This window comes from Coloeus monedula (genome assembly GCF_965178545.1).
Source record: "Coloeus monedula genome assembly, chromosome: 10".
Taxonomy (NCBI): domain Eukaryota; kingdom Metazoa; phylum Chordata; class Aves; order Passeriformes; family Corvidae; genus Coloeus; species Coloeus monedula.
Window position 1 is genome coordinate 25,062,617 of NC_138790.1, and position 60,948 is coordinate 25,123,564.

A 60,948-nucleotide genomic window follows, 5' to 3' on the forward strand; every position below is an offset into this window, starting at 1 on the left:
TTCAGCCGTGTATTCCAAGGGAAAGCATGGAAGTGAACAGCTGGCAGAGGCTTTAGGGATTTCCTTACCAAAACTCTTGTTAGGTTGACTTCATTTAATCAATTGCCCAAAAACGCCACAATCTCTGGCTCAGGATTTCACCCTGCAAACTTTTGTCACAGAGTTTTGTACACTGAAGACCCAAAAATTCACTCTGCAAAAATTCTGAAAAATTCACTCTGCAGAAATTCTGAAAAATTCACTCTGCAGAAATACTTCGGAGAGCTTCCAGCAGCCCTGGGGGATTGGCTGTGCCAAGTGCAGTGGCAGAGGATTCCTGGAAAAAGAAATCCTCAGCCCAGAATGGCATCCTGAGTCTCGGCAGTGCTACCAGGAGGATTTTGAGCACTGCTTTATGATGTTCTTGTCCCATTTCAGTTTATTAAATCCCTGTAGCATTAGAGGGCAAGGCCTCCTGACTGGGAGACATTCACTGTGTCACTCCTGTGTCAATGTGTAACAAATGTGAAAAGAGCCAAGAACCTCCTCCCTTTTCCTGTGCAAGCAGAGGCACAAAACCATGTGACCTCAAAGGGTGAATGTTGTTCAGATCTCTCTCGTTATTTAAACTCAAGAACTCTGAATTTGTCTTTTTTCTTTCAGTCATTACCCAAGTGAGTTGTGCTGCCCTGAAGACATCAAGCTCATGGTTTCGTTATGGCGTGGTTTTCCCTGTCCTCTCTTCTGACTTCCCTTGGGAAACCAGAGATTCCTCTGAATTTGCTTACTCTGAGCGACTTCCTTCTTTTTCAGAAATAAATGGAGAAGTGTTACTGTCCCTCTGAGTCGTTCATTCCTAATAATTTCAATTTCATCCATGCCACGCTCCCACATTATTACTGTCATACAAAAACATGTAAAGGTGGAAGGGTTAAACTATTTAAACTGGCTAGAAAGCTACTTAAATCAGTTAAAAATTATTACCTTTGCTGCTCCTAATCATCCACTGAGCATCATGAGTTCAGTACCAGAACTGGCAATGATCCCTCATGTGGAGCAGAGCTGAGCAGGTGCCAGAGCCACAAAGGGTTCCTGTGCTTTCACTCATGCACGAGCAGTTTTCATGAACCTGAAACACATCCAGTTTTATTATATTTCTTTTCAGAGCTCTCAGTGGGTTTTTCATGTTCTTTTCTTGGCTGTGTGCTTCAATATTTCCTATTAAACGAGCCTGGGGCTGTATTTATCTTGTCCTGTGTAACATCAGGCCCTTCGTAGGAGAGTAAGAAACGACAGCCATGCATCCAGAATATTTACCAGGAGAAAAAGGCTCTTTTCCATTTGCTGTTTCCCAATATTTGCCCTTCTCCCCAGTCACATCCACCTTCACCTTGGCTTTTACCTTGCTGTGCCTGAAGCTCGTGGCTGTGATGTATCTGGGAGTTAAGCCCGGGCTGATTCCCACGTGCATTGCAGGTGAGTGTTAATGTCCCAAATAAATACAGTGGATTGCTCTTAAACTCAGGCTTTAGAATGTTTGTTACAGATGCAATTGCTGCCTCCCCGTAAATCAGAGCACTTAAAGTGCCATATGATCCTAAATGCTCCTTTTAACAGCAGCAAATGGAGGAAAACCCGTGTACAGGACTTTATAGGGGCCATAAAATCCTTGTGCCTGTGGCCTCCCGTCCTTGCACTGCCCGGATCAATCAAGTGCAAGGAGCACTCAGGGCAGTAAATACTCCTGGGAAACAAGGATGAGCTTCCAGGCTCAGCTCCTCTGAGTTACTGCTGTCTTTGGGAAGATGCTTCCAAACTGCAACGAAGCAGGAGCTGCATTTCACGTGATTAAATTGACTCCACCATCATTACCCCATTATCCATTTTCTCAAGGCAAAATCTCGTGCTTTTTCCCCCAAAGGGTGAAGGGTCTGTCCCACACAGGTGTGCAAACAGTGTTTCATCACTCCACCTGCTGAGGAATGGGTTATTACAAACCTCTCTGCCTCACTCAAGCATTATTGGGCTTTTATGCACCAGCTCAAGACAAGTCTGATTTCTGCAAAGTGCTGGGGAACAGCTGAGGGAGCCTTTCTGCCCCATAAATCTCCCTGAGAGCAAAGATCCTGGCCTGAGGAAGTTCCTGTGCTTGGAGGGGACTCTGTGCCAAAGCAAACAGCTCCTGCCCTCTGCCGGCTCACACCAGCACCGAGCGGGGTGGGTTCATGGCTCCTTGTCCTACGCTGTTCAACGCTGTTCTGCCTCCTTCCTGAAATCACACAGCTCTTCCCGAGGGCACCTGGCACCAGGCTCCTTCTCCCACAGCCAGGCCAGCTACTGGAGTGAAAAACACCCCCAGGGAGAGGAGGGTAGGAGCATCATTCATGATGTGCAGCTTCTCATCCACACCAGGGCTTGCAGGAGGAGTTTTTGGTGTTCCAGGCCAGGCTGGACGGAGCTTGGAGCAGCCTGGCGCAGTGGAAGGTGTCCCTGCCCATGGCAGGGGGTGGAAGGAGGTGATTTTAGGGTCCCTTCCCACCCCAAACCAGTCTGGGATTCCGTGATTCTGGGAATTCAGAGCTTTGGGCTTTTGGGACTATGGTTGAATTACCAGGTAACACTTGAACTTGGCTCCATGCACAACTTCCCCTTTGTGCCTGTTTTCCTCAGAATACACAAATTCCTGGTGGATGTTAACAGTGTTAAGTTTTAAAAATCTCCAGGTAATTTGGTGGAAATACTGAACAACTACAGCTGCCTGAGAGGCACTGAAGCAAAGCATTTACTGGAGAATTCATCTTTGAAAAGATGCATTCTCATAACTTTTAAACTTCTTAAAACCATCCTGTTTCTCCCAGTGGGATGGACATGAAGGATTTCATAGCTAAGCCCTGGAATTTCAGGAGGAAGCTTTGGTTCTGAATCAGATGCTGAAGGTTGGTGCCAGCCAGCCTCAGTGCCCTGGGAATGAAGGAAGTTCCCACCCTGGACAAGGGCTCTGCTTCCCTCCTCTGGCTGAAGGCCAAGGGAGAGCTCTTTGTCACCAGGGCTCCTCTTTCTCTGGGAATGGGAGTGGATGGAACCACAGAAATGGATGGGAGAGGGGAGCTGCTTCCCACTAACCCCGTGGCAGGGCTGCACCATCCCCTTGGCATCCCTGTGCACATTCCCCACACAGAAATCATCCTGTTCCCAAATGCAGGGCTGCTCCCAGCACCCAGGCTGCCGGACATTCCAAGGATCCAGCAGAAGCTCCTCTTTGCAGCCTCCTGCTGTCCCCTCGCAGCTCTGGGTTGTCTCCCTCAGTTACTTTATTCCAAAGGCACATCTCCTGCCACATTCCTGCTTTTCCCCTGCCCAAGCCTGAGGATCTCTGCACATCCAGCAGTTCCTCCTCGGCCATTTCCTCTGCCCTCCAGTGACTGAACTTTGCTGGAGACTTTCCAACACCTGGGGCCACTGGGGTGGATTTCTTTCCTTCTCTCTGCTGCAGCCTGGAGAACTTTCCAAGCAAATCACTTGATTCAGTGCTCCCGTTGTTCCCTGAACTTTAATTCCTTTGCTCATACACCTGATCCCTCACTTTCAAATTCATTCTCCCCCCCATGTGGAATTCCTTCTCACCAGCTCTCCTAGGCCTTGGATCTGAGGAAATTCAATTCAATTCTATTGCTGTAGTTGACATGGTTATGTTAAATATTCTCATTGGGTTGAGACCTTTCAAAATGAAACCAAAAATTAAAAAATCACTCTTATTCCAATAATCCTGAGTCATCTCCACATATCCAGCTTTATCTCAGAGTAGGAGGCTTTGCTTCATAACCCAAAAAAGTGATACCATGGGGAAAAATTACAGAAAGCTCTAATTTAGAGGAAAAGAGAAAAGGGTGGGAAAGGGGGAGCAGAATCATTTCCTTATAGGCAAAAAATTGGAAACAAGCTGGAGAGGGGAGGAAAAAAACATTTCACAAAGTAATAATTCAAATTAGAGGACAAGACATGACTGTCTAACTATTTGTTAAAGGAAGGGGCTGGAGATGAAGATGAAATGCAATTTTCTTTTTTACTTCCTTCAAAGAGTGAATGACCAATTATTCTGCACAGCAAAGAAAAAAATCACCAGTGATCTAATCCTGAAAAGATATTGTTTCCTTTAGAAGCATCTTGCTCAACACTTGATTTCACACTTTCACTCCCAGATGACAATTCTTTGCATTTTTACATCCCTGAGCTCCCCACCTTGTGGTTTCCAAGTGCAAACAATTTCATTGATATTATTCATGGCCTGAGAGAAGGAAACGAGTGGGTTTACGTTGTTCCCCGTAAATGACAAGTGACTAAACACAAGTCCTGCAGGTGAGAAACTGAAATATTCCCCTCACCCTTCCTGGCACCACAGCCAGCTCATCCCCACTGAGGAAATGGGAAGGGAATTATTCCCAGCCCAGAGTTTCAATGAAAGGTCATTGCAGCTTTGTTGGCTTGGAAAATGTCATTTCTTAGGGGACCTCCAGGACTCACCTTCTTCCCACAAGGCAGGAAAAATGGTGCTGGGCATTCACCACCTGAGTCAGAGCTGTTCCTAGGCTCCACTTCATTCCTTGAAAAGGAGGAAAAGAAGAGAATTCTTTGAAAAAAAACCTGGTTTGAGCATAAGGAAAAGAGTAAAGCAAAGTTCTGAGATGGTTTTAGTGGAAATTGTGCTGTGCTTGGAGAAGCTTTCCCTCACAACTTGGTTTATTTCTATATTTACCTCTTCCATTGAGGCAAATCCTAAATGCCATCCACCTCTTACCACCAGCACGAGGAATGGATCCCACAGACATGGGAAGGCCACATGGGATTTTTCCTCTCCCTGCTTCCATTGGGAACAACATTCTCAAAGATACCAATATTGCAATGACTGTGATTGGACACATAAACCATGATCTCCTTGGATGGGGAGGAATTCCCACCATACTGACCTGGCCATGGACATCTCCTGTGCAATCTGCTTTGGCTACACTCAGAGGAGCTGAAACCCTTCCGAGCTACAAGTTCTTTGTCCTTTTAGAGTCATCCCAGAATCCCTACATTTGGAAAAGGCCTCCAAAGGATCAGTTCAGCTGTTAACCCACCACTAAACCACGTCCTCAAGTGCCACATCCACAGGACTTTTAAACAGGCCTGGGGACTCCACCACTGCCCTGCATGGGAACCAGCAGATGAAGTCAGATTAGAAGAAACTGAAGAGATAAATAAATGAAGTTTTGGGTTTTTTTCTCTTATCTGGAAAGCAAATGCAGGGTTTTGTTCTGGACATTCGAGATCCACAACCACAAAGCATTCCTAGAAAATACAACTCCAGGCTCAAATATCTGACATCTAACAACAAGTGCCAAGTGCACGGCTCTGGAAAGCGATAGGGAATGGAAAATGGGAAGAGAAAACTGAACTCAGCAAAGGGAACAGATAAAAATCCTGCTTTGGAGAGCCGTGCCAAGTTCCAAGATCCATCCTGGATCTGGAGCGCTCGCTTCCTTGTTTTAGTTTGCTGGCAAACTGTGTGAAATCCCACTTCTTGTGTTCCACTCCAGCAGTGAGTGCTTTGGGGCAGGCCTTGGCTCCAAATCTCCAGCTGCATGCCCTGTATCCAATCTCCATGGAGCCTGCTGGGGAGCTGCCTCCTCATTTCTTTGGGAATGCGCCTCTCGGGCTCTGGCCAAGCACTGGCAACCACTGGGCTGTTTTGCTTGGCTTCTCAATGTTTACATCCCCACCAGAGGAGGAGAAACAACTGATGAGGGCTTTTATAACTTCTTAAAATCTGATTGTTCTGGGCAATTTGAGCCAGCAGCTGCACTGGAGATAAGGGGTGGAACGAGGCACATCCAAGCCCTGCTCTGCTGGTGCTGGGGAGGAGGGATGGCACCCCCACAAAACTCAAATCACAGCTCACATAGTCAGGGTTCCACCTCCGCACCCTCAGGAGTCCAAAGCCTTCTTTTCCAAAGTCAGTCTTCCAAAGTCACTTTTCCAAAGTCAGTTTTCCAAAGCCACGCTGCAATCTGATCAAAATTCATCAGCTTTGTATCATTTTCTTGTCTAAAATTCACATGTTGAAGTTTTAAGGCTGCCTGTTCCTTCCCTGCTGAGCATTCCTGCCTCCAGCCCGAGCTGTCCCAACATCATTTCAGCTTCTACTCCACTCATTCCCAGCCCATTCTCCTGCACTTTCTGCTCACCAAGCAAGAATGAAGCTTTTTATAAGCTTCTTCTACCGGCACCTGAAAGAGCAGTGCTGCTGTCAGCACACTGCCAGCCCTTCCTTCCTCCCTGGGAATATTCCCCACAGCCAGCCTCACACCCTGCGTGCCCCACAGGAAAAGTGCTTTTCCTACAAAACCAAAGGGCTGGGATTTTCAGGGAGTTATCAGGAGATAATGCCTGATAGTGGCTGTGGATGGAGTCCAGCAGCTCCTCACAGCCCAGCAAGCCCCAAACACCGAGTGCTCCCAGGAAATGGAAAAGAAACACACATCCCACAGGACTGGGAAGAGTAGCTGGATCAATCACTGCTCCCCACACACATCTTTAAGGAAATCAGGGAAAAATAAATGGATTCCAAACGGCATAACTGGCTCCCTGGGGCCTTGGCTGGGGGTTTATCCTACAGCCACAGCATCCCGATCCCGATGGATGCAGTGCCTGGCTCAGTCCCAGGCTGGGGCTGGAAGCAAAGCACCAATAAACAGCTTTGCTGAGGCAGCACGCTGTGTTGGATCTGTGAGAAAATCTTGGTGCTGTTGCAATGTTTTCCTTGTTGCTTTGTGCACTCTGCAAACAGATTTGGCAAGCAGGCATTGTTACCCTGGGATCCTGCTCCAGGGTTTGTGCTGGGTGCTCACTACTAATACCTGCCACAGCCTCCTGGGCTTCTCTGAGCTGGCACCGAATGCTGGCCCTGAAGTGACAATTTATTGCTGGTTCTGTTGTCTCAGGATAAGCCACAAAGCCAATAAAAGTTATCAAAAGTCCCACTCCCAAAGCGTCCCACTCCCAGGGCTTGGGGATGCTCCTGCTGACTGTTCTCACCACCTCTCAGCTAAGGGATGAGCAAGAAAAAACTGGGATAAAGTCAAGGAGTTGATGTCTGAAATTCTTGTTCTGATCAGCAGCTGTAAAGGTGCTTTAGCCCCCAGACACTGCTGGCTCCATAGACAGGCTGTCTTTGGGTTAGGATCATGGCAGGGTTTGGGATGGAAGGGACTTTAAATCCCACCCAGTGCCACCCCTGCCATGGGCAGGGACACCTCCCACTGTCCCAGGCTGCTCTCAGCCCCAATGTCCAGCCTGGCCTTGGGCACTGCCAGGGATCCAGGGGCAGCCACAGCTGCTCTGGGAATTCTATCCCAGCCCCTCCCCACCCTCCCAGAAAACAATTCCTTCCCTAGATCCCATCTAAATCTCTCCTCCTTTAGTCTAAAGTCATTTCCCCTTGTCCTGTCACTCCAGGTCCTTGTCCAGCTCTCTTGCAGGCTCCCTTCAGCTATTGGATGGCCACAATTAAATGTCCCCACATCCTTCATTAAACAGATTGACCAGGGAAACCAGAATTGCTTCAAGTATCAGCAAGACTGACCTGAACCAGACTCTCCTGAACTCCTGCCCCTCCCTTGCTTTGGAAAGCAAACCCAGCAAATGGAAAGATGGAAACATATGGAAACCCTGCCGAAATAACAGGAGGAAAAATTCACTTGGTTTGATTTTTGGTCTTGATCTTCTACCACCTCACATTTCTTTTAACACACAACCTGTTCCTGTTTCCTTCTCCAGCTCATTTCAACCTTCCTTGATTGCAGTGATGTCACCTCCTGAGCCAGCCTTCTCTTCATTTGGGTAAGAAATGTTTTCTATTCCACCCATGATGAGCAATTAGATCATTCCTGCCAAAAATCTGTGTGAGTTCAGCACAGGTGCCTGTGACTCTTCCCCTGGGACTGCCAGGTATTTCCTCTTCCAACCAAGTGAAATACAAACATCACACCCCCCTTTTGATTGTCTTGTTAAGAAATGGGAATTTGTACCTAAATCATATTTACCCTGCTGCCTCTCAAACCCTGCAATCACTACAAATATGCAAAGTTGAGCATTAGATTTAAGAAGGCTGAGAAAAGGAATTCATTAAAAAGAAATCTCTGACCTTCTGAGCTGTTAAAAGCAGTGTAACTCCCCCAGCAGCACCTTCTGAATGCACCAAGAGAGTGCATCTGGGGCCTTGCATGAGCTCTCCTTGTGCCCTCCCAGCGCTGCCACTGCAATCCAGGAGTTTTCCATATTGTTAGCAATTCCCTTAGGGAAGAGCCTCGTGCATCCAGAGGCCTGGAGCACAGCCAGAGGATTTGCCAGGGGAAGGAAAAGGGCTCTGTGCTGATGGGAGCATTTCCCATGATTGTGCTTTAAATACGCCCAGCACTCCCTCCCCTCCCATTGTTTTCCTCTGGAATCAAGGGCAGCCAGGATTAGGGAAAAAAAAAGGAACCCAAAATGTCAATGTAGGTGGCAGCTGTCTGCAGGGAAACTCTCCAGTGTCTTACACAGAAAAAAAGGGAAAGTTCTCCCTTTTTCCTTTATCTAATAATTTCCCTTAAACTTTCTGTATTTGTTTGTATAATTAAATACTACCCTCAATTAGAAATCCTTTCAAAGGGGAAGGTGGATGATATCAGGGATTAAGGAAGGGAAGCTTAGCCCCAGCATTACTTCAGTCATGGCTTACACCTCTCTCTATTTCTATTTCTAATTCATATACATGTGGCATTATGTTTTGTTTGTGAACAAATCACCAATCTAAAGAGATCTCGATTAAATATTATAGCACCAGGCTCTTAACTGGCAGCAAATCATTTAATCTGGGGTAATTGCATTCACTTCATCCATACAAATAATTCAGCACGTTCTATAACACGAATGCCTGGAAGAATAAAATTCCACAACTCTGAAGGCATTTTTTCTTCGGGAAAAAAAAAAAATTAACAAACCCATCCTGGACATGGATTTATATTCTAACCCAAACCCAAATATTATAACCCAAATTCCTCCCTGTGAGGGGGGAGGCCCTGGCCCAGGGTGCCCAGAGAAGCTCTTTGCTGACTGCTTCCCTGGCGGCAGAGCAGAGCCGCAGCCTCAGAGGCTCCACACTCGCTTCGCAGCTCTGGGGTAACCAGCCCGCGTCTCATGCACACACTTTCATCCCCCTTATCCCCCCAAAAAGAGGAAAGAAAAAACACTCACCTTTCTCGGAGTCTTGGTGCACAAGATTTTACGTGTTTAATTACCGCGGTTCCTCAGGGAGCCTTTTCTTTCCTTTCTCGTTGCTTTGTCTCCTCTCTTGCCCTCCGGGTGTTTGACTGCAAACCCCCCTGACCCTGCCGGGAAACACAAAGCGAGGCCGCCAAAAGCGGGCGGGGGCACCCCCTGCTCTGGGTTCCCCGGGAGATCCCAGAGCTGAGCCTTTATCCCCGTACGGGCCCCAAATTGTGAAACACAAGGCTCGCTATTTGTAAAATTTGAAGGAAAGTTTAAGAAAAGGGAGAATTAGGAGACAACAGCAAAAAGGGCGGTACGGCCGGGTGCTTCGGCAGAGAGCCAAAGGCGCACCTGTACAGCCAAAAGATCGGCTTTAAAAGTACAGCGCTTATTTTTATTCATCACCATCATGCATCATTCGTTAATTCTTTGGAGTTGCTGAGTATCATCTTATCAGTCTTATCTTTTTCCTTGGCTCCATTCCCTCTGGTTTCGGTTTTTTTTTTGTTGTGATAAAATTTTCCAGGAATTCCGCCCCCCCCCCCCCCCCCCCCCCATCCTTCCCAAACTGAGCACCCAAACTACAGACATTCTACAGCGTTACATTACAGAACCCAGGCAAAGCTTCTCTCACATTAAGGACCATGAAAAAACCAACATCGCAATCCATTCCTAACACTGATGGAACGTGCAAAAAGCCAACATCACAATCCGTTCCTAACAATGATGGAACGTGCAAAAAGCCAACATCACAATCCGTTCCTAACAATGATGGAACGTGCAAAAAGCCAACATCACAATCCCGTTCAGAACAGAGGGATCGGCCGTAGGGAGCTGCGGCGATGCGGTCCTGGCCGCGGAGTGATCCGCCAGGCGGGACTATTTGTGATGCCGTCCTGCCCGCGGACGGATCAGCGCTGAAGCCTCCCCAACCTCCCGCACCGCTGGGAAAAACGAGGTTCTCTCTTTGTAAAATTAAACATTCTCCAGCGTTACGTTGCAGAACCCAGGCAAAGCTTTTCTAACATTAAGGTTTAAAAAACCAACCCCACAATCCATTCATAACAATTCTGGAACACGCTAAAAGCCAACACCACGGTACATTTATAATGTTATAAACATGGATTGTAATATTGGCTTCTCGCAAGTATTAAGGCAGATATTATATAATGTTAGAAATGCTTTTTGCTGTGTGGATGCAGTTTTCTCTCTTTTAACAAGGATATTAGCAAGTGTGACAAGTAAGAGAACCTCCAAGGGAGCAGAGGATGAGGCCCAAGGAGCTGCTGACCAACACTTTGTCCAGAGAACAAAAGGGCCCAAAGGCTGCTCCGCCCGGAGAACGGGCAGCCAGGAGGGTCCGAGAGCCGCTATCACCGCTCTGCCCGGGGGGCAAAGAGGCCAAAGCTGCAATCAGCCCTGACTGTCTGGAGAATTGAGAGATCCACCCCACTATCAACTCTCACCTAGGGAGCCCAAGCCCAAGAATCAAGAGAAATAAAACCACAAGGCAGAAGAATACACATGCTCTAAAAAGGTGGAACCAAGGAGTGGCCATGCAGAACAGCTCCGGGAAAAGTTTGAATATGAATAGAGAACAGACAGTAAAAATGGTATAAAAAGGACTCACCTCGAGCAGCAGGTGTGCTCTTGGCAGAGCGCCAAGGCACCCGGCCATCACCTCTTTGCTTGATTTTATGGGTCTCATCTTTATATTAAACCCTTTAAATTCTCACAGGAGAGAGTGAACCTCGTTTTTCACAATAACAGTTGTGCAACCAAACACCTCCCAAGTTATTGTGCTGGTGCAACCCTCATTTCACAGTGACAGGCACTGAATCTTTACAACACCAGTGTCAACAAGTCAGGAATTCAAAGGGATTTTTATTGCTGTCAGGTCAGTAAATGTTAGCCTCAAACAAATTAAAGCTTTGTGGGGTGAGGGGTTGTGCCTCCACATCTGTGACCTGCCAGGAGGAATTTCATTCGAACACTGCTTTAGAGGCTTCATTTCAGATCCCCATCTTTTAGGGATCTGCCCAACCAGCTCTGGAGAGGCAGAACTGCTGCAAGAGCTGTCCAACAACCAGACATCCCAGCTGAGCTCCCTTGGGACAGCCATCAGTGGCACAAAGCACTCCAAAAGCAAATCTTCCCCTCAGCAGTTCAACTCCAAAGGGCTGCTTTAATTGCTGTTTATTTTTGAACAGGCCTGAGCATGATCCCACATCCCTTCATTACAATTTTACGAGGCAGGACGGTGATTTCAGGTCATGAACAGGGATTGTTTGCTGCCCGTGTTTATTCCTGACCCTGGGTGCTGATATCTCACTGGGCATGGAAGGGATTTGTTGGTCTGCAGAGGTTTCTCTGTTCCACACCAGCTCCAGAATCAAAAGGAAGTTATCCAAAAGAGGTTTGCAAAATGTTCTGTGTCTCTCTGCAGGGCAGAGTAACACTGATAATCTGCAATGATTGACTCCCTGCTTGTAACCTGTGTCCTTTCACTTTCCTTGGCATTAGGGCAATGCAGATACATTCTCATTTCCCACCAGAACAACATTTGGGGAAGTGCCATAAAAGAGGAACCTGTCAATGCTCACATGCTTGAGGGTTCCTGTGCTTCTCCATTTCACTGGGGTCACAAAGGGGCTTTTTCTGCGTGGAAATGTTTCACACTGCAAAAGTATTGATCTGATAACTAAAACCAGCAAATGGAATGAAATGGGGCATTAAAGGTGGCTTTACACCATCAAAGCATTGGGCTGGAGGAGCCTCCAAGCAACAGGAGCAGAAGTGCTGATGGATAATTCACTGGAAAAGTGGGAACAGCAGTTAAGAGAGCTCGGAAACTTCCTGGTGCCATTTCAGTTGTACAGGTGTTGACACATTTGAAACCCAACATAAAAATAAATAGAAGAATGGAAACAGCATCAATGGACTTACATTTTGTTTGGCCACAAAGGGTTACCAGACCTTCCTGACTGACTTAAATATTGTCCCTTCAAAGTCAAGTGTTGGGGTGACCTAATTATGGCCTTCCAGTACCTGAAGGGAGCCACAAGAAAGATGGAGAGAGACAATTTGCAGGGGCCTGGAGGGACAGAACTGCTGCTGACACAAATGTTTCTTTAAAAGAAAAAAAAAAAATCCCATGCTTGATTTAAAAATAATCAGAAGCCTTCAAACCCAAATTTTCCTGGAAAAAATGAGTCACACTAAATCAGTACCCATATTTTATTCCTGTATGTAAGATCAGCCCAGCAATGCATGAAAAGGTGACCTATCCTTGATTTATCCAGCAAAATATTTGGAAACTAATTAAAAACAAGTTCTTGGGATTAATTACTGAGAATAAATCTCAAATCAGTTAAAATCAAGTCAGAGAACTTGTTCCTAACTACAGCAAGATGGTGAAGTTAAAACTGGAAAGGTTGCACAACCAAATAAACCGAATTTTGTCCAAATTCACTGTATTAAATTACAGTCATCTGGTAATGATTGAGAGCCAGAGAGGTCTGGTGTATACAAGGGATATAGAAACAGCCTCCAAATATGAAACAAATTAGGAATAACTGGCCTCCAAATAAGCACTTGATGTATGAAAAAAGAAAATGCAAACCTCAGAATGAGAGCCACAGCCTGAACCAACCCTCTCTTCCAGTTCCAAAGGCTCCAAGGCAGCCGTGACAGAAGTGTGATGCAAAACATCTTGGGAAGTTTCCCACAATGTCCTGGTTCCTAAAGGGGAACAGAGAAGGGGGAAGGAGAGAGGCTCTGTAAGAAGGAACTGACACCAGCACCATCCTCCTTGGGTCTGGAGCAAATTATGTGGGATGAGAGGGAAAAAATAAAGGACAAAACCTCCATGAACCACATTGTAATTAACCAGAATATACACAATCATGGAATTATGGAATGCTTTGGATGGCAAGGGAGCTTAAAGCCCATCCAGTGCCAGCCCTGCCATGGGCAGGGACACCTCCCACTGTCCCAGGCTGCTCCCAGCCCCAATGTCCAGCCTGGCCTTGGGCACTGCCAGGGATCCAGGGGCAGCCCCAGCTGCTCTGGGAATTCCATCCCAGCCCCTCCCCACCCTCACAGGGAACAATTCCTTCCCAATCTCCCATCCATCCCTGCCCTCTGGCACTGGGAAGCCATTCCCTGGGTCCTGGCATTCCATCCCTTGTCAGTAGTCTCTGTCCATCCTTCTTGTAGCCCCTTCAGATGAGGCCACAGTGAGGTCACTTGGAGCTTCTCCAGGCTGAGCAATCCCAGTTCTCCAGCCTTTCCTCTCAGCAGAGCTGCTCCATCCCTCTGATCACCCTGGTGCCTCCTCTGGACTCCCTCCAGCAGTGGATACATCCCTTCAGGTCAGATCATTCACTTCAGCTCTGACACATTGCAGAGCTTCATTTCACCCTCACCAAAGAGCCCGAAGCAACCTTGGCTCTTGGAGGATGCACTTCCAGCTTTTAAAAAACCCCCCCAGAGCTTAAAATAAATACGTTTCCTAAATGCTGTGCAAGCACAAAGCCTTGTGCTTGTGCATATTTACAAACATCCCCCAGCCTTGACCTGAACCTGTTCAGCATCAGAGCTTTTGTTTTTCCCAAGTCAAATTGTTTTGTAAATTCCGAGTCCCGTCAGATCAACAGCAAACTCCAGCAGCCTGATCTCTGCAGAAGTGTAGGAAATTGCCCTGGGATTGTCCCTGCTTTGTCACACCGACCCTCGGTTACTCACAGCCTCCTGCTTGCCCTCGGGAGGAAGGAAACTGCCCTGTCACTGGGAAAGCAGGAAAAGGAGGAGAACACGAGGGGAAAGGAAGTGCATCCAAAGTCACGGATGGGGTCAGCGGCTCAGGGCTCAGCTCTGAGCCAGCAGGGCTGGCAGGCTTTCTGTGACAAAGCCGGATTTAGAGGCTTTTACCTCATTTTAAGCCTCTGAACTCCGCCACAACCAAAGGCACCGAAGCTGTGAGTGTGAACCCCCCGTGCAGGGTGGGTTCCACTTCTTTCCCGAGCAGCTGCAGCACAGGAGCAGCGTGAGCAGAAGCCGCTCCCTCCCGCCCCACCCTCGCTGTCATCCTGCCCCGGAGCTTCCCTCCCCGGCCACCCCTGCTCCACCTCGCTGCTCGCCTTTCCACGGACCTTCCTGTGCTCCCACGGAACCCTCGGCGCTCATCCCACATCCAGGGTGCTGCTGGAAGGGCAGGAAGGGAACAGCAGGACACAGCTGGCACTGCCCAAACCCCCCCAGTGCCAGCCGAGGGCAATCAGCCTTTGGATTTCAGTTTAAAAGGGACATCAGCGCTGTCAGCACAGCGAGGATAAACGAGAAAAGGCTGGATGTTGGTTTATTTCCAGAAAAATATTGGAGAGAAACGTGGCAGGTGTCCCAATAAGGAAAAAATTATCCTCCAGCTAAACTTGACACCAGGCAGGAGGGACACCTTCCACTAGTCCAGGTTGCTCCAAGCCCGCTGCAGTCTGGCATGTGTGAAACGTGAATGTGAAGATGCAAACTGTAAATTACAGGCTCTGTTTCAGGAGGGAAAACCATAATCAACAAAATCAGGAAAATTAGCTGGGTGGCGTAAAAAACTGTAATAAAGATAGATATCATAGCTTTACTGAAATAATTCTTTCCCTCACTTCAGAAAGCCTCAGAAATACTGCATTTCAAGTTCTGTGAAAAAGCGTTCCAGTAATAAAAAGAGACTTAAAGCTCCACAGGAGACAATTTGAGTGCTTAACCAAAGTTTTGATTTACTTCTCTGAGGTCCCAGCCCAGAAACCTGCCCCAACACTCATGCAGGAGCACAAAAATAGATTCCCAGCTGCACATACAAACACCCGCCTGCTCGGATGGTACCAGAGCAGGTCATTAAAAATCAGCTTTTTTAACACAGGAAGTGCTGCAGCCTTTTACATTTTACCACATATAGTATCTCCAAAAGAGATGCTTCCAGGAGGAGCAAGGCAGCAAGATTCTATCCCAAAAATCATCTTAAGGGAATCTGGCTCCTTTCTCAGTTGATTTTCTTCATGTTACCAAGACATGACTATACTGGTTCCAAAAACTTCACTAAGTGAGATTTATTCCAGAGATGAATGCTTCCCTCTGCTTCTTGTGCACAACATTTGGAATGTTTCAGCTGTGTCCAGGCAAAGTGTGTCATGGTCTGAGCGGGGCTCTGGAGTTTTGGGAGGTGTTGAGTTGTGGTAACGCCGAGAAGGAGCTAACTGCGTTTTTCCAACCATTACCTGTGTTTGTTCTGATCTGTGTCAGGCTTCCACACCTGGCTCGAGCTGCAGGCTCCCTTCAGACAAATCCTGTGACCCCTCAAGTGGCCCTGGCTCTCCAGAACCCCTGGTCCTGCTCAAGTTCCAGCATCCTTCAAGCACCCCTGGCTCCCAGCCCTGCCCGAGTACCCCCAGTCCCCCTCAAGCCCCCTCATCTCCTCTCACAACCCCTGGTCCCCCTTGAGTCCCCCTGGCTTCCCTTAGGACCCTGGCACCCCTCAAATCCCTCTGACCCCCCAGAACCCTTAGGTCCCCCTCAAGCTCCTCTCGCTCCCTTCAATTCCCCCTGGCTCCCCTTAAAATCCCTGGTTCCTCCAAAGTCCCTCTGGCTGCCTTCCAAGTCCTCAGTCCCCCTCAAATTCCCCTGGTTCCCCTCAGAACCCCTGGTCCCCCTCAAGTGCCCCTGGCTCCCCTCAGCACCTGACACCCCTCAAATTTCCCTGGCTCCCCTCAGCAGTCTCAGTCGCCCTCAAATCCCCTCAATTTCCCCCGCTCCCCTCAATACCCCTGGTGCCTCTCAAGTCCCCTCCGGCATCTTCGAGCCTCAGTGTCCCCATAACGTCCCGGCTCCCCTCAGCCCCCCCGCTCCCCTGCCGCCCGCGGGCTCTCAGGTGGGAGGGCTGAGGGAAGGGGAGTCGCCGCCGGGCCGGGCCCTTCGGCGGGCGCTGGCAGCGGGCGGAGAGCGGGCGGGAGCAGCGGGCCGGGCCCCGCTATTTGTACCGGAGCGGGGTCGAGCCCGCCCCAGTGCCCGCCACTGCCCGCACCATGCCGGGGCTCCGCGCCTCCCTGCCCGCCTTCCTCCTGCTCCTCGTCCTTCCCCGTGGCAGCCCCGCGGCGCCGGGCGCCGGGCAGGAGCTGGAGCCCGGCAGCCGCTCGGCCGCGGCGGCGGCGCGGGTGGCCCTGCAGTACCGCAACTTCCAGGCGGGATCCCTCGGCGAGCTGAGGGCGCTCGGGCAGGTCCGCAAGGCTACGCTGAAGGTAAGCGGGGATGCGGCGGGGTTTAAAGGGACGCTGGGGAAAGTGCAATTAACAGTAATTATTCTGTTGTTATTCAGTTCTGTATAACCGAGCTTAGCGCGTTCCCACGCAGGGCACCGGGCGCCTTCCTGCATCCCTCAGGAGCCGCTGCCCCATGCTCGGGGACGCCCGGGTTCCCGCAGGGACCACTGTCCCATCTCCCTCAGGGGGCACCTGAGGCCCCTCCGGGACTGCTGTCCCACTGCCCCATCCTCAGGGACATCCAAGTCCCCTCATGGCCCACTGTCCATCTGTCCCTTCCTCAGAAACACCCGGGTCCCCTCAGGGACCATTGTCCCATCTCCCTTTTTCCTCAGGGGGCAGCCCCTCAGGAGCTGTCCCACAGTCCTTCCCTCGGACCACGAGGTTCATCTAAAGGCAGTGCAGTTCCCACCAGAAAACACACCTTAATCTTCCAAAAATCACATCGAATTGAGGCGACAGAACAGGACAGGAGTCCCAGAGAGGAGCAGCTACGGAGACAGAGCCTTCCCGTCATGAGGAGCTTGCCAGGGATGCTCGAGGTGGTGCTCAGGGTACAGCCCTTCTCCTCCTCCAGGTTTGGGGTTTTTTTACAGCTTATTCAGTTTCTGAAAGTACAAGATCAGGCAAAAACTTCTGGGGAATGTTTTGTCCTTGATCCTGGAAGGAATGCATTACCTTCCTGGAGAGCTGAGGGAAGGGATTTAAATGCAGCCCTGTGCTCCTGCTGCTGGGCAGCTCCCGAGAGCAAGGGTTGGTTGTTCTGGATTCCCAGTCTGAGGTGCCAGAGGCAGCACTGGATTCCACTGGATCCTTCCCAGGATCTGGAGATCTTATACCACTTGTCCTGTGCAACTCCTAAAACTGAGTAAGAGGGTGTAGTGTTAAATCCTCCCTTTCAAAAAAGATATTCCAAACCAACCAGAAATATCGAGGATGCATTAATGCAGCCCCTGTATTATAGAGATCATTAGGTGCTGAGCATGGAAGTGCTCATGGGACACTGAAGTTTTCCTATGAAACTGCTACAGACACCTATGACAGGGATTCACTGTGTTAGTTTCTACTCTCCAAAAGTACAAGTGCTCCTTCTGTACTTCTCGGGCACTTTGCATATGTCTATATGTAAATATTTCCATATATAAACACCTGTGCCTGTCTGAAGAATAAGGGAATATTTGTGGGGAGGGAAAGGGATTTTCTACCCTCTGTCAGCCACCTGCTTCCTGATGTAGGAAGGAAAACAATTGGCTCATTATAGAGAAGCGAAATTGCTCCTTATTTCCTGACAGTGCTGGGTGCTGTAGGAGATCCCTGGAACCACTCTCTGCAGTTTATTTCCCTTTTTTTTTCGCACACTCTGTGAAAACAAGAGGAGAAATGCACTAGAAGTGGGCACTTCCTTCTTTCCTGTCCTCCCCTGGAAAAAAATGAGAAGAATTTCCTGGAAGGAATGTGCTGTATTATGTGAAGGCAAGAGACAGAAATGTTGGGATTTGGGGGTTTTTTTGGCTTGTCTGGTTTTTAAGTATTTTTTTTTTAAGTGGGCTAATCTCCTATTGGTTACTCTATTTCTGGATCTCCTAAAATCAGGATAATCTTTTCATGGAATTTAATAATGAGCGCTGTAATTTAATACTGACTTTATTAGGCCACGAGATGGTGAAACTGGTAATTGGAAACAGGAGTGGGAGCTCTCTTAGATGGGAAATATCTTCCAAATTCAGGTAAAATGAGACTTCCTTTATTGGCAACAAAATGCCAAACACGGAATAATCCTTACCTTGCTGTTGCTTTTTGTTGTCCCTTCTTTTTTTCTTGAGTAAGGACCTCGTAGGAAACAGCAGCTCCTGGAGTTGTTGGCAGCAACACTTTAAAATACACTTTTGATAAGAGAAATATTAGTTTGTGCCAGCTGAAGATCCCAGAATTTAAAGGGAAGCTTTTGGGAGCAGTTTCCCATCCCAAGCTGTCCTGGAAATCCTAATTTAGAAGTAGGGAGGTGAAAGGGAAAGGGAAAAGCCAGGTGACCTCGTGCAACATTTGCTTAAACTGGACTAGAAAATCCAATTTTCAGATATCCAGGTGGACATTTCACAACCTCACCTGGACACAAACAGTGCAACACCACAGCTCTGGTCCCTAACATTAGAAGCCAATTAAAATTTTTCTCTTAATTTCCAACAGTCAGAGCCCCACGTTTGGGTGGGAAAGGCAGAATCCATGGCAGGAGCAGCTCTGACTCCTTTTTCCATAGTGCCAGCTTCTCCATGCCCAGTGATCCAGGCAAAAGCTGATCCCAGGGGAGAAATCCTGGTGGGGAAATGCAGAGGGGAAGAGATGGAAACCTCCTGCAGCACGGGGGGGAGAGGGGGATCCTCCCTTTCCGTGCCTGTGGGCACTGAGGGAGATGCAAACTGATTGCAAACTGATTGTAAGCTGATTGTAAGCTGATTGTAAGCTGATTCCTTGGGGACCTGCAACGAAGCCGCTCTGAAATTGCTGTTTTGGCCTTCCCAGGACTGAAAATCTGTCAGGAAAGCTGCAGTAATTTGAAGCCCAGAAGTAAAAGAATCCCGCGACCCAGATATTGAGTGGAAAAAATGAATTACTCACTTGTTTTCTTCTCTTTTTGGACACTTTTATCTTTGGCTGCTTCCCCTTGGGGTTGTCAGATATCCCAGAGCTCTGACCAGCTCACACTCTGGGATTGGTTAACAGCGTTTTGGGATGAGAGTGGGAAAAATAGTGGAAATGGAAGTTTTCCTTCGAGACTATGAAGACTTTTGTACATCTCCAATTATTTCATGCTAATTGGAGCTTCCCCCTTCTCCCTGGTGAGCCCAGGAAGCCCCAGGTGCTCACACCAGAATAAATATTTATTTTAGCTGCGTAGCATCATTTGAAAGCTTTCTAGGCAGCAGTAGTAGAGTGGTAGTACCTACTAGCAGTACTATGGGGGAGTTGTTGCAAATCAAGAGAGAATTTCTGCTTCAAAACCCATAGAAACACAGAATTCTGTGCCCTTTTAAAAGTCCTGCTGACTGTTTCAGCTTCTCTCATCTGCAGGACTGATGACATAAAGGAACAAGCCTGGGTGACTGTAAAAATCCCCAAATTAATCAGATATGGGTGTTATAAACCATAGCAACAACACCTCTTGGGTAGATTTACAACAGTTAGAAACTTCGACTTAAATGTGGTTATTCCAGGAGATGAGAGCCTTCTTAACTTCATTTCATTTCATTTCCTGCTGCTTTGGTGTTCCTGCATTTCAGAAAGGCAGTTTTCACTCTTCTGCCCATGTCCCATTGTCACTTTGAGGTCAATATTTCAGGCAATACACAAAAAGGGCAGAAGGGGAGAAGGAGGATGCAGAAAAGAAAAAAATTATAAAAGTCTGAGCTCATCCTCTCTGTTTCCTCCACCTCCTTCCTGGTGAGATTTGGCTCCACACTGGACTTGTCTCATCCTAAAGCTCCAGGAGGGGATTTTATAAAAATAAAGTGACTAAAGCAATTTTTTTACCTGCATTTTCCAGCTCTGTGTAGGTACCACAGGCAGGTGCTGAGCTGAGGATGTGCTGTGGGTATGAAACTTCACTCACCTTACACCATTAATAATTTCCTGGGAAAAGTGTGCCGGGAACAGGAAGGCTCAGGGTTAGATAAACAACACACAGAGGTTTCCTTTGGGTCCTGATCTGCCAAATGCTGCCAACAGCCAGAATTGTGTTTAGACACCAAGGAAGACTAAAAATCAGCGCTGTTGCACTCAAACCCAGGGAATTGCAGGAGGGGCGTTCCCTCCTCAGTGCTCCTTGCAGCACTTAAGGCTTTAATTCCACTGCTGGCTCCATCTTCTCTCTTCCAGAACATCCCAGAGTCTGGCCACAAGTATTACCTGCAGTTCAGCACTGAGGACTACAGAACTGGGGTGAGTTCCCGCCCTGGGGTGAGTAATGCCCTCACCCTGGGCGTTAATGAACTCCAGCAGCTCCAAAACAGGGACGTTTGTGTCCTAAATGGATCTGCCACAACGGAAGGACCTTGCTGCTCCTCCCTGCCTGTCTTTGCTCCGAGGCTCACCTGAGCGATCCTCAGGCCTCAGTCATGAAGGGATTTCTTGCTCAAGTCACCTGAGGCAACCAAGGGCCTGAGTGGAACTTGGCAGTGGCCCAGGCTCAGTGACAGTGTGGTCCCCACTGTCCCTCTGTGGTCCTCATTCTCCTGCTGTCCACACCCCAAAATGGGAATCAGGAGCTGACAGCTCCACGTTCTTTCCAGTTACAACCCCCTCCATTCGCTCTGTCCCAGCTGTCAGCAGCATTTTACTGTCCTCTTCCTTCACACACATTTTGTGGAATTCAAACGATTTTCAGAACTTACTGTGAAGCCTTAGATTATTTTTGTTTCAAGGCTGACACAATCAAAGTCCCTGTTATCAATTAATGTTGTTTCTTGAGCTCTCACAAACATACTTCCAGGATGACTTAGAGCATTGTCATGTCCTGAAAGCAGGACAAGCATTAATTAAAACCTTCTGTTAAATCCTTTTAGCCTTGTGGTTTTAACCTCTTTCCTGGAAAAAAAGAAAAATAAAATCCTTCTTGACACTTTCCAAACCCCTGAGCAGCTTCATACAAAGAGCGAGTTGCTGGTAAATAAAATCTTGATTAAAGATAAGAGTTTTAAACTCTCCCTTGACAGGAAGATGCTGGGAGCTGCCTGGCTACAGTGCTGTATCCAAAGAAAAAGTCTCCTCCTGTTGTCAGCATCAAGTGCTCCCACACCAAAGACAAGAAGGAAATCCAGGAAGAGGACAACAGACTTTACCAAAGGATCAGGCACCAAACCAAACCAATAACTGGAAACAACATTCCAGGTATATTCCTCCAAACAATCACCTGTATTGCATTTTGTCTTAGCATGAAGAACAGAAGCATTTGAAAAGGAGACACATTATTGACAGTAGCACCCTGAGACCATCCTGCTGTCAAAACAACCCCACCTCCCCGGGGATTTTTGGGAGAACAAAGCCCCTCTGGATTTACCAGCGGCACTCAGCACCATCCTGTGAGGGTGGTTTGGATTTAAAAGCGAGTCCACACCATTTTTAAGTCAAGTCAATGCAGACTGTCCTCCAGGAACAACAAATGTCCAAACCCACACACATCCCCAGCTGTGGCTGGAAATTCACTGGGGATGACTAACACAATTTTTCCACCCTGGAAAAATCCCGTATTTTTTCACAGCTAGGTAAGGACTCCCATTATTGTGGATTTTTGGGTTTCTCACCTCATCGTGGGGACCCCTCTCTTGGCAATGTCAGCTCTGCCACACTTTCGTACCTCACTGGTACTGCAGGTTTGGCATCATTCTCCTCCCTGAGACACACTGGAGGGAAGAGCCCCATCCCAGGAAACGTGCTGTGCCAGGCAAAACCGCTCTGAGGTTCATCATTTTTCTGCTGAGCAGCCAGAATCAATATTATTTTCTCTTTCTCCTTGCCTTGCAGACAGCTATGGCAACATTGAGCCTGCCCTGGAGCCAGTGTGGGCTCTGGCTGTGGCTGGCAGCAGCTCCATCATGTGGGAAAAGTCCACGGAGACCTTGGGATACTTCCTGGCCCAAGTGAAGGCCGTGAAGCAGTGGGTGAGTGGGCAGCAGAGAGCACTGCCCTGAGGGGGGTTACCCCAAATCCCAGGGGGATTCTCCTCACCAGCAGCTCCACCTCTGCACACTTTGTGCAGGTTTTGCTGGGGAAAATTGTCCTTACCTGAGTCTGCAGGAGTGGCTTCTGCAGGTGCTGCAGTTCTGAGCCCCACAGCAGAGCCCAGCACCCTCTGTCCCCGGCCGTGCTCACACCTGACACAAACACCTGCCTGGGGAGCAGCTCCAACACCTGCAGCACATCCATCCAGCAGCACTTCCAGAGCCCCCTGGCCCTCAGCCTGCTGGGATCCATAGGCAGCATCCAGGTTTTGCTCCTTAGCTGTTCAGCATGAGATTTCTCTGAAGGAGAGGTTAATAGGTATAATTCTCAGATTTAATTGAGGGTTAAACTCAATTGAGCACTTAGCCAGCCTGGTTCCACTGCAGACAGTCAGAATGCAGAGCCACACACAGAGAATGTTTGGTGCCTTCAAACATTCCATGCAGAAAGTGCTCCTAATTCCCTGTCTTTCCATGGTCAAAACCCATCTGACTCCAGCCAGCAACCACAGCCATGGGGCCCTGCTCACCTCCTTCCCCAAGCAAGCTCGTCAATCACAGCAAACATTAAATTTCAACAACATAAACCTGTGTTCTTGATAATTCTTTTCTTTTTTACACCTGCCAGATGAGGAAAGATGATTTTATTGAGTTTGACTACACTGTCCTACTGCATGAAATGCCAACCCAGGTAAGGAATTTCACGTGGACAACCCCTGCTGTCAGCAGGAGATGAACAGTGTCAAGATGATAAAATCTGTGTGTTTCAATCCCTTCTCCAGGAAATCATTTCCTGTCACATGCGCCTGACGTGGCTCCCCGGGCACCCTCTGAAGGTGAAACACTTCTGTGCTCCTGCGAGCCACGGCCTGGACGAGGGATCTGGGGCAGAATCTGGATCAGCTGCTGGGGCTTCAGCTGAAAAGGGAGGAACTTTTTAAGTGAAATCCTCGGTTTTGGATGTGGATCCAACGAGCTAATCCTTGTGTGGACAGACCTGGAGCTGGGATCATCCTTCCATGCAAGTCAGTGAATGGGAATGGTTTCACTGACCACTTCTGTGCCAAAATTAATTCCTGTCACTTCTTCAACTGCAAGACTCCAGTTCTGCAGCTCTGCCTAAACCTCTGCTACTCCATATATACACAGATGAACACACCCCAGTTGATTTGATGCCACTAATTAACTGTTACTCAAGAGTTTGTAAACAAGATTAATATATTTGGATAAAAATCGTGAGTAAAGTGTTAATCTGTCACTAAGAGATATTTGCCTACTAATTTTTTATCACTTTTTTGGGTTCGAATCATGCTGATTTTAAACTCACACCTCCAATAAACCAAGTACCATCACTCAGGGTCGAGGCTGGGTTTTCTTTCTGCTGCTGTTGGAGCCCAAATTTCCACCTTCTCTGTTACCTCAAACCCAAACACACCTGCAGAGCCAGGGAGGCTCCCTGTGCATGAGTTCCCACGTTTGGGAACAGCTCCTCTGTTTTTCCTGCCATGTCCTGTCCCATCCTGGCCACCACAAAGTCACGGCTTTGTCCTTTGCCACCAAATTCTCCAGCTGGGTTCCCAGCAGATCCACCACTGTCCCACCTCTGCTCTCTGGGATTGTGCCAGACTGTCCCAAACTCAGCTTTTTTCCCCCATTCATCAGGTTTGTGCCAGGATAAATTAAATCCTTCCCAAAAGCACCACTTTCCTGAGGAAAACAGCCTCTGAGATGGCTGTTCTGTTTAATTTGGGGTGGTTTTCACAATCCTTGAGCTGTAATTGGGAACAACAATCCAAGGATTTCACACAACAGCTTTCCGCGGATGTTTTAAGCTTCCCAATTTCCAGCATTCTACACAAATGAGTCTGATTTTCTGACTGAAGCTTTTTCCCTCAGCACACAAAAGGCACCCAATAAACTCAGGGAGGCAGCATTCCACATCCTCCTGGTGTTTTCATTCCTGCTGGGAGAACATTTCTCATCATCAAAAGTGTGAAATCAGAGCTTGGAATTCCACCATTCCTTAAAGAAGCTGGTGAATGAAATATTTTTTTGGAATTAGGCCAAGAAAATAGGATGGATTTGGCACTTTGGGGCTCTGATGTTGTCTCCTTACCCTGTTTTGGCCACTGCTCTGCAGAGCTGGAACTGAGGATCAGGCACTTCCCAGGCACCAGGGCGGTGGAAATGGCTGCTCACAAACTTACAGCAGTTAAAAAAAACTCCACAGCAACTTCTGGATAAGTAGCAAAGCTGTTGCAGGTCTAAGGCAAAGTCTCCCCCAGCTGCTTTTAGGCCAAGATTTCAGCCTAAAAACCTCAAATCATACAGCAAAATTCTTTTCCAGGTTTGTGGAGAACCAGCGCATCTGGCAGAACTCATCAGCCAGGAATTCCCATCACAACTGGTGTAAACATAATAGAAACCCCATAAATAGAAATACAAACCCCATAAATATAAACAGACTCTGTAAGTACAAATTAAACCCCATAAATACAAACAAAATCATCCCCACCCCATTTCTGTCCCGTGTTCACACTGCTTTCATCATCTCCAAATTCTGGGAAAAGTGCTACATTTGCTTGTTTTAAAGACTCTCCAACTGTCTGAGAACCTGCAGGGCTTTTCTGGAAACGAATCCCAGCTGAGCATTCCCAAAAAACAAAGCCACAGATGTAGGGGAATCATGGCTTTTTCCCAAGGCAGCACCACACGGATACCCCACATCTCGCCTGGGATCCAGCAGCAGCTCCAGGCCCTGCCAAACCCTTTCCCAAGGTTTACATAATTCATTTTCCCAGTCTTTCCGTGAGGAGAGGCAGCCTGGCTGCTCCAGTTGTTTCTGTCTGGGAGCCATCAACCCCGGTCCTGTGCCAGGAATGTCGCTGGGTTTGAACTGGAATTTCGCTCCCTGTTTACTGGAATCTGCAAAAACACTTCTCAGCTGAGTAGGGCAGGAAGGAGGAAGGAACATTCAACGTGGACATTCTGGGAATAATTATAAATACAGAATTATGGGAATATCTTCTCACCTAACCCCCTTGTTTTGTCTCTGCTGCGAGTCAGCAAAGTCAAGTGATTCCCAAGCTGAGCATCAGCTGCAACACAGTCTCTGGATTGTGAGATTCTGGGAAAAGGGATCTTTGGTTTGGATTTCTAACCAAGAGCTGAAAGCCAAGCCCATACCATGAACCCACACCCCAAGCCCATTAAATCCACATCACCAAGCCCACAGAATAATTCCATGTTGTTCCCAGCTTTGGGAAGAGTCAGCTCCTTCCCACATCCTTGGCAATTCTGCTCCATCCCTGTGCCACCAGTGAAAGTGGATTTGGTGACAAGCCAGTTGCTTTTGCCCAGCGGGTTGAGACTTTGGAGGATCCTGTGCCATTTCTGAAGGATTTGGAGGGAAAAATTCCATCTGTTCCCTGGAGGGAAGCTGGAGCACCACGTGCCATGTCCCACTCCCTGTGCCTGTCCAGCAGCTCTCACCTGGCTTAACATTCCCAAACCAGGAGCTAACCTAATTACAAAATAATGAGGTATCAAGTAAAAAATAGAATTATTTTAATAGATCTCAATTAAGACAACTCTCAAGCAAATCATCAGCCATGTTTTAACATCTATTTGTTATAACAGCGTTAACATGTGAGCAATGCCGTGGCGATCCCCTGGTGCTTCTGACAACACCCCACAGGAAAGGCTTTAGGATAAAATTCCGAGTCCAAATCCCACTGGAGCCCACCTTACCCAGCCAGCCTGGGCTGCTTCCATGGCTTGGAAAAGCGAGCTGTTGGAGAAGACTGGGAAAAACTGTTCAGTGGACTCCAGAGGAATATGATCAGCTCTTGGCTTTGCCCTTTTTGGCAGGAAGTCTCCCTGTTGCTTCCAGGTATTTGTTGATTATTTCCTCCTGAGTGCTGGCTGAACACGGGTGGTATTTGGAGTATTCCATGGTATATTCCCCTTTTCCCTGCAGAGTTGGGAAAAGAAAGTGAGGATGGGCCTCGTGCAATCCTGCTGAGCACACAGCCCCTGTCTGTGAAGTAACGCCCAGGGATCCTTTACAATCCCACCCAAACAAAACTCCTCAGGTACAGAAGGATTGTTTGGCCAGGAATTGCAGAGCTCTGGTTTGATTTTGATCCCGTGCTGCAGGTGCCATGGATGTGATGCTCCAATTAACCCAAATTTACAGAATTAAACACGTTTTAGCAAAAAGGAGCAGGAGGACTCACCTCTGTGCAAGACCTCAGCTCAGAGGCATATCCAAACATGTCGTTCAGAGGCACCTACAATCCAAACATATCTGCTTGTAATAAAGTATTTTTCCATCAGTTTTGGGCTATCAGCTAATTAATCCCAATTATGATATCAAGAGTCAGTGCTGTCTATAAATAGTTCTGATTTAATGATCTGCTGTTGCAAAGTACCTGTTATTTTAATTAATTTATATTTGCAATGTGTTTGCAGCAGGAAACTGCAAGAATCTGAGAGTTTGAGTGCACCAGGAACTGGAATATCCCAAACTCGGTGATGAGTCAACCAGCAAGGTTTGAGGTACCTCCAGACATTCCTGCAAGGATAATTTGGGAAGCAGAAAGGCCACAGGGTGTGGTTGTCCTGAGCCCCCCACCCAGCAGGAAAACAGAGGTTTGTAGAAGGGACATAAAAGAAGGAACGCTGAAATTGAGTTGACCTACAGCTGTATCCATATAAACTGAGGAAAACAATGGAATCAAACCCCTGGAAAGGAGAGAGGTGAGGAGCAGAGCACCACAGACCTCAGCATAGAGAGTGAAGTATCCCTCGGAGCCATCCTGGCCCGTGATCACGCCGTGCCGGCGGTTGATCCCAGCTATCACAGTTCCCTGGAATTCTGAGGGAGCCATCACCTCCACGGCCATGATGGGCTCCAGGATGCGCACGGCGGCGTTTTCCATGGCTGGGGAAAGAATGGAATAAAGAATGCACCACCAAGGGTGAGCCTGGTGTAAGGCAAGCTGCCCCCATGCACAGCAACAAACAGCTCATGGGTAATGCCAGGTGTTCCATCAGTGAGGGAAATCCGTGATCACCTACATGGAATTCCAGCTGCAGGCCTTTCAATCCTGGAACCATAACCACAGAATCACTAAGGCTGGACAAGAACCTCCAAGGTCATCAAACCAACCTTTGGCTGATGGCACCGTGCCCACCAAACCACACTGTGAAATGCCACATCCACACGTTGGCTGAGCACCCCCAGGGATTGTGACTCCACCACTTCCCAGGGCAGCCCCTTGCAGTGTTTAACCTCTCCTTCAGTGAAAGACTTTTTCCTAAAAAAAGGCCCAGTTTGACCAAATATTCTCTTCCTACCCCATAAGGATGAAGCTGGTGGTGTTGCTGTACTGAATTCTAGGGAAACAGGATTTCCTTTGTACAACCACAGGAATTATTGTGCCTCCCTCAGAGACTCTGTAAACTCTTGTACATGTTCTGCTCCATGCAACTGGCCAGACTTTGGGTGGAGGGATGGAGGGATGGAGGGATGGATGGATGGATGGATGGAGGGATGGAGGGATGGATGGAGGGATGGAGGGATGGAGGGATGGATGGAGGGATGGATGGAGGGATGGATGGAGGGATGGATGGAGGGATGGATGGAGGGATGGATGGAGGGATGGATGGAGGGATGGATGGAGGGATGGATGGAGGGATGGATGGAGGGATGGATGGAGGGATGGAGGGATGGAGGGATGGATGGAGGGATGGAGGGATGGAGGGATGGATGGAGGGAGGGATGGAGGGATGGAGGGAGGGATGGAGGGATGGATGGAGGGATGGAGGGATGGAGGGATGGATGGATGAAGGGAGGGATGGATGGAGGGATGGAGGGATGGATGGAGGGATGGAGGGATGGAGGGATGGATGGAGGGAGGGATGGAGGGATGGAGGGAGGGATGGAGGGATGGATGGAGGGATGGAGGGATGGATGGAGGGATGGAGGGATGGATGGAGGGATGGATGGAGGGAGGGATGGATGGAGGGATGGATGGAGGGATGGATGGAGGGATGGATGGAGGGATGGATGGAGGGATGGATGGAGGGATGGAGGGATGGATGGAAGGATGGATGGAAGGATGGAAGGATGGATGGAAGGATGGATGGATAGATACCCACCCCAGCCAGCAGGACCCATTCCAAGGAGGAGCCTGTACCTTGTTTCAGGGCTCCCTCTCCGGCCCTGATGAAGGAGATCTCGTTGGAGTCCACCATGTGATGGGCACCATCTTCCAGCACGAAACGCACTCCGGAGATCCTGTGTCCCGACACCAGACCCTTCTCACAGGCATCTCGGAATCCCTGGCAATGACAGCTCAAAGTCACCAGCAGGGATCTGGAGACCCTGCACTGTCAGTGTCTGGCACCTCAGTTTGATACTTTTTACAAATAAAAATCTCAGGACAAGGAAAAATGTCCTCAGCACTTGCCTTTTTAGGGGATTCTATGGCCAAACCCCAAAAGAATGCTCTGTGTGGAAAGAGCTCTTGCCTGGAGAACAACATTTCTTTAAGACCATGGTTTTTTCAGGATTTGGCAAAAAAATCTTTAAGTGTTGCCTCATGGGAAAACAAAGGAATAACTGTAGGTTATTACAGGAATTCCAAGATGTTGGTAGGTTAATTAAAGTAGTGTGTGATAAATTATACAGTGAGACAGTCACAGAGGGGATAAAGAGAATTTGGAAATTGTGGCAGGAAATGCAGCTTAATTACAGTTTCTCCATAATTGGCCTCAGAGAAGTCACTGAAAAAGTTACATATTTTGGGGTTAGGAGGAGAATTGTGGGGCCACAACCAGAAGCAGAAGAGGCCAAGAAAAAGCAGCTTGAGCAGGAGGCTCTGACTGTAAGAAAAGGAGGCACTGCAAGGGAGCCAGAGCCAGCACACACCACCAAAGAAAACACACAGCAGCTCTTGAATTAACTGGAAACCCCAGGAATGCAAGACATGAAGTAAAACCACACAACTGTGATCCTGCTGCCACTGGAGCAACGGGAGAAGCCTCCTTTCCTGGGGAAAGTAGGCACAGTAAATGTGGATGGTATTGCAGGAAAACAATGGGAATCAGGATTTTCTGTATCACAGACAGAGGTCTGTACCTTTTCCACAGCAGGCACAAACTGTTTGGGAATATTTGTGCCAATGGTTCTGTCCTCAAATTCCAGTTTGGTGAAGTCCTGTGGATCCAAGGGCTTCAGCACTCCGATCACTTTGCCGTACTGGCCTGCTCCTCCCGACTGCTTCTTGTGGGTGAACTCAAACCTAAACCCCAACAATCCCCCAAACACCACGTTACCCGTGACACAAACCACAGCTTTCTATGGAAAACATTCCCATTCTGCATTTCAGAGAATCACAGACTGGTCTGGGCTGGAAGGGAATTTAAAGGTTCCACGGGCAGGGACACCTTCCACTATCCCAGGTTGCTCCAAGCCCCGTCCGACCTCGACACTTCCAGGGATGGGGCGGCCACAACTTCCCTGGAAAACCTGTGCCACGGCCTCCTCACCCTGAGAGGGAAGGATTTACTCCCAGTATCCCACCCAACGCTGGTTAAACGCTATCCCGTGCGGCCCGGAGGGATGCGCTGCCCCCGCAGCACCCGCCCCGTCCTGCGGCTCGGAGCCGCCCCGCCCGCTCCGGCCCCGCCCGGGCGCTTCCTGCGGGAAGAGGAAGCGGCTCCCTGGCCATGGAGCTGCCTCCGAGCCACTTTCCGGCCGGCCGGGCCGCGGCCGTGGCCGTGGGCTACTTGCGGTACCTGCGGGGCGGCCCCGGGCGGGGGCTGGAGCTGCGGGCGCTGCGCCGCGCCCGGCGCCAGGTGAGCGGGGAGGGACCGGGACGGGACCGGGAACGCCACGGGAATCACCCCGGGAACAGCACGGGAATCAGCACGGGAGCCGCCACCCCCGCGCCGGCAAGGGCTGCTTCCCAGGGAGCGGGCAGAGCACTGGGGAGCAGCCCAGGAGCCGTGGAGTGTCCCGCTTTGGGGACATCCCAAGCCCCGCCGGACGCGTCCCGGTGCCACCCGCTCCAGGTGACCCTGCCTGGGCGGGGGGGTTGGACTGGATCGTGTCCAAAGGTCCTTTCCAAGCCCAGCCCCTCCGGGAGTGTGGCACCGCGGGGGTGACACCGGCTGTGCCCGGCTGGGGGTCCCGGGAGGAGCTCGGTGTCACGGCCACCACGGGCGGGTGAGCAATGCAAACACACCCCGTGTGTCACCCGCGGTGACAGCACCGCCGAGGGAGCCCTGCCCAGGGCACTGCACCGGGCCCGCAGGAACGTGCCAGGGAGGAGGAGGGTGCTGGGTTTGTGGGGGCCAGGACACAGCTCAGCCCTGCCCTGGGTTTGCAGGGACACTGGCACAAGAGGGGCACAGCAAACCCCCCTCCCAAAACAAGGGTACAGCAAACCCCAGCTGCTCCCTTCTTTATAGCCAAAAAAATACAGGGCATGATTCAATTCATGATAACCTGCAAAATGGACTTAATAGAAGGAAGCACTGAAGGCTTTTAGATGAGTATTTAACCATGCAGCAAATTCTTGGACAGAATCACACAGGAGCCCAAAAAATGGCAACTCAGGGGTGTTTAAGGTTAGAAATGAGGGTGGAGAGGCGCTGGCACAGGTTGCCCATCCCTGGCACTGTCCAAGGCCAGACTGGATGGGACTTGGAGCAGCCTGGGATAGTGGGAGGTGGGTGGGACTGGATGGGATTTAAGGTCCCTCCCAACCCAAACCAAGCTGGGATTCTCTGATTTTGTCCAGGATGCAGCCATTCAACAGCTGCCAAAATAAATTAATGTGTTCCCTGCTTTAGGACATCGATGATGTTGGGCACAAGTACTACCTGGAACTGGAGCTGGAAGATGTCCTGGACAAAGTGAGTCAGGCTGGTTTAATTACACACTCTGTAACACAGCACTTAATAACACTTGCAACTGTGTTCCTGATTTTTCTATACTGCCAATCAGGCCAAAAAAGGCTGAATTTCAACCAAAAAGGAACCCGTGTACCTTCCACTGCACCACCACACAGTGCTGCAAGGATGACAAGAACATTTCAGTGTCACTCAGCTCCAACTGAACAGCACAAGGGACATTCTGCACCCCAGCCACTACCCTTCCATCCCTGCAGAAAGCAAATCCCACCCTTAAACGTTCACAGAAATGCCATGAATTTAACCTTGTCTTAAATAATCACACATCTCCACGGGCCTTACTCAGAGAACAGCAACTACATAAAAATGACGTTTTTAGAAGTGCAAATTACCCTGGTTATACATGTATTTCATCAAATAATAATGCACATGATTAACTCTGCAACAGGACAGGACTGTGAACTGCACTGCTGAGGTTCTGTATCACCTGGGCAGCAGAAGCAGGGCTCCAGATGTGCAGGTCACAGTGCAAGGAGAACTCAGGAGCACAGAGGAAGCAGATAAGGAGTTCTACACTCGAATCAGGAGCCTGGAAAAGGAGCTTGTGGCTGAGAACATCCCAGGTACAACCCAGGCCTTCACCCTGCTCTGAGCACCAGCTGCTGCTTTTCCCTGTCTCTTTTTGGGCTCTGCCAATCACAGCCACTGCATTTATTCCTAATTCTGAATGGGACTGTTCTGGAAAAGCACCTGGCACTGTCACCTCCTCCTGCTCACTCTGAGGGCGTCCCTGGCACAGCACATCCAACACCCCAAATGTGCAACGAGGGTCTGCTCTCACCTCAACCCCTGCCTTCGAGACCTGCTGGAATTCATGTTAGGAGAAAAAGGTGGAGGAGAACACCCTGGCAGTGTCCAAGGCCAGGCTGGATGGAGCTCTGAACACCCTGGAATAGTGGAAGTGTCCCTGCCCATGGCATGGGTGGCACAGAACTGGATTTAAGGTCCTTTCCCACCCAAACCATTCCAGGATTCTGTGAAGTGGGAGGAGAACTCTGTGGTGATGGAGCAGCTCTTCCAATTGCTGTGGAAGGTTGTGTGACAGGAGGGACTGCAGCAGCGAGCCCTGTGGGAGGTGATAATGTTCTGTTAACAGCTCTCTTTTAACATCCAGTGTTTATTTTGGTTCCAGACAGCCATGGGAACGTTCCCCCAGAGCTGGAGCCCATCCACCTGCTGGCCTGGGCGGCCTCTGGCTACGTGATCTGGCAGAATTCCACTGAAAACACCAAGTTCCACCTTGCCCAAGTCAAACACGTGAAGCAAGTGGTGAGTTACCAGCAGGCACAGAATCCCAGACTGGGCTGGGCTGGAGGGACCTTAAAGCTCATCCCATTCCCCCCCTGCATGGGCAGGGACACCTTCCATAGCCCGGGTGGCTCCAAGCCCATCCAGCCTGGCCTTGGCTCTCCATGGGAAATATTTAAGAGCTAAAGACTTGTGGCAAGGACAAAAAATTAACAGAATTCTATAGATTCTCCCAGTTTTCCTGTGTTCTCTTGGAGAAAATAAATTCGGAGTTATTCTTAACTCCTAAAGTGATCACCAGCTTTAAATTCAAGGCAGTTTTCCATGGGAGCCAGGAAAAAGCAGCGGGATTTAGTATTTAGAAAACCCACTCTGAACAGACACTGAACTCCCAGGAAGTTCTGGGTATGAAGGAAAGACAGAATTCCTTGTGGGAGCAGGATTTGTGAATGTTTTGCTCCCTCTGATGGCACCTTAGAGAATTCACAGCTGCTGCAGGGCTGTGCACCAGTGAGATCTCAAGGTTTTCAACTCCTCTTTAACAAATTTAAGGATAAAGGAGACAAATAACTCTTAACACAGCTGCCATCCCTCCTAGGTAATTTTGTCCCTTTTTCCCTGAAAAACATAGGAAAAGAGTCTATTCCAAAGGCCAGGGGTTATTTTGTCACTCAGAATCCCTGACTGTCACCCTCTGTAAGGCCTCTGGAGCATCCTTATCCTACTGATAGTTTTATTTGGGATTGTTTGGGCTACACTGGCACCTTGTAGAGTGAGGTGCTCCTATCCCAAAGAATTCCTGATAGAGCTGGTCACTTTTAGGCAGGAATTAGCAGCTTTAGGCTTTACATTCAGTGTCTCCAATGCAGTTCTGGAGTCCACAGAAATTCAAACCAGGAGCTTTTAGTTTTGTTACAGTGACTGAGCTCCACCTGCTTCATTTGTTAGCAGGAGCTGTCAGCTTTATCTGAAATCCATCAGGGAATTTTTGTGGTAACCACAGAGAACTGAATCACTTTTTCTGAGGTGGGAGAATCCCCAAATTCACCACTTTTCATCCTGTCTTTCCAGAAAAGAAGTGATGAAGATCTTCAGTTTGACTACGTGCTTCTACTCCATGAAATGGTGTCCCAGGTAAATAATTTTATTCCTAAAAAGCCTTTTTTGGGTGTTTTCAGACCCCAGCTGTGTGAGCTCCAGCTCAGACACTGATCTGATCCTGCAGGGAGAGCTCAGAGTCCCCATCCCTGCCTCTCTCAGCATTCCAGGAACAACAGCAGCAATTTCCAGCTATTTCTGGGCTTTCTTGGGAATGGCTGAGGTTCAAAACTGGTCCCTCACAGCCCTCCCCTCGGAGATCCCAGTGCCACAGCAGGCAGGGATAAAGGGAAGAGGCAGCTGGAGCATCCTGGATGCTGGGCTCAATCCCAGCTGGGCTGTGGATGCCTCCATGCCCCAGGACAGCACTGGTGGCCCAGTACAGAAACACCATCCATCCCAGTAACCCCCAGCAGAAACTGGTTCCCAGGACGGCATTTACATCCTGTGCTACTCTCCATCCAAATGTTGGCACCTGAGCAAACGTTTTCATAAGAAACCCACAGAAAATTGGGAAGAGAAGCTCTTGATTGTAATAATCCAGGGATCTCCCTCCCAGTTCCAGCTCCGCTGCTCCCGGCGCTCCCAGTTCCCTTGGGGTATCCACAGTGGTTTAATCCCTAAGTTTTCCATGGAGAGAATTCCTGACTGGTTGGGGAGGGGAAGCAGGGGTTGTTCACTGTGCTCTGTGACCCACAGGAGGTGATTCCCTGGGAGCTGACCCTGCTGTGGCACCCCCAGCGTGGGGCCCGAGTGTCCCGGGATCGCCGCCAGCCCGGCCACGCCCCGGGATCAGGGAACACCTGAGCAGCCCTGGAAGCAGCTCCAGAGCTCCCACAGCTGGAAGGAGGCACAGAAGGTGCTGGGAGTGGGAATCAACCACCCTACAAAGACATTAAATTCAACTTTCCTGGATGTTTCTGATCCGAGAACTCCAAAGGGACTTTCTCTACAACAAAGTGCATCAATCCAGTAATTCCCAGCAGGAATACTCACGGCACAGGGGCAGAGATGTTCTCCCTGAAGGCAACTTTGGGCTTCCCCATGGTGCAAGGACAACCATATTCCCTCTCCATTCGCTGCAGGAAAAAACCCACAGTGATTAGGGTTGTTCCACTGGGAATTATTTATTAACTTAATCAGGATCAATCACTTTCTGGGTTGGGGGTTGGATTGATTTTGGGGGCTTTTTGTTGGACTTTTTTTTAATTAAAAAATTATTTACTGTCAACTTCTTAAAGACCTGCAGCTTCAGATGCAGGAAAAGGAAACAGCATTAATTATGCTAGTAAAATTCCAGTTTTTCAAGGCAAAAATCGCTTTTCCTTCATTCTGTCAGTATTTAAGATCCATCTTTTGTGTCGGATTAAAATACAGACATCAGCTGGAATGAAACAAATCCCTCTAACTACTCCCTTCTCCCTGCACCAGCTTTTATTAGGGAATGATACATTTACAACCACAGAAACAGAGGGTTTTTCTGTAGAAACTAATTATAATTATTACTATTAATCATAAGCCAAGGCTGCTAGAGCAAAGTGTAGTGTTTAATACATTTTTTTAATGGCTTTGATCCAAAACCTACAAATATTCCAGGCAAAATTTCCTTTTATAAGCCTTCAAAATGGAACCACTGGAGAGAAAGAACCTTCCAAAGTTAACCTTTTCCCTAAGCAGCTGGAAGGAAGAGGGAGGAGGAAGAGGAGAGTGGAAAAGCAGGCAAAAGCAGAGTCCATGGAATCTGCTTCCCAAATTACCTGGGCATAGATTTCCAGGTGCAGCTCCCCCATCCCAGAGACGATGGTCTCCTTGCTCTCCTCATCAAAGTGGATCCTGAAAGTGGGATCTTCCCTGGTGAAGCGGCCCAGGCCTTTGGAAAATTTATCCAGGTCATTCTGAAATGAATTACGAGGCAAGATTTACTCAACATCCACCAGTCATTCCAAGAAAAGAGCCTCGAGTTTTCCTATCCACTGCTGAGCACTTTTGCTCTTCGGGGTTATTTGATGGAAGATTTCTAACTCTTTATTATTCACGTTCATGTTTCTGGCTGAGTGACACCATCCAACCCAGCCCTGAGTTATCCAAGGGATAACATCTTGGATATTTGGGATGAAACACTTTGAAACAGTGCTTAGGCTGCTCCATAAAACACAAAGCAGCAGAGGGAAGGAACTCAGGGAGAAGAGGTTGATCCAAAGGCTCCTACCTTGTTGGAAGGCTTCATAGCCACAGAAATGACGGGATCAGGGACGTGGATGGATTCCTGCATGGCCAAGGAAGAGGGGATGGTTATGACAGCAAAATCCTGGTGACTCCCAGCGCCCGAGGCAGCCGGGGCAAGGGGGGCTCACCATGGAGATGTCAGTGCTGGTTTTATCCGTGAACGTGTCCCCGCTGGCACAGTCGATCCCAAACAGGGCACAGATGTCCCCGGCATAAACTTCATTTACATCCTGAGGGAAGGAGAATTCCTGTTCAGACAACACTGGGATAAGAGAAGCAGTGGCTGCCCCATCCCTGGAAGTGTCCAAGGCCAGGCTGGATGGAGCTTGGAGCACCCTGGTCTATGGAAGGTGTTCCTGCCTTTGGGGCTGGATGATCCTTAAGGTCCCTTCCATCCCAAACCATTCCAGGATGGATTCTGTCTTTCCCTCGCATCCAAACTACACCTGGATTATTGAATATCCATAAACACTGGGTCTTAAAGCTTGACACTGAGCTCCTTTAAAAATTCCAGCTTGCATAAAATACCCTGCAAATCTCCCTCTTTATCCAAAGGACAAAAGGGAGGGCTCAGCTTGGATTAGTTTAGGATCAAACAAGAAGCGAAGTTGTTAAGAAGCAAACACCCTGCTGTGCTTCAGGCAGTGCTGACCCATCCAGGATTATCCAGTGGCTGGCAGCCAATCCCTGGGGATCCACTCACCTCCATGTTGTCCGAGTGCATCCGGACAAGCCTCTGCACCCGCACCTTCTTCCCCGTGCGGGTGTTGTAGATGTAATCGGACTTCTTCAGCATCCCCTGGTACACCCTCATGTAGGTCAGCTGCCCAAACCTGCCAGCCTGCAAGGAGATTCCACCAAAATCAGCTCTGAGAACGCTGGGAATCAGTCCCAGCTCCAAGCTGCACTGACTGAACGTGCTTTGAGTTCCCGTGCTACAGATGGGAATGAAAGATTTTTCACAGCTTTCACCTGGCTCTGCAATGGGATTTGGCGATTTTCTGGACCAATTTTATCCCTCCCAAACCTTCTCAACAGAGACATGCATTACCATGGAATTTGGCCAGCCATTTTCCATATTCCACATGAATCCTGAGGTGCTGCTCTCTAAGTAGCAAACAACTTACTTCCCTACATCTCTGCACTTTTCCCTCTCTGACTCTCATATCCCATTGTTTCCAAACCCAGGTTTTTTCCCTGAGAATATTTCAGTTAAGCCAACAACCCCCTAAATGTTCAAGTTTTAACTAAGAAAACCAGGAAATATTTGAGGTCCAGAACCCATCCTAAAGTTCCAAATCGGCAGCGTTCGTGGATTTTATGGTTGAAGCCATTTTTTAAAAAAGAAGTTAAATTCCAATTGAAGTTAAATATGAACTGATTTTCAATATGAACTGATTTTCAAGTCTGCTCCAGGTAAGTTTTGGTAGCCCCACCTGGACTATCTCCATGACTTGTGGGAAGGAGCAGAGTGAGACTCACCTCCAGTTTGAAGGCAAGGCCAATAAAAGGCTGGGAATTGTCACGAGCAGAGTTCAACAGGAACTTGGTTTGGTCCTCAGAATCCCTTAAAAACAGGGATGAGAGGGAGCTGAGGTTAGGAACCAACATGGGAGTCTCCTCTAAACATTTACTGGCTCTGCTTCACATGTCTTGCTGGGCTCTGCTCCCAGGGAACAGGGACAGGAGAGGGAACGGCCTCAGGCTGGGCCAGGGGAGGGGCAGGGTGGGCAGCAGCAGGAATTTCCCCATGGAAAGGGAGCTCAGGCCTTGGCAGGGGCTGCCCAGGGAGCTGGGGAGTGCCCATCCCTGGAGGTGTCCAAGGAAGGGCTGGAGGTGGCACTCAGTGCCCTGGGCTGGGGACAAGGCGGGCATCGGGCACCGCTCGGACTCGATCCTGGAGCTCTCTTCCAGCCTCAGGGATTCTGGGATTCACATCCAAAAGAATAAAACACCATTAACATACTTGGGATGTGCTCCCTCCTCCAGGCAGGCCTGGCTCTAAGGGCTGCCATCAGTTCTAAAGAATGATCTCCCAGTCATGGTCCAGGTGTAACACTGAGTGTGTTCCATCCCCAGTACAGAGAGTAACCCTCGGATGAGAGAGGAGCTCTGGACTTTGTGCCAAATTCTGGTGGCACTGTTTGATACAAATGGTAAACGATTGTGGATCCTGTTGGGAATGTTTCCTGCTTTGAAACTGTTCCATAGAATCCTGGAATGGTTTGGGTGGGAAGGGTCCTTAAATCCCATCCAGTGCCATGGGCAGGGACACCTTCCACAGCCCAGGCTGCTCCAAAGCCCACCCCTGGACACTCCTGCTGCTGCTGGATGCACTCACCCCTGGTTGAGCAGAGCATAGTTCTCCACCTCAGAGGGATTGGGAAGGTATTCCAGGACAGCATCCAGCAGTGGCTGCACCCCTTTGTTCTTCAAAGCACTTCCCACGAGGACGGGGGTGAAGGATTTCTGCAGCGTTGCCCTTCGGATTGCCAGCTGGAAAATGTCCCTGTGAGCTCCTCCTGCAGCACAGCCCAGATTCCCTCCCTTTCCTGGGCTTCTCCCCTCCTGCAGCAAAGAGCTGCTCCCACAGTCCCCTGGACAGCCCCCAGCACAGGGGCTTCCCACAAAACCTGCTCTCCAGAATTCTTTCCAACACAAAGCAAAACCAGCCTGGGAATGAGCCCTGCCTGGGGGGAACTGGAGCTCAGCTGAGGTGACACGACTCCAGCGAACAGAACTCCTTCGAGAATTCCTGATTGTTTATTGAGGAGTGAGGGGACAGGGACACAGCCAGCTGAGGGCACAGCCAGCACAGGGCAGGTACCTTCAGCTGGGCAGCCGTGGGGATCTTCTCCTCCAGGAAGAGCTCCCCCAGGAGCTCGTCGGCGTTGGCCACACACTCGATGAGCTCCCGCCGCCGCTCCGCAGCCTCGGCCCGCAGCTCGGCCGGGATCTCCTCACACCTCAGCGTCTGCCTGCACACACACACACACACAGGGACCCCAGGAGTCCCACTGGGATCAGCCTTCCCACCACTGGCGTGGCCACCCTGACTGAGAACAATCCACCCTTCACGTGGATCCTGGGAAAAAATCCCCTGCGAGCGTCACCGTGTTATCTCTGACGTGGGAGAGGCCTTCCCACGCCTGGCAGGAGCTTGCAGGGATCAGGACAACTTCCCAACAGCCTCACCCACACCTGATCTTCACGCCAGGGAGCCACACACGCTGCCAGATCCCCCTATGGAGCAGTCTCCTGCTTCTCCAGGTGGGAAGTGTGGCCACCACCCCTTCACAGCAACCAACTCCTGCTGCAGTCACCCCCACCCAGGGCTCCCTGCAGGCCCAGGGCATTGGGGGAGCTGCAGGGGGACCCTCAGCCCCAGCACAAGCCCAGTCCCAAATTTCCAGAGAGCTGGGTTTCCACTCTGAAGAGAAACTGCAGGAATTCCTCCTGCAAAGAGCAGCTCCAGCTAAAACAGAAGCAATTCCCAGGACTTACCCAAGTGCCCCATCAAAGTAGATTGCTTTTTCTTCAATGAGATCTATAATTCCTTTAAAGTTTCCCTCCAGCCCAATTGGAATCTGAACAAAAGCTGCATTGTGTTTCAACTTGGATCTGAAAAGGGGGGAAAACAGGAAATATTGAAGAAAAAAGTAATTTCTATGTGTGTGCTCCATGTGGTCTTTGAGCATCATCCACCTCCCAAAAAATCCCAGTGTTTTGTCCTTTGGACAGTGCCCAGATGTGCCAATATGGATAAAAATCACCCAGCTGTGGTTTGGGGCTCCAGCCCTTTGTATCCCAACAGGCACAGGGAGCAACTCCCATGGGAAAGGCAGCAGGGGAAACCAGCTGGAGATTGATTACTTGATTAGGGAGTTATTTCTCCCTTAATGAATATTCATGAGTTTATCTCATGGATCAAATTGGGCAGGGAAGAGTAGGGAGCAAGCAGGGCTCCAGGAATCCAAATCACCCTGTGTCACCTCCCTGCTGGAATTTCAGCAGCACCAGGACCTAGGGAAAACAAAGAGGCTGCTTTCAAAGTGGGTCCTGATACAGTTCCACCAACAAAACAAACATCGAACCCCAGCTCTTGGTCACTACAAGTCTTGGCTGACACTGATATTTCGGGTATTTTTAGAAAAAGGAGATTGTTCTGGGTCAGATCAGGATTTAACCTCGAGTCAGGAATTCTCCAAACTGCAGCTCCCAAGAGAAGCTTTTCCAGTTTTGTTCCTAATGACCTGCCATGTGAAAGGGATTTCAGGAATCATTGTAAATGCCAAAAACCTGAGCTGCTGCACTGCTCTGGCCGGGTTGGAGCCCATCCTGTCCAGTTTGTTGATGAAGGTGAGGAAGGGGACATTGTAACGCTTCATCTGCCTGTTGACGGTGATGGTCTGGCACTGGACACCTCCCACAGCACAGAGAACCAGGATGGCTCCATCCAGCACCCTCAGAGATCTCTCCACTTCAATGGTGAAGTCCACGTGTCCTGGATAACAAATAGAAATGATAAATGCATTGGAAAGGAGCAACAACCAAGGGGATCACACTGAGTCACATCAGCTCAAGTGACAGAGCACAGGGTCATGGGATGGTTTGGGTGGGAAGGGACCTTAAATCCCATCCAGTGCCACCCCTGCCATGGGCAGGGACACCTTCCACTGTCCCTGGCCTTGGACACTGCCAGGGGCAGCCACAGCTTCTCTGGGCACCCTGTCCCAGGGCCTCCCCACACCTTCCCAATATCCCATCCAACGCTCTGCCAGTTTGAACCCATCACTCCATGTCCTGTTACAAGGGACACAAGGATGCACTGCATCCCCTGTATCCCTGAGGAGCAGCAATCCCCAGGTGCTCCCAGCTGCCCTCACCTGGCGTGTCGATGATGTTGATGTTGGTGTCCTTCCACATGGTGTAAGTGGCTGCAGACTGGATGGTGATGCCCCGCTGTCGCTCCAGCTCCATGGAATCCATGACAGCTCCAACTCCATCCTTACCTTTCACCTTAGGAGAAAAAAAAAGTTAGTTCCAGGAGTTTACTAAGAATTCACACCCCATCCCCGGAAGGGTCCAAGGCCAGGTTGGATGGGGCTTGGAGCAGCCTGGGATAGTGGGAGGTGTCCCTGCCCATGGCAGGGGGTGGGATGGGTGAGCTTTAAGCTCTCTTCCCACCCAAACCATTCCACGATTCTGTGATTCTGTGTGCTGGAGGGATGCTTATGGACCAAGCACCATCCCTCATGCAGAGAGGAAAAGCAGCACAACGTGGAGGTGCACAAGTCCTCGATGGGAGCTCAGCCCAACCTCGTGCATCTGCGCGATCCTGCCCGTGTAGAACAGGATCCGCTCCGTCAGCGTCGTCTTCCCAGAGTCGATGTGGGCTGAGATGCCGATGTTGCGGATCCTCTCGTTGGGAAGGACCCCCGAGGAGCAGTGCCTGCAGGAGCTCAGGAGGAGCTGCAAGGCAAGAGAAGGTCGCTGGGTCAGCCAGGAGTGGATCCAACACAGCCCACAGGCAACAAGGAATGGGACAAGGGGAAACAGCCTGGAGCTGGGCCAGGGGAGGCTCAGGTTGGACACCAAGAGGAATTTCTCCATGGAAAGGGAGGTCAGGCCTTGGCAGGGGCTGCCCAGGGAGCTTTGGAGTGCCCATCCCTGGAGGTGTCCAAGGAATTCCTGGATGTGGCACTCAGTGCTCTGAGCTGGGGACAAGGTGGGGATCAGGCACCGCTCGGACTCGACGGTCCTGGAGGGCTTTTCCAGCCTCAGTGATCCTGGGATTCACTGTGCCCATGGATAAGCTGCCGAACCGCTTCCCCACGCTTTCCTGTCAGTCTCGGCGAATCGGTCACCTCAAGCCGAGCGGCCTTTCCAGGGTCACCTCGGAGCTCTCACCGCACCCCGCGCGGCCCCTCCAGGCCCGTCCCGCACATTCCCGGTTTCCCTGTCCCCATCCATGTGACCGAGGCTGCTCGTTCCCTGCTGCGGCCCGTCCGGGGCTGCTCCTCGCCCTCCATCCCTTCCGCTCCCGGCTCCCTCCCCTCCCTCAGGCACCGTCCTCTGATGCGGGCCCGGCCCGGTCCCGCCGCCGGTACCTGGATGTGCCGCGGGCGGCCCGGGGCCAGCCCGGCCCGTACCACCCTGAGCATGGCCCCGGCTGCGCTCCGGCCCCGCTCCCGGCTCCAATCCCGGCTCCAATCCCGGCTCCAGCCCCGGGTCGCTCCCGCCTCTTCCGGGGCCCCGCGCAGGCGCCGCTGCCCAGCCCGGCCCCCTCAGGGCAGCGGCGGCGCCGGGCGGGAGCCCCGGGACGGGATGGGAGGGGGAGGCTCCCACCGAGCCCGGCCCGGAGCATCCTCGGGCTGATCCCCTCACGGAGCGATCCTGACCCAGCCCTGGGCATTGCGGAATTCCGCAGCTGCGGCGTGAAAGGGGCGGATTTCACCCAAACCGGCATCGGCGGCGGGGTCACAGCCCCAGGAGTTTAGGAATTATTAGGAATTAGAACAACTGGAGAGCGGAGCTCTCTGGCCCAGGGGGGCAGAAGTGCAGGGAAAGGGGAAGGCAAAGCCAGGACGTGCTGGAGGGTGCTTGGGGCACAGCGACCCATTTGGAACACGCTGTTAAATGTTAACATATTCTCTATTCCCCAGGATTAGGATAAACCAGGAACTGCCCTGCAAAGGCTCCAGGAGCAGCTCTGAAACAGAGAAAGAGGCCCTCTCCATACTCTGTTTCCTTCTGTCAAACTGTATTTTTTGTGGAAAATGCACGTTTCCCTCCGGAAACAGAGAGATTTCCATAGAATCCCAGATTGAACATCACCAATGCCATCCCATTCCACCCCTTCATGGGCAGGGACACCTTCCCCAGCCCAGGTCTCCTTCACTGCAGTGGTTCAAAGCAGCCCAAAGTAAATAATGCACAAGTCCCTCTATAGTGCAGAATAAACCAACAAACACCATAAATAATAAATAACTTTATTAAAGGATTGCAGTTTCAGATGCTTCTACAGAGCACAACTTGTGCCTTACATTGGAGAACAGGCCTGGCGTAGCAAAGGGCTCTGGAGGGAATATTCACCTCTTCCCACCATCATTTCAAAAGCCAGGATGTGCTTGGTTTATTCCACACAAAAATCCCAATTGTCAGGTGAATTCTCCATTTAACAGCAGCAGCTCTCCAACATTCCAGCTCAAGTTCCAACATTTGCTGCTGTTCACTACTGAGAAGCTTCTCTAATACATTAATTGCAGAACCCACGGTGTCTCCAGTGTATGGGTTGAGCTCTGACTTTAAGGGGTGTCCCCTGACCCCCACTTACCTTCAGTGCTCATTAAATGGTTCAATTATTGCCATTATTATTGATCACATCAACTTATTGCCACTGATACTTCTCTAACTCAGGAAGAGACCACTGCAGGAACAAGCAAGTAATTGTCCTTTTCAGAACTCAACAAAAGTGCTGCTGATTGGGTTTGCACATTAACAAACATTCATTAATTAAAATTAAATATTCCAGGGATACTGCAGGACTATTAAATATGATTTAGAGGCTTTTTGGCCAAACAAATATTACTCTTAACTTACTAAACCCTATTTCTTTTATCATACAGTGCTTTTTAAGGCTACATTATAATGAAGCCTTGAATTTATGCAATGCTTTAATGTCATTAAATTAATTTGTATTATTTAATGTTATTTAATTTACAGAAATTCTTTATGTTACACCACGGGGATAATTCTGTGAGGCACAACAGCACAGGGACTGAACACCTGGAATACCTGCAGGATTTTCCTGTTCTCAGACACTGCTGGCTCTTCTAGACTCCAATCAAATGTAGATTTAGGGTAAAACACAAAGACCACAATGAGGGGAGATGGGTTCCTGTATCCAGGGCTCTTTAGAACACAAGAAACAGTGAAATAATTCCAGTTAAACTCCTTTCTCCCACATATTTTTCCCACTAATAACTCCTAGCTGCAGCTGATCTCAGGACACTGTTACTGCTACAGGGTAACTAAAGGTACTACAGACAATCCTCAGATGGAAAATGATGGGCCAACTCCACAGGAAACAAACAAGGATCAGGAAAACACAGTGGACAGTTCAGGCACAGGAAATGAGGTGCAAGCACAGCTCATTAACATCAAAGCTCTGATAAATTTAAAGTATTGTCATTGCACTATGTTACACCAAGGTAAGTGTGGGGGTAACAATTTAAAGTATGATTTTAAAGAGCTTTATAGTGTATTCAAGTTCTATTAATTAACCTAGAAAATCAGTAATTATTTCAGCAACCCAAAAGAAAGAAAATTTACTTTCTGTGCAACTTAGAGTGGGAAGGAGGAGCTGCAGTACCAGGTTTAGTAAAGCCTGAGATTGGTGCAGCTGGAGCAGAAAACCTCTGCAAATCCAAGCTGTTTTTAACAGGATTAGAGAGGATCCATAAAGTGCTTTTAGGCAGAAAGTTGTTGGGTGTTAATTCACTGAGGAGCTGAGGTTTGAAGGACATTCAGAAGCAGGAGGAGCAAAGGCACAACACAGAACAGAGATTGGTCACAAATCCGGGTGTATTTTTACGGACACGAGCACTGAGCACCATCATCTGCTCCAGGGAATCTCCATCCCAAGGGAATGGGGACAGTTATTTCCTGCAGCTCTTCGGGGGAACGTGTGTTCCTTTCACATTGAGAGTCTCCAAGGAATCCCTGGGCACTCTGGATCCTGGAGCTCCAAGCGGCTTCTCTCTGGAAAAAGAACAACAATGATCACAATCTCCATGAGAAAAGGAGGAATAAAACCTGCAGCTCCCCTGGGGCTGCCACAGACATTGCTCCAGAGCTGGATTTTCCTTCTGCTGCTGGAATTTGCGTATCCTGTAGGATAGGAGGGAACTATTTTTACCTTCTTGATCCATTTTCCCTGGGACTGTAATGGACACTTTTGGATCGTGGAGATTCCACAGCTCCTCTGCTTCGGCAGGGCCTGAACTTCATGATCTCTTTCTGCCACTCCTCATCAAAGGTGTCAGCCTCAGCTGGAAAACAGATTAATTTATTTGAAATGTTAATAAAGAAGAGGAAAAAAACATTTAATGAATATTAGGGGGTTTGAGTAGTGATTTTAAATGTTGTGGTCCACAATTCTCCATATGGCCTGCCCCTGTTTTTGGGATCTGTACAGGAGAATTGAATTTGGAGACTTTTGGTCTAAAAGTCCCTTTTAAGCTGTCTCAAGCTGGAACCTCAAAATCAGAGTGTGAAACAGTGCAAAGCCCATTAACTGCCTAAAAAGACCTACATTCATCCAGGTTGATGAATTCTTGGTTCATCTCCTCATCCCCAGTCTTGGAGTTCTTGGATTTTTTGATGACATGAGCCCGATCCTGAATGTGGTGACCAATGGCCATTTTCTCCAGGCCACTCTCAGAATCCTTCAGTGCTTTTCTTGTCTCCTTAACCTGTATTTAAAAAAAGGGAAATAAGTGTCCTTCCAACCAAAACTGAGGTCAAAGACTTCACAGAATCCCAGACTGGTTTGGGTTGGAAGGATTTAAAGCCCATCCAGTGCCACCCCTGCTGTGAGCAGGGACACCTTCCACTGTCCCAGGGTGCTCCAAGCCTCGTCCAGCCTGGCCTTGGGCACTGCCAGGGATCCAGGGGCAGCCACAGCTGCTCTGGGAAGAATTTCCTTCCAATATCCCATCTAACCCTGCCCTCTGCAGTGGGAAGCCATTCCCCCTTTTCCTGTTACTCCAGACCCTTGCAAAAGGTTATTTCCTTCCCCAATAGTTTTATATCTTTCCTTTAAAAAAGTCAGGTTTTCCAAGCTTTTCCAATTCTCTCATTTCCTGTGTTGGCTGAAAATACACCAGCAAACACAAATCAAGCCTATTTTCTTTTGGCCACCAGACAGGAAGATGAAACACCGCCTAAAGTTTTTTAGCTGGGTATTAATTACTGGGGAGAAAACCCTCAGTCTAAAAATGCTACAGAGCCAAGTTTCCAACACTCTCCTTGGAAAAAGACCGAATTATACCCGGTGCCAAAATTCCCAGCGTGAGGAACAACCAATTCAGGCTGTGGTGTTGACTGGCCTGAAAGGCAGGCAGCCCCTTATCAGTGTGGTCTGGGGTATTATTAGCAGCCCTGTGATAACAGAGTGTGCTGCAGAGGGACACATTCCCAGCCAGTCCTGCCCACGGCCTTTAGGGAGCACGTCTAGGCTTTCATGCCCCGTGCCAGGTTCACATTCCCACTCCCAGTTCCCGGCAGGATCAGACACAACAGCTGCAAGGGAGCTCCAGCTCAGTGTTATGTAAGTGCCTGGGCAAAGGGGTGCTATGAAGGCAGGGGCTGCATAAATCAGTGCCTCTCCTGGAGTTTGGGTGGACAGGAAAACGATTCATTATGGCAAAGAGAGGGACACTGGAAAATTGCTGCTCAGTGCTCTGGTTTTCCAGCCTTGGATGGGTCTGTAATTTATTTTGGGGTGTACTCAAAGCATGAAATTACAGGGAGGAAATCAGAACTTAATACACAGCAGGGTTTGAGAGCCCTGTGTTTTCCCCATGTCCTAAATTTTCTTTGTGCAGCCGGGGGGGTCGGGCTCTGCTGGCAGGGAACAGGGACAGGAGGAGAGGGAACGGCCTCAGGCTGGGCCAGGGCAGGCTCAGGGTGGACAGCAGCAGGAATTTCCCCATGGAAAGGGTTGTTAAACACTCCAAGGGGCTCCCAGGGAGTCCCCATCCCTGGAGGTGTCCAAGGAAGGGCTGGATGTGGCACTCAGTGACAAGGTGGGGATCGGGCACAGGCTGGACTCAATCCAACCTCAGGGATCCCAGGATTCTGTAAATTCCAGGAGTGACTGTCTGCAGTGAAAGATGCCAGAGGACACTGCTTTGGTGTGGCTGCACCTCAATCCTGAGAAGTGCCCAGCTCCCTTGTGCTGCATCCCAGGATTACTCACCCCTCCCGGAGCCGTGCGGGTCTGGGTCGAGGCTTGGAAAACTTTGGGAGGTTCATCCCCCATTTTGGAATAAGTCATCATGGAGGAGGAGCTGAAACTGTGTCCATCAGGTTGGATGGACAGGTCATCCTACAAAGCAATGCAGCCTCATTAATCAAAGTTAAAACTTGTGGAGAACAGGTGTTCCTTACTATTTTATTATGGAAAATATCCCTCCACAAAATTAACCCTTCCTGGCACCACATAAACTTCAGTTTTATCTTCAAAGAGTAAAGAAAAATTATAAACACAATACAGTCTAGGCAAAAAATTTCAAATTCTTACCAGCTCCTTGAGATTAGTCCCATTTTCTTGGCATTATTTTCTGAGGAATATCTGAAGTAACTGGCACTCTCCAGTACACTAAATTTGAGAACAATTTTAAAAAGAACTCACAAATTTCCTTTGCATTTCCAGCATGTTGTTCCTCATGTCTGACATCATCCTGTCCATTGCAGAAAATGGATCTCCAAAACCTGCATCCTGCTAAAGAAAAAGGGAAAAAAAGACTATAGTTAAAACAGTCTCAACTGAAAGCTGAAGTCCTAAAGCTCTTTTTCACATGCATTTTTAACTCAAAAAGCTTTTCAGGCTGCACTTCACACACAGACAAGCCAAAATGCATCTTTTTAGATGAAAATTGAAGGAGCTGGATTAAGCTGGAGATATTGGGAAGATGAAAGTGGAAGATTTGTCACCCCGATGTCAAACTGGCCACAAAATGAGTTTATTTTACAAAAATATTCATTGGATATTTATAATTGCAATATCCAATTATTTCACAAATGTGTTCACAAACCTTCTGAGGTCACCAGCTTCTGCTCTGAAAGTCTTGTGTGACCCTTCAGGGCTTACATTTGAATAAATTCATTTCCAGAGTTATGTATTTCAACGTTGCAAACTTAAATCTGCATTTAAGCCCAAAATGAAATGTACAGAAAACTTTCCACTTATTTTTTGACTACAAGACATTGGAATCCTCTGGCCAAGAACTATGAACAGATGATGAATATTTTACAGGATATTCCAGACCCCCAACCCACAGCTGGAAACCACTCCAAGCCCATTTCCAGGGGCAATCCCATCTCCAGGGGCTGCTCTGCCTTACTGGGAGCAGTGGTTTCGTTGGTGTCACCCCCACAACCACATCCTCCAGCAGCACTCAAAGTTGGGGGTTTCCCCAGGGATTACTCCATCCATATCCAGAGGTTAATGCCCCAGGAAGGATTTTTTCCCTGGATTTTCTTATTCCCAATCTGCCAACAGCACCAAAAGCAGGATGCAAGCACAGAGCTCAGCCTCTGCCATGCTCTGGTTACACACAGCTTACACAGGAGCTACTCCAGGGATACTAACCACTCTCCCAAAGCCTGCAAAGGGCATGAGGGAGAAGCTGGTGGCCTGGAAAAAAAAGGAGCAACATCTGGAATTATTATCAGGAACAGCAGAAATTACTTTTATATGCAGTAGGTCACATGAAACATTTCCCATCTAATTAAAATCACTCAGGAGGCCCTTGGTAATTAATTAAGTAGTCCCTGGGTATGTGGAAATAATATATTTATAGTGATGATATTAGAAAGTGATAACTGCCAGCACATCTAATAAATATTGATAAGTGTGTGTGAAAAGCACTCAGAGGTTGGCAAACATTTGTACACCACAAGAACCTTTGTGCTGAAGTGATTTCACACTTCAGGCCCCACCCTGGAATGCTCCATTCCAGTCAGGCAGCAGAACCCCAGCACTGAAAGCTGATTAAAATCAACAAATCAACCAATTGTCCCACTGATACTGAGTATTTCTGCATGACAGGGCAGTGAGATCCTGGGAAACACAGGGATGTTTCCAGGAAACTGAGATTGAAGGGTCAGATAAGGCCTGCAGACACACAGGGGTGGCAGGAGGACCAAACCCTCTGCAGGAACTGTAAAGCAAAAAGAAGGAATTCTCCAATTCTGGAACAGCTTTAGGAACTCTCCAGGTTTCTGTCAGGACAGACTAGGCAGAACTGTAAATAATAACACATATTTTTTCTCTATATGTGACATCCTCACCAACAGCAGTTATTAGTCATACAAAGCTTATAAACTCTGCTTTGTAACACTAAAAAGACACTCAAAGCTGTTAAAACGTTTGCCTGATATACAGGATCATGAGATATCCCAAAAACCCCAGTTAATAGTATCCCTTAATATGTTTTAGCTCATTCTTCCTCCTTCCTTAAAAACTCAACTACAAACCTGCTGGAGAAAGGAGAAGCAGTTTTAAATTTGAATCCTACACTGGCACACATTGAGTTGTCCCAACTAATTTGGTTCCTTTGAAAGCAGTTTTAGGCCTGCTGCAATTTAATTAAACCCAGAATTACAACACTGCTAATCAGTGTTCAGAATGAAGTGTATTTGACAAGGTAGTAAAGATCCACCTTTTCCTACATAAAAATCTAATTTTAAGGGTTTAAATCATTGGTGGAGCAGCAGTTTGAGATTACAAGGCAGAGCCATCAGTGCTGAGTCGGTGTGACATCTGACAGCTCTTCAGTGGAACATGAGCAACATCAAAAGATCCTGGGAAGGGTTTGGCATTCATGTGGAATTTGTGTGGAATTCTTTTGTGCTTGTCAGACTAACACAGTGCTCCTGTGCCTTTAAGCCCTTGGTGCAGCCACAGATAAAGGGTTGGGGCCTCACATCTGTCCCTCACTGCAGGAACAGGGACAGAACCCCTGAGCTTTAAAGGTGAGCTGTGACAGGTTCTTCGTCTAAAGGAAAATCTCGGATCTGGCTTTAAGCACCACTGATCCGAGGCCTAAGGATCAGCAGAGGGAAGCTCATGCCCTAATTAGAACCAGCTTCTATATTTGCCAGGAACTGGATAAGCAGGGGAAGGAATGTGCCAGCTCCCCTCTGGAGCTGCAGGTGACAGGCTCTGTTCCAGCTCTGACCTGGCCACCAGCCCCTGGCACCTGCCTTTTCTTCCAACGGTCTTTCAAAATCCAGTGGGATTCATCACAGCCAGAGGGAGGCAGCTGCTGAATAGCTGGAGGGAAAGGAACCAGCTCCCAACGTATATTCTCTATAAATACAGCTCTAGATAAGGGTTAGATAGGATTGTCCTGCATACCCAGATATTTAAACACAGATCATCAGTCTCACTTGGTAACACACAGAAATACTAAATTCCATGCCAATTTCCCTGAGCTTTAATTCTTACAGGTTTGTATCTAAGGAAATATTAACAATCAGCCCAAATTCAGAGCATGAAGTCTTGATTCCCAGCTGCAAAGGTGAAACAGGGATTAAAATCCATGGATGGATATTCCTGTGGTGGTGAAATCCAGGCTTGTGTAAATCAAGTGGAAATAGCTGCACACAAGGGACTGATGTGCACAGGGAAGGCACAAATATACCATGGAATCCTGGAATGGCTTGGGTTGGAAGGGACCTGGAAAGATCAGCCACAGGCAGGGACACCTTCCTTAGACCAGGTGGCTCCAACCTGGCCTTGAACACTTCCAGGGATGGGAGCAGCCACATCCAGGCACCTTTTTAAGTCAAGTTAACATAAAAAGGAAATACACGTGCAGAGCATGTGGGACATTCTTAGTGCCTTTCTCTAACAGAAACATTTAATCCATAGTATTTATGAAACCAAGCACTGGATAAAGATCAGTTTGTCCATTAAATGTTGTCTGTTCAATGCTCAATAAAACCCAGACTCTGATTAGCCCTGACAGATGTTTATCAGAGATAAGGAATGCGCCATGAAGGAAGCAAGAGAGGAATCATTCACATTTCACTGATTGCTGAAACAACTTGAAGGAGATTCCCAGAGCTGAGGCAGGAAATGCCCATTCCATGGAGCAGTGCCTGGAGCTCAGGAGCACTTACCCTGCCGCCGCCCCTCACAGCCAGCTGCGAGTCGCGCTGTGCTCTCCGCTCCCATCTCCTCCCTGCCGGTCTCTCCTCTCCCTCCGGGAGGCTCAGGAATGGATCCCGCCCAAAAGGCTCCGAGAAGCTCCTCATCACCTGCCTCATGTGCTCATGGTGGGCAGCAAAGGGATCCCTGCACAACAGGCATTCCAGAGAGAGGCACTGGGGTTATTCTGCCTGATGGAGAGTGGCTCTGAGATCTTCCAAACTCCATTTTTTAGTATGCCATAGGGTTCTGTATCCAAAATCTTTAATAGGATCTAACTGGGCCATCTCCCATTCCCAATGAACTCTGATTTTCTCTTCCCTTCCCATCTTTCAGGTTGGGTGTTTGAGATCCGTTTTCTCTCAGCTGCCCTTACTGTTCTCCTGCACTCCTGGGTGTCCCTATTCCTTTTCCTCTTTCCTCATCTTTTCCAGAAATATCCATCCTTAGCAGCACCTTTCACTCCAGCCTATGTTTAATACCTGCCAGAACCATAAACTGACCCATGTTTCATTTACCATTATTTCCACCTCTGACATCTGACATTAAAATAACTTCTTTTTAACTTTTCCCCTCCTTTTTTCCCTTTCATCTTCCCAAGCTTAGCCACATCCTACTCCCTGAACTCCTCATGTCCCACTGGATCTCCTCTCAAATTTATTCTGCTGGCAGTTCCCATCCTTCTTTTCCTTTTCCCTGTCCCACATGCTTAAAAATACCCACTATCCTCTAAATTCAGGCCAATTCCATCTCTTTTAATCACCCACTGCTGCACCTTTGCCTTCCCTCTCCACAAATCCTGTTCCCACATCCCTTTCCTCTCTTTAGGAAGAAGATTCTCATTGGCTTTTTGTTTTCCTATAATTTTCCCCCTCCTCTCCCAAAAACCTACAGAACTCCACCGGTATTCCTAAAGCTTGGCTTGCAAGGAAAACATTGTTCAACTTCCCTAACTCTTTAATTTGGACAAGACCTAATATTCCTAATTAAGGCCAAAAGAGGAGCAAACCAGGAACTTTTCAGAAGCACAGGGTATGAGCAGTGCTGCTGCCTGAGGGCCAGGCTGCAAATTAGCACTTCCCATACAAATGAACGTGGTTCATTTCCTCCTTCCATCTCATTTCCTTCTTTGCTATCCCACTGAAAACTTTATGAACATTAGCAGTCACTTCCCAGGTATGTTTATTTAGGTTTAATACACCTCATCCTCCTTCCTCTCAGTTCCTGGCGCTTCCCACAGGCAGGACACCACAGCCTTTCCTGGGACACCTCACAGGAAAAGCTTCAGGCTGCTCCCGACTTTTTCCCTGCCCAGTTATCTTCTGCACAGCTTTTCTGCTCCCCACCCCTTATCTCCAGCCCCATGAAATGCAGTTCCCACATCACGTGGCCACTTTGATCTTGTGCCAAAGTCACACTTACACTTTTCAAGTGAAAAGGACAAACATGAGGCTGAGTTCATTTTCAAACAAGACTTTTTAAACACAAAAATATCTCTTTAAGCTACGCCCAAAGTTAAACTCATCCCAAAAGAGACTTCTGAAATATTTTAGTGTTGCCATGGAGCAGCCCCTGCCCTGCTCCCAGCTTTGGCTCCAGCCCTGCCATGATAAGGAGCTCACCCAGACGTGTTCCCTCACTTCACGATGAAGAACAGATGGAAAAAGTCCTGGCATGAGGCAAGGGCAGGGAATCACACCAGCATCACCATGGGATGTGCACAATTCCAGCAGATCCCAAACCTCAGAGAGGTTTGCTTATCAAACACAAAGAGCTCCTCAGTACCAGGGACAGGGAAGTCAGATACAAACTGAGGAAAAGGTTTAGGAACAGAAGGAAAGGCTCCCAATTTCCAATTTGCCATAAAATGAATTAATGCTGCCAAGCCTGAAAACAAACACCCCAACTTTGGTATGATCTGAAGTAGGGCAAAACCAGTGCAAAGGGAACAGAAAATCCATTTGGAAGACAAAGTTTCCAAGGAATTAAACCTTGATGGCTCCAATGACTGAAACTCACACCATAATTACAAGAGGAGGAGGTCACCCTGACAGAAGAGAGACGGACTGAACAAGGTGAAGTCTCTGCAGGGGACAGGCAGGATTTTAAGCCCCTTGCTGCAAGCACAGATTTGATGGGATGGCAGCAGGTGTAGAACACTTTAAGAATTATTGAGCATATATGACTTAAAATCTGACCTTTTTTGGGGGTGAGAAGATACTTTTGATGAGAAGGACATGATTTCTGTTATAGCATAAAAGTGATAAGGAAAAAGTGAGGGGCTCCACAAGGAGTCTGCACACCAAATTTGTGCCCACACTAAATTATTTTTAAAATTGAATTCTGGATGGAGACAAACAATTTATACATCTATTGTTCCAGCACTCTGCAGTAACAGAATTTTGTCTAGTATGTATTAACCTGACCTTCACCTGACATTAAACATGCACATATAATGTTACTGCTTACTTCAGTGCATGAAAAATCAGTCCTGGAACAACAAATTCCACTTATTATTTTTGTAAACTGTACATTGTATTAGGTATATTTCCTTTTATTAGCTCTTAGATGGAAGTATTAGATTTTCTTTCCCCACGCAGGAAGTTACATAAGGCTGCAGCTGCAGATTCCCTCTGGAGAGAACACCTGGCACAATAAACAAAAGCTGTGCTTTGGAGAATGAAATCCAGAGTGTGCACTTGGCAGGGCAAACACAACCCCTGCACCTGCGCAGGGTTTCAGGGATGGATCCCAGCCTGTCCTGGACACCTTGGGCTGAGTGACTGCTGCTTCCCTGGGACAGCTGCTCACACAGGGGCTCCAACCCAGGCACTATTTCCAGTTCAGCATCAAACTCTCTCCTTATGAAGCAGCTGGAGCCTATTATGACACTATTTTGGACACTAATCTTATCTGAGGTAATCAGCTCATTTCCTTAACCACATGCAAAACAGACTGACAAGGACAGTGCTGAGAAAATGAGTCTCAATTTCCAGCTCATCTTTCACACAAACTCCCTGCCTCCACCTTTTGCAATCTTTTTTTTCCCTACTTCAGTGGCTACCATAACAAGGAATAAATTAATAAATAAGCAATTGTTATTTCAAACAAAACCTAATTTCTATTACTACTTTAATTTCCTGCAAAGGATCTGCATAGGGAAGGTTCCTGCATAGAACTCACGAGTCGTTGTAACAGCAGGAATATTCCTGGAAACCAAGGGTACTAATCCATGTGGCACAGCTTTGGGAATTATCCTGGAATGTGCTGCAGCTCAGCAGCAGATTCTCCTTTAAGCAGCCTCAGCCAGAGCTCCCTGTAACCAGGAGATCCAGACAACAAACCACATCACAGGGCCTGCTGTTCCCTTCCTCATCCACCCCTTACCTTGGCTGTTAATTAAATTCCTTAGAGTTTTTTCAAAGATTTAAAACAATTATCAAGGCTCCCCAGAGTGCTCTGATCCCATTTTCATCCACTACAAATTACAGTTCCTGACCAAACACATGAAATGGGGCCAGACCAGGTAATTCAGCAGTTCTGGCTGAGGGGAGAAGCATTTGCACCACTCACTGCTTACATTTCGATTCCAGTGGCAAAAGAAGATTCCCACACGGAATAAACTGGGCTCAGGCTTGAATACACAGACAGGAGCCACCACTGTGCTCATGGTACAGAAGCAGAATCCCAGAATGGTTTGGGCTGGAAGGACCTTAAAGCTCATCCCATTCCAACCCCCTGCCACGGGCAGGGACACCTCCACCATCCCAGGTTGCTCCAAGCCCCGTCCAACCTTGAGCAATTCCAGGGATGTGGCAGCCACAGCTTCTCTGGGTAACCTGTGCCAGGGCCTCCCCACCCTCACAAGGAACGAGAGTAAAACCCAACCTGCTGAGCTAAAGCACTGCCATCTCCTCGGGAAATGAGCACACGGAGACAATTTGCCATCCACGCTCTCACACACGCGTTGGCAAAGTTTTAACTGAAGAACACCCGGGGTTCTGAGTAGTGCTGGCAATGAGAAGAGTTCAGAGATAGCCTGTGGCTGAGTAATTAATTAAACACGAGCATAAATCCGGATGAGCTACACTGCTCAGAACCCGTACTTAGGAAACTGAAGAGCAAACAAACGCAAGGATCTACAGCCAAGGAGATGAAGATCCCCTCTGTACGAAATGTGGATTAAATTCTTCCCTGCTGAGAGGGGAGACAGACTCGAGTCTCCGCTGTTGAACCTCGCTGAGAACGTTTAATCCCGGCACGGCTTTAGGGGGGCTCGGGAGGTACCGGGAGGGGCCGGGTGCGGACACAGGGGCGGTTCAACGGCCCCGACGGCGGTCCTTGGGCCCCGACCGACCCCCTGAACCCGGACAGACCCCGCTCCTTGCACCGGCACCGAGCCCCGGTCCCTGCACCGGCACCGAGCCCTTCTACCTGCACCGACCCCTTTAACCTGCCCCGGTCCTTTTACCTGCACCGACCCCTTTAACCTGCCCCGGTCCTTCTACCTGCACCGATCCCTTTAACCCGCCCCGGTCCCCCAGTCCTTCCACCTGCTCCGACCCCTTCAATCAGCACCGACCCCATGTCCTTCCACCCGCGCCGACCCCCGCAGCTGCCTCAGCCAACGGTCGGTCCCTCACACCCACCCCACCCGCCCGCCCGTTTACACCCCCGGACCGGCCCCTCAGAGCCCTCCACCGCCTCACCGCCGTTCCCCACAGCCGCCCACCCCTCACCTGAAGAAGGGATCGTCCTCGAAACACCTCCGGAGCCCCCCGAACATGGCTGCGGCCACTGCGCTCTGCGCGCCCCCGGCCCCGCGCGGCCCCTCCTCACCGCGCCGCGCCCCGCCCACGCACGTGACCTGCCCGCCCGCTCCCATTGGCCGGCGCGCCGCGAGGGGCGGGGCTCCCCGCGCGACGCCGTTGCCGTGGCGACCGCGGGGCCGCCGCTCCAGAAGGTTCCCGGGAATGGGGAATGCGGGGAATGCGGGGAATGCGGGGAATGCGGGAATCGCGGCCTCCTCGCCCCTCGGGGTGCCCCTCCCGCAGCCCCGCTCTGCCACAGGGTGCGCCCGGGCCCTGGGGAGTGTGAGGCGGGGACAGGCCCGGCCCCAGCGGGGCTGCGGCGCGTCCCGCTACTCGGCAATTCTAGAAATAATTCTATTTTTTCCAGTAGATGGCAGTAAAATAAAGCTGCGGCCTCTTCCCGGCAGCTGGAAACTCGCGGAACGTGGAAAAGCAGCAGGAGGCTGGAGTGAGCGATCCATGAACTGCTGTTCCAGGGAAGCACAGCAGCGAGGAGGGAGCGGGCCGGGATGGAGCAAGGACAGGGATGCTCCGGCCGTGAGGATCAGGGTTCCAGGGCACATCCCCTTCCCAAGGCTTCGTGGCAGTGCATTATTGCTTCCCTGCGCTGCTTCGGGCCTGGGAAGGGCTGGGTTACAGTTAAACAGGGAAAAGGAGCTCTTGGTTTTAGCAGGAAGAGGCAGATAAAGGGAAAACACCTCAGCAAACCTTTGGAATAGTCGTCGGAGGGAGGTTTCAGTAAAAGCATGGATTTGGGAGATCTTTCCCAGCCTTAATTGTAGAATATGTTGAGAAGTTGAAGCTCCAGGAGCAGGAGAATTTGCAGGATTTTGTATTTGACAGACAAATTACATTAAAGAAAATCCACCTGGCTGGTTTGTGACAAGTGGCAAGTGAACATTGCATGGCTGCCCTAAAACCAACCAGAGCCATCTCTGTTAATCAGAATATTGACAAGTAATTAATAAATGACTCCTGTAAATGATTTATGCTACGCTAAAGATGCTGCTTGTGGCGTTTTTAGTGTGAATAGACTTTAACTTCAGGGCAGTTTGGAGTAACTGCAGTGCAGAGGTTGGTACTACTAAAATACTTGTAATATTCTGTGTGTGGCTTGAAACAAGGCTGAATTCTGTGTGTGAGCAATAAAACCCGTCACGATTGGCACGAGATTTGGTTGTAAAAGGCCCAGAAGAGGCAGAGTTGCCTCCCCTGAGTTTTATTTGCTGCTCTCTCATCCACGAAGAGCTCACCTGGGCAATCCCGGGGTGACCCCTTCCCTGTCAGCATTCCCTGTCAGCATTCCTGCCCACCAGTCACATTGCTGCTGTCACATCCAGCCTGGAGTGAATCCCACATGCCCTCTGGCTGGGATCGGAGGGAACTCTGCCTTCTGACAGCAGAATCAATGCTCACCTGGTTACTGGGGCGTGCAGGAATGCTGCAGCCTCAGTTCATTCATCTTTTATGTCTCTTCTCCACTTTGGGCCAAACCCCTGCAGCGTGATGGATCCTGATGGAACAAGGATCTCCTCTCCTGACTGCCATGGGAATACTCCAGGCTTCTCTAATCCCACCTGGTTATCCCAGGCATGTTTTTTATAGGGAATCTATGGAGTGACAGGGCAAGGGGGATGAATTCCCACTGCCAGAGGGCAGGGACAGGTGGGATATTGGGAAGGAATTCCTGGCTGGGAGGGTGGGCAGGCCCTGGCACAGGGTGCCCAGAGCAGCTGGGGCTGCCCCTGGATCCCTGGCAGTGCCCAAGGCCAGGCTGGACATTGGGGCTGGGAGCAGTCTGGGACAGTGGGAGGTGTCCCTGCCATGGCAGGGGGATCTTTAGGGTCCCTCCCAACCCAAAGCATTCCATGATTCCCTGAACTCAGCCCTGTAAAAAGAAGTGATTTCTAACCCTGAGACAGGGATGGGGAACTTCCCCAGAGCTGCTCCCAGCCCTCCACATCACCCACAGCTCCCTGTTTGACTTCATGCCGGCTCCAAAGGCTGACACCTCCCTCCCAGCCGGAGCAGCTGCAGCGCTGGATCCCGCGCAGGAACGGAGGGATGGGGCTGCAGTGTTCACTCCCAGCTGCTGGAAGGAGCTCATTATGGGGTGCTCGGTGCCAGGGACGCAGGGCTGTGTTTGCACAGGGACCCCTTTAATTGCTCAGCCCTTCTCCAGGTCTGTGGCTGCTCCAGCTCCAGCTCCTTTGTGCAGATTAAAAGAGTTCTGTAAGAAACTCCTTGTGCTGCAGCTCTGTTGGGCTGGAGGGCATCTCCAATGAGATTAATGATGTCTGCCTTAATGGAAGAAAACTTTGCATAAATGAGATTATGGTTTCTGCTGAAACCTGCCAACTCTTATTCATTTGCAGTAAATATTATCTTTAATTAAAAGTTTTAAGGTATCTTGTTCCTGAGCTAATGAGATCTACAGTGATTTCCCTTAGGAATTAATTTACCTTCTCAATTCTTACTCATTTTGGTGATAGGACTATTTAAATCTGATCCAGGCTTCAGAGCTTTGTTGAGCACATCCAGCCAGAACAAAAGGTCATTTTGCCATATTGATGTTTTGTTGGTATTTATAATTCCCTTGTTCTCTCTCCATTCCAAGGATCCCTGTTTAGGTTCCTGCCCCAAACATTTCCTTCCAACCCCTGAGTTCCTCTTAACTCCTCATGCTGAGACCTTTTTTTCCACAGCCATTTCCCTTTGGATTTGTGTTTTCTGTTCCCTCCAGAGTAAAAATCAATTCTGGTGATGCCGAAAAAGACTCTGTGATCAACTCATTCATGTAAAATACACTAAAATCTGTGGGAAACACTTTGTGCAACTGCTGGAAAACACAGGAATATTTCTGCCTTTCTGTATGGGAAACCATCCACTCTAATTCCTCTACGAGGATTATTTTTAAGAAGCAAGGATGCTTTAACACTTGGAGGTGAGAATTGCATTCCTGCACATGTGTTTAAATAGGAAAAGTGCCAAACTGGGCTGGGAGAACTGGAGCCAGAGCCCTTCCTAAGGCTGGACACAATGCTGCTGGCCAGATCTAAATCAATTAATTAATAGAACTAAATGCCAAGGTTCCCTTCATTCAAACATAATCACAGATGGAAATTAAGCAGTCCATTTCAAAGGAAATACCTGGTCTGCACACACAAAGAAGAAACTGAGAGAAAAGAAAGAATTAATGCTCCTTAGCTCATTATCAGCAGATTTTTCTGCTGAAATCCCATCTGAATCCTGGGAGTCTCCTCTGAACATGCTGGGTCTGACAAGGTTTAAAAGTTGGGTAATTAGTTACGCTAACGAGGAAAATGGAACAATCAGAGCCCAGTGTTGACCAGAGGTGGTTTTGTTCTGATGAAATATAAAATACCTGTTCAGGACTATGCTGTCAGCCTCCCCTGGATAAGCTGAACCCTATTTTATACAAGATGCAAACCAGGGAAAGCCAATTCCTGCTTTCTACAGGAAAAGATTCAATTTCTTTTACTGTTATTCCAATTTTTTCCACTTCCCACCCAACAAGTTGTGACAGAAAACCTCCCCATGTCCACCCTGCAACTCTCTTTGTGGATAATTAGGAAATATCCCTAAAAACTGCCCTTGTCTCTCTGCAGCTGATAAAAGGAGTCACTCAGAGGCTGCAGGAGGAACTCCTGCCTGCAGGAACTCCTAACCCTGAACTTGCAGCACCAAAAAAGGGGAAGAAACACATTTTGGGGCCTGGGCCGGGCTATAAATAGAGCTGTCACCAACTTGTGCAGGCTGTTGATAACCTTCCTTTTATAGCTCACTGCAGGCCAGCTTCCTCCAGCCCACACAAATTAGAGATTATCAATTATGGATGAGCTAATAAATAATGCTGGCAGGGCAGGCAATATCCTCTGAGAGCAGGAGGGATCCTCGGGTTGTGTCACCTGTGTCCCGAGCCTTCCGTGTCCATAACGTCTTAGCAAAGTGGGAAAATTGGATTTTTTGGTGTGTTTCTTTGAGGAAGCTGAGAATTGGTGACAAATACCAATGTAAAACACCAATCTGAGTACAAAATCCCAATACATGTAGGAATTGCCAGACTGGATTAGCTGGGATGCCTCCCTGGTGTCATTTTAGGATTTACCCAGGCTGGGTGTTTGGTAAGGAACTACCAGAATGCTCCCAAGAGCTGCATGTGACACAGCCAGCCCGTGGCCTGGCACATCACTGGCAGCCCAACTCACTCCCAAGACAGCCAGGATAAGCTTTTTGGGTTTTTTTAACATATTGGGATGTTGCTTTTCAAATCATCTCTACAGCAATGATCCCTTGGAGAGTTCCTGAGGCCTGGGCTTTAATGAATTCCCGACCTTAATTTCCATCATGTGAACCAGCATTTCTTTTAACCAGCCCCGATTTTGTGACCTTTCTCTTCCCCTCTTGTTTTTGTTTAGCAGAGTCAAAGCTGAGGCACAGAAATATTCTTAAAAACACCACGACCAAGAGCTGGCTCCAGTGGGAGCACCAGCACCGATTCCAGGATCTGATCCAGACTAATACTGGTTTAAATGGCCTCTGTTGCCATCGAGGGCAGTAACTGCTGATGGATAAATCTTTGGAAGCACATGTGGAAGCACAGGGAATTCTGATCCAGAGCTGCAGCTCTCTCAGTTTGCCATTCCCAAGGGCCAAGTGACCAAAGGCACTGAGCCTGAACAGCCTTCTGGAGATGACAGAGTTATTCCTTAAAGCCTGGCAACCTCTCTGTAGCACTGGAAGGGAGGGAAAAAATTCCTGCTCCAGCCCAGCTCCAGGAGTGCAAAAAAAATATTTGGATTTTGGTGCTTCCTTCAGCAGCACAGCCAGGGACAGCAACAGCAGTGGGAAGTCAGTGACTCCTCTCCAAAGCTGGAGACACCCCAGGAGCAGAGATCCTGGGCTTTTGGGAGGCATTCTGGAGGTTTTTCCCAGGGAAAATCTGTCTCAGCTTAATGGTGATGGTCATCAAAACTGAGCCCAGCTTTGGCCATGGCCTCAAGCCATGAAATCAGACAAAAATGCAAAATGGATAAAAAATCCCACCTGGGCAGCAGGAGCTGCTTGATTTATTCAGGGCTTCCAGAAGCCCTTTTCCACCGGGATCCAAACCCAGGTTTACCTGTGGATGGCACCAGGTGAAGCCACTTCCAGCCCGTTTAAAACCTGAGCCCAGTTCAGGCCACGCTGTGTTTGTTCAAGCGCTGAAGGCTCTGAAAGGGCTCCCCTGCCTCGGGCTGGTCATGGCTGCAGCTAAAAATGCCTCCTGCTCCTTCAGCAGATCTTATTAATTCCATGTTCCAATTAGTCCTGGACAAACGGAGTGT

The 60,948-nt window shown here is 48.9% G+C and overlaps 4 protein-coding genes across 5 annotated transcripts; 2 read left to right on the forward strand and 2 right to left on the reverse strand.

Moving 5' to 3' along the window:
- The first annotated feature begins 16,334 nt into the window (after nucleotides 1–16,334).
- LOC309576724 (ovocalyxin-32-like) lies at nucleotides 16,335–23,578 on the forward strand. Its single transcript, XM_082288215.1, has 6 exons — nucleotides 16,335–16,553; nucleotides 20,448–20,510; nucleotides 21,284–21,458; nucleotides 22,092–22,228; nucleotides 22,917–22,979; nucleotides 23,071–23,578. The coding sequence occupies exons 1-6, from the start codon at nucleotides 16,341–16,343 to the stop codon at nucleotides 23,227–23,229; spliced, it is 810 nt and encodes a 269-aa protein (XP_082144341.1). The 5' UTR covers nucleotides 16,335–16,340; the 3' UTR covers nucleotides 23,230–23,578.
- A 2,255-nt stretch (nucleotides 23,579–25,833) lies between these two features.
- On the reverse strand, nucleotides 25,834–42,076 carry GFM1 (G elongation factor mitochondrial 1). Its single transcript, XM_082287768.1, has 18 exons — nucleotides 41,956–42,076; nucleotides 41,165–41,317; nucleotides 40,732–40,864; nucleotides 40,145–40,349; nucleotides 39,350–39,466; nucleotides 38,673–38,823; nucleotides 38,187–38,341; nucleotides 37,328–37,412; nucleotides 36,549–36,686; nucleotides 35,974–36,075; nucleotides 35,829–35,885; nucleotides 35,377–35,514; nucleotides 34,616–34,698; nucleotides 29,436–29,598; nucleotides 28,492–28,636; nucleotides 27,073–27,233; nucleotides 26,527–26,580; nucleotides 25,834–26,261 (listed from the first exon to the last, which is right to left on the reverse strand). The coding sequence occupies exons 1-18, from the start codon at nucleotides 42,007–42,009 to the stop codon at nucleotides 26,130–26,132; spliced, it is 2,226 nt and encodes a 741-aa protein (XP_082143894.1). The 5' UTR covers nucleotides 42,010–42,076; the 3' UTR covers nucleotides 25,834–26,129.
- Nucleotides 30,026–34,596, forward strand: LOC309576456 (latexin-like; the record flags this gene model as incomplete). The annotated part of the gene is made up of 6 exons (XM_082287769.1): nucleotides 30,026–30,154; nucleotides 31,154–31,216; nucleotides 31,662–31,836; nucleotides 32,406–32,542; nucleotides 33,593–33,655; nucleotides 34,319–34,596. 6 exons carry the CDS (start codon nucleotides 30,026–30,028, stop codon nucleotides 34,424–34,426), a joined length of 675 nt encoding a protein of 224 aa, XP_082143895.1. The 3' UTR covers nucleotides 34,427–34,596.
- A 745-nt stretch (nucleotides 42,077–42,821) lies between the features above and the next one.
- On the reverse strand, nucleotides 42,822–55,633 carry MLF1 (myeloid leukemia factor 1). Of its 2 annotated transcripts, none has more exons than XM_082288134.1 (8): nucleotides 55,529–55,633; nucleotides 50,762–50,936; nucleotides 48,225–48,269; nucleotides 47,265–47,351; nucleotides 46,830–46,958; nucleotides 45,162–45,321; nucleotides 44,766–44,898; nucleotides 42,822–44,608 (listed from the first exon to the last, which is right to left on the reverse strand). In XM_082288134.1, exons 1-8 carry the CDS (start codon nucleotides 55,573–55,575, stop codon nucleotides 44,506–44,508), a joined length of 879 nt encoding a protein of 292 aa, XP_082144260.1. In that variant the 5' UTR covers nucleotides 55,576–55,633; the 3' UTR covers nucleotides 42,822–44,505. The 2 variants fall into 2 exon arrangements, with proteins under 2 accessions (XP_082144260.1, XP_082144259.1); XM_082288133.1 differs by having other exon boundaries at nucleotides 47,265–47,354.
- Nucleotides 55,634–60,948: the final 5,315 nt, after the last annotated feature.

What these genes read in the sequence shown, in the direction of transcription:
- LOC309576724 (XM_082288215.1), top strand. Translation starts at nt 16,341, where the DNA reads ATGCCGGGGCTCCGCGCCTCCCTGCCCGCCTTCCTCCTGCTCCTCGTC. An exon ending in AACTGGAAACAACATTCCAG is followed by an intron (nt 21,459 to 22,091) that starts GTATATTCCTCC and finishes CTTGCCTTGCAG; the next exon opens with ACAGCTATGGCAACATTGAG. An exon ending in TGAAGGCCGTGAAGCAGTGG is followed by an intron (nt 22,229 to 22,916) that starts GTGAGTGGGCAG and finishes TACACCTGCCAG; the next exon opens with ATGAGGAAAGATGATTTTAT.
- GFM1 (XM_082287768.1), bottom strand. Translation starts at nt 42,009, where the DNA reads ATGCTCAGGGTGGTACGGGCCGGGCTGGCCCCGGGCCGCCCGCGGCAC. An exon ending in TATGCTCTGCTCAACCAGGG is followed by an intron (nt 37,413 to 38,186) that starts GTGAGTGCATCC and finishes CCTGTTTTTAAG; the next exon opens with GGATTCTGAGGACCAAACCA. An exon ending in GCCTTGCCTTCAAACTGGAG is followed by an intron (nt 36,687 to 37,327) that starts GTGAGTCTCACT and finishes ATCTCCTTGCAG; the next exon opens with GCTGGCAGGTTTGGGCAGCT.
- MLF1 (XM_082288133.1), bottom strand. Translation starts at nt 55,575, where the DNA reads ATGTTCGGGGGGCTCCGGAGGTGTTTCGAGGACGATCCCTTCTTCAG. An exon ending in GAGGACGATCCCTTCTTCAG is followed by an intron (nt 50,937 to 55,528) that starts GTGAGGGGTGGG and finishes CCTGTTGTGCAG; the next exon opens with GGATCCCTTTGCTGCCCACC. An exon ending in AGGGAAAATGGATCAAGAAG is followed by an intron (nt 44,609 to 44,765) that starts GTAAAAATAGTT and finishes TTCTTTTTCCAG; the next exon opens with AGAGAAGCCGCTTGGAGCTC.